The sequence below is a fragment of the Bufo bufo genome, chromosome 5 (genome assembly GCF_905171765.1).
Source record: "Bufo bufo chromosome 5, aBufBuf1.1, whole genome shotgun sequence".
NCBI lineage: Eukaryota > Metazoa > Chordata > Amphibia > Anura > Bufonidae > Bufo > Bufo bufo.
The window spans coordinates 506,656,236-506,728,324 of NC_053393.1; the positions used below are offsets into that span (position 1 = coordinate 506,656,236).

The window sequence follows — 72,089 nt, forward strand, 5'->3', positions numbered from 1 at the left end:
GAGGGGGCACCTAATTTGGCAAAACTAATGTGAGGGGGGCACATATGAAGGCATAACTATGAGGGGGCACATATAAAGGGCATAACTACTGTGAGGGGGCACATATGAGGGCATAACTTCTGTGAGGGGCACATATGTGGGCTTATCTAATGTGAGGGGAACATAATGTAGCATAACCACTCTGAGGGGGCACATAACTGGGCATAAATACTGTGAAGGGGCACATAATCTGCCATAACTACTGTGAGGGGCACATAATCTGGCATTACTACTGTGAGGGGCACATAACTGAGCATTACTACTGTGAGGGGACACATAATCTGGGCATTACTACTGTGAGGGGGCACATATTTGGCATTACTACTGTGAGGGGGCACATAACTGGGCATTACTACTGTGAGGGGACACATAATCTGGCATTACTACTGTAAAGGGGGGGCACATATCTGGGCATAACTACTGTAAGCGGACACATATTTGGCATAACTACTGTGAGGGGGCACATATCTGGGCATAACTACTGTGACAGGAACAAAGGTGGGCATAACTACTGTGAGGGGCCACAAGGTGGGCATTAGTACTGTGTGGTTGCACTTAGGGGGAAATGTCCTAGATTACCCTGCTATACATTGGCATGGCTCAGTCTTACAGGCCAGCACAGTGCCCCCTGCTGGTGATTTCACAGGGACAGTCACCATCCCTTCCTTATATGATTATTCTTTTTATCTCACAACAGGGACCTTGTTCTAGATCCAGCGGACATCATACTGACACCAGCGACACCCTGGATGAGGTAGGACCAGATTTTATTAGGACTGGGTGAGTGCAGCCATGCATTGGGCTTAGGGCTCTTTCACACGAGCGGATCCCGTGCGTGGAATCTGCTGCATGAAAGAGTGCCAAGCCCCGTTCCGGACAGCAGAGACACGAAGCAGTAACATGATTGACTGTGATCTTTTTACTACAAAATCACGGTGAGATAAAGTTGTCACCGTTATTTTGTAGTAAAAAGATCACAGTCAATCATGTTACTGCTCCATGTCTCTGCTGTCCAGAATGGGGCTTGGCACTCATTCACGCAGCGGATTAGCCGCATGGAAAGAGCCGTTAGTAAGAAAATCTGCCGCTTCTTTGTAAAAAAATTTGCACTGTGGCCCATAGCACTATAGTTACACCACTGGTAGGGTAGGTTGTGATGGGGGGGGGGTGGAGGCAGGTTAGGGGGGCCAAGGGGAGGGGGCCCCATGGATCAGTTTCGCACCGGGGCCCCATGGATTGTGTGTACGCCACTGACTGGATGATTTACTAATCATCTCCATTGCAGCAGGATAATGTTGATGTTACCTTTGTTGCCTGTGAGCCAGTGTTTAGCAGATTGCTCCTTCTCTATAAAGTTAATTTAAGGCCTAATAGATGCATTTCTTTTCTACCCTCTTTGTCTTTACTTACCTCTCTTAATAGGGCATCTCTGTTTCTTCTTTTCTTCTAGGAGGCAACACACTAGTTGTTTAAGAAGATATTCCAGATAGTGTTCCTGTTGATGAGTTGTATGTATGAGAACAGTCAGTGTTTGGACTGCGAGGAGGAGGTTTAGATAGAGGAGGACTAAAATGCATACCTGTGTTGGCGGTGGTAGTAGTGACAATACTGTACTGCTGGTACTGGGAATCCTACCCATCATTGGACACCTTGCACCCCCATCTATCAGCTGCTGCTAAGTAGCTCCAGCACCTTGAAGAACACAAATATCCCTGCTGGTATATGATATGGGATTGCATGCTAAGTAAAGGACTAGGGAAGATTAGTAATCATTACTTAGACAGTCTAAACACAGGTATACATAAAAAAAATCACATTCTGTTGATAGAAAATATGTTTTGATCATTTTCAGGATAATAATGCATCTTACTGTAGAGCAAAGAAGGCTTTTCTTTGGGAAAGGCATATCAACTCAGTAGTATGAGCAGCAAACAGTCATCAACATGATTGAACGTATATACCGTATTTTTCGCCCTATAAGACACACTTTTTCCCCCCCAAAAGTGGGAGGAAAATGCCAGTGCGTCTTATGGGGCGAAGGCTGCCATTTTTACACTGATACACCGCCGACCGCAAGCTGCACACTGCGGCCGGCGTGTGTATCAGCGTGGAGGGAGGAGGGGCTGGGGGCCGGCCTTTAGTTTTGTAATGGCAGCGGGGCCCGGTGCAGTCACTGTATTCTATTGCACTGGGCCCCGCTCACTGTACTAATGCTATCTACTGTAACTGCAGGCAGGCAATGGTTAACTATAGATATGTTCGATCCAGCACTGAACAGCCTGTACTTACAATCATAGCAGGCTGGAGGCTGGAGGCAGGGCGGGCAGGCGGGCACTGGCAGCCTAACTTCCTACGTCAGGTGCCTGCTCCGCCCACTTTATGAATGAAACAGGCATCGCAGGCACGTGACGTAGGAAGTTACGCTGCCAGTGCCCGCCCAGCCTCCTGCCTCCAGCCTACTATGATCGTAAATACAGGCTGGATCGAACATATCTATAGTTAACCATTGCCTGCCTGCAGTTACAGTAGATACCATTAGTACAGTGAGCGGGGCCCGTGCAATGGAATACAATGACTGCACTAGAATATAGAAGAGAGGAGGAGACAAGAGAGAGAGCAGGAGCTAGGGGAAGAAAGAAGGGACACATATAATGAAAAGGCAAACCATGCATGTGTAACATGATACTCCCCGTTGAAATCTATGATTTCTAATAACATTTATAACAATAATAACCTTGTTCAAGTCCATGAAATATAGATTTTTTTTTTCTACTGGAACACCTGCAACAAAGAGAACAAGGAACATAAACAAGAAAACATTACTGCAATACTTGTAGAAAAGCTCTTGAGTGTGGAACGGTAGGAAGTAGATAGTTCCGTGAGTCCATCTTCAGAGGGGAAGGCAGCAACAGCACCAGTCCTTCTTACCTCCCTTTAACAGGTTGCCTTGAAGGTCTGTCTTCAGAGGGGAAGGCAGTAACAGCACCAGTCCTTCTTACCTCCCTTTGTATCAACCTGGTGTGAGGAGTTCATCTTCCTGTTTAGGCAGAAGCAGTACTAGCTTGTTTATGGATCTGAAGTAGTGTCTAGCAGAACCTTCTTTCATTACCTTGACTTCTGCTTTCCGTACCTTGCCATCGTTACTTGGAATAGTCTTTGTGATAAGACCCATAGGCCAATTATTACGATGAACGTCCTTATCCTTGAAGAGAACAATGTCTCCAACTTGCAGGTTGGGTTTGCTTACTTGCCATTTTCTGCGACTTTGAAGGTTGCAAAGGTACTCCATCTTCCAACAGCTCCAAAATGCATTAGCAAGATGTTGAACTCATTTCCATTGGTGTTTGTAAACATTGGTAAAATCAAAAGCCCTGAGGAGGAATACTAGCTATTCCGATCTTTTGAGTTAGAAGGGTAGATGGAGTTAGCAATACTGGAGACTCTGAGTCCGTGGAAACAGGAACCAGAGGTCTAGCATTGATTATGGCAGACACCGCGGCAAGGAAGGTGACCAAGACTTCATGTGTAAGCTGAAACCCCGATCATGCGTTCCCAAGAACCTCCCATGTGAGAAGAGTGAGGTGGGTTGAATTCCCACTTACACTTGTTGGTATTTAAGAAGCTCTTTATATTCTCTGCTCCTGTAAAGTTTGTTCCGCAGTCGGATCTAATTAACTTAACAGGTCCACGTATGGAAACAAATCTTCTGAAGGCATTAATGAAGCAAGAAGAGTCCATAGTTTCTATAACTTTAATGTGCACAGCACGAATGCTCAAACAAGTGAACAGCACGGCGCAATGTTTATTATTAACGACTCCGCCACGGGTCTTACGTGTAACTATGGTCCAGGGGCTGAAAACATCAATACCAACATTGGTAAAGGGTGGTTTGGTACTCAATCTGTCTGTTGGTAGCTCTGCCATTTGTTGATTTAAATGCTTTCCTCTTAGTCTTTGGCACTTGACACATTTATGGAGTATGGAGGATATACATCTTTTCATCCCGATTATCCAGAAACCAGCAGATCTCATTGCGCCTTTGGTGAAGTCCCGGCCTTGGTGTTGAACTTGCTCATGGTAATGTCTGACTATAAGAGCAGTAACGTGGTGACGGCCTGGAACGATGAGAGGATTCCGCTCCTCGCTAATCGCAGTAGACCTTGCAATGCGACCACCAACGCGAAGTAGTTTATCCTGATCAATTATAGGATTCAACTGGTATAGAAGGCTATCCTTGGATAGGTTGAGTCCTTTTGACAAGTTGTGTATCTCTTGCGAATATACTTCATGTTGGACACATTGGATGATGAATCTTTCCGCTTGAGCAACCTCTGCAATAGTGGGGAGTCCTTTACAAATGTGCCACTTAAGACACTCTTGGTTTGTGCCATCCTTGTTTGCGAAGTGATGAGCAATGTGAATAAGACGTGCAGTCACTCGTACAGCCGAAGACCACTTAGAAAACTGCTCAAATCGACGAGATTTCAGTTTTACCCTTGCTTCCACAGAGGTGTTAAGTGTAACTGCAATGGTCTTGATTTCCTTATCAGAGTCCGGATGGACAAGTTCAAAGATAGACTCTACAGGCCTTGAGAAGAATTCTTCATTCAAGAGTACTGGTGGGAATATCCATGATATATCCAGAAATGTAGAAGCATGGTTAAGGTCGGTGGGTACATAGTGCCATTGTTCTGGCGTGGAGAAATTCCTGATGCGTTCCACTCGATTGCCGCCATACACATGGAATTGTCTTGTTTGATTATGTATGTATCCTAGCACGATTTTGCTATCTGTGTAAAAGTCAAAGGAATCAATGTCAAGGTCTGTTTCGTGCTCTATAAGTTCAGCAATTTCAACAGCTAACATGGCTCAAGCCTTGGGATGGTATGTGCAGGCTTTGGAGTTAGCTTGGTTTTGCCCATGATGAATCCTACTCCTATTCCACCGTTAGAGTGTACAGTTCGGAGATAAGCTACAGCAGCTATGGCTTCCATGGATGCATCAGAAAAGACATGGATCTCTAGTCTGGTGGCATTCTTCAAGGACACAGGAGTGTAAGAGCGTGGTATCTTGAACTGTTCCAATGCCTGGAGGGACTGCTTCGAGGATTCCCACCTTTGTTGTTTCTCCTTGGGTAAAGGGGTATCCCAGTCAGTGTTCTCTGTAGTGAGTTGTCTGAGTAATATCTTACTCTGAATAGTAAAGGGTGCTATGAATCCCAAAGGGTCGTAGATACTGTTCACTGCAGACAGTACTCCTCTTTTTGTGAAGGGCTTGTCGCAAGCTGATGTTTGAAATGTGAACGTGTCTTGCTTAACATCCCACAGCAATCCAAGGCTGTGTTGTGTGAGGGAAAGGTCAGACTCTGGTTGGAATCCCTTGGCATTGACAGTATGATCATCGGAAGGAAATACTCCCATTACCTTATTGCTGTTGGAGATGATTTTGTGTAGTCTGAGGTTGGCAGTGGCGAGCATGTTCTGGGTTCTGGTGAGAAGGTCAATGGCCTCTTCTTCCGTAGGTAGGGACTTAAGACCGTCATCCACGTAGAAGTTCCTTTCCACAAACTGACGTGCATCCGTCCCGAACTCCTGTTCGCCTTCTTGGGCAGTTTTTCTCAGTCCATAAATGGCAACTGCGGGGGAAGGGCTATTGCCGAACACGTGAACTTTCATCCGATAGTCTATGACCTCGCTGTTGACGTCATCATTGCGATACCATCGGAACCTGAGGAAGTTTCTGTTATCTTCACGGACGATGAAACAATGAAACATTTGTTGAATGTCGGCCATAATGGCAATTGGCTCTTGTCTAAAGCAGAGTAGGACTCCCAAGAGGTTGTTGTTCAGATTGGGTCCCGAGAGAAGATTGTCATTGAGAGAAACGCCTTCATGGCGAGCGCTTGAGTCAAAGACCACTCTGATCTGGTCAGCCTTACGAGGATGATAGACACCAAAACACGGTAGGTACCAGCATTCTTCTCCTTGTATAAGAGGGGGTGCAGGTTCAGCATGATCTCTCTCAAACACCTTCTGCATAAAGTCGACAGAATGTTTCTTCATCTCCGGTTTCCGGTTCAGGTTGCGCTCTAAAGAGATGAACCGTGAATCTACGTGTTGTCTATGATTTGGAATTATCTTCCTTGGAGTGCGGAATGGTAGCGGCGCCACCCAGCTGTTAGAATCATCTTGATAGAACTCTTTACTCATGGTTCTCAAGAATTCCTTGTCTTCCATTGTGGCTGCTAACTCATTGTCTTTTGTGGTTACTTCAAACACTGTGTTACCAATGTTGTCATCTCGAAAGATAAATGTTTTCCTATCATCGAGTATGATGCGCTCTGGCGTACCTTTGACACACAGTCTTTCTTTCACACTATAGTGATGTTGTTGTCTTGGAAAGCAAGTAGTGCGTCCATAGGGCAGGACATAAGTTTTAAAGGAAGAAACCGAGAGAGGTTTCCTGGCGTTGCTACGACAGACGTTTCCAATAATGACCCAGCCTAGATCCAGATGTTGGGCGTAAGGTGCATCATGTGGGCCGTTGATTTGATGGCGCACCTTGTGCATCCTTAGGATGTCTCTCCCGAGTAGCAACAGGATATCAGCATTCTCATCAAAGGCTGGTATTTGATCAGCTATGTCTTTCAAGTGAGTATGGTGCAAGGCAGCTTCAGGAGTAGGGATCTCATCCTTGTTAGTTGGGATCTGGTTACACTTAATGATAGTAGGCAAGGGTATTTCCAAGTTGCCGTTGAGAGGAGTAACTACAAGGTCACTGGCTCTTCTACCCCAGACTTCTGTAATCCCTGCACAAGTACCTAGGGTATAAGGTAGAGCACCTCTTGTTATGCCTAAGAGATCAAAGAACCTTGTACTTGCGAGAGATCGGTTACTCTGGTCGTCGAGAATGGTATACAGTCTTACGGCCCTTTCAGGTTTGCCCTTTGCGTATACGCGAACCAAGCATATCTTAGCGCAGGATTTCCCACAAAGTCCTTCCCCACAGACTTCAGTGCATGTTGAGAACACTGGGGTGGAGGTTGCTGTTTGTTCAACGTGCTCCCCGCCAAGCTTTGCCCTGGGTGGAATGTCAGTGGATGGATTAGTGCTGTGTTGGAACAGATGAAGGGCTTGAACGTGATTGTTGCTACCGCATTCTATGCACTTAATGATGGCCTTACAGTCTTTTGCCAGGTGTTCTGTGGAAGCACAGAATCTGAAACAAACTCCAAATTCCTTTAAAAGTTCCTTGCATTCCTGTAGAGGTTTCTTTCTAAAACCGATGCACTTCTTAAGTGGGTGTGGCTTGTTATGTGTGGGACATTGGCGAATCGGATCCTCAAGTTTCTTGTTCTGTCCAGTCTTCGGAAGAATCGTAGCAGGTGCAGGTCGAACATCAGTCCTTTTTTTTACTGACACTGGACCCCTGCGGTCTCTGTGCGTTATGCGCTTGTTTGCAAGTCCTGGAGAAGGTGGACTAAGAGGGTTACAGTCACCGTAGAAGAAACTTGGGTCATTCTTAGAGTCCACAATTTCCTTTATGAAGGTACAGAAGTAGGAAAAGGGAGGAAAGGCTACTCCATACTGTGGCGAAACCAACCTCGCCACTGGGTTTTGGAGGGGCCTGGCTACTAGCCTCTTGCCCCAGGATTATGGGCCCTCTCATCAGCCAGGCCTCATTTGTTCACAAAGGACTTGGACTAACTTGAACCCTGGTCTAATTCGTGCCATTTTGGGATGTTAAATGTCTATGTGTATTGAAAAGGGTGGGACATTGTATACGTTGAGTAGGGAGGTCTGTTCCATTGTCTCTCTGTGTGTATTGGCGATGTCCTTTTTCCTGAGAGATAATTGAATTACTTCTCGGTTGTCTCCAGGACAGAGGATATTGTGTATTCGCCTGCCTGTGATTATTGCATCAACCCAGTGTGAGGTAATTCTATCACGGGCAGAGGGGAGGATTTTGTGTGGGAGTGTCTGAGTGTATTGTACGTGGTTATTGGCTGTTTTTACAAAACCCTGTGGGTGGTAACCTTGTTGGAAGATGTGTATAAAATGCCTGTGTGTTAAAATAAAGAGAGTTCCTGTTTTTATACCTTCATGAAGTTTTGGCTCATGTTTGGGGAATGGGATAACTACACTCTTGGGGATTGCTATATCACAATACTCCCCTGAGTATAAGCTCTTGTAAGAGCTTGTTCCTGGTTCCTGTCTCTGCATTTAGGAGAGGTTCACCCACTGGAGCCTGGAGCCTTGGCATAGGTCCAGGGTGGGTAGGAGACGGCGAGACCTCCACCAAGCTTCGGCGGTTCGCGGGGTCTGCAGTGCTGACGGTGTCAAGTGGAGTGCTTGGAGTCCTCTGGAAGCACAAGGAGCATCTATCAACGGAGGTACCCGGTCGGGGTGCTAGGCGTTCCGTTACACATACCTTTTCTTGTAAGTAGATCCTTGACCAACCCATTTTTCTTGAATGCCATATGGTAGCTTAAAGACAATAGGGTTGATGCCACAAGGGGTGTCAAGGTAACTAAGACCGGGTAGGTGGGTGTCAGCCTTAGCTAGTTGAAGCTCTAGTAGAAGATCACTAAGTTCTTGAAGCTTTAGATTGTCTTTAGCTGTAATCCTTGGGAAGCCTTGCAAACCTTTTGAGTAAGGCATCTTCGATGGCCTCAGAGTTGCCAAAGCAACGTTCAAGTCTGTCCCAAGCAGTGTCGAGACCTGCAGCAGGATTGGAAATGTAAACGGTTTTAAGTCTTTTGATACGTTCAGCTGACTGAGGACCTAGCCACCTGATGAGTAGATCCAATTCTTCTGCAACAGTGATATCTAATTTGCTGATTGTTGCTTTAAAGGTGAATTTCCAGCCTCGGTAATTTTCAGGTTTGTCATCAAACATGGTGAGGCCCGTCCTAGTGAGTTCTTTGTGAAGGATGTACTTGGCAAACTGCGACATGTCTGTGTTTTCAGACTTTGGGTATACAATTGCAGGCGGAACAAAGTTAGTTGCAGTAGCTGGTGTCATGGTCTTACCTTCTTGCTGTTCTCCTTCGTTTGACATGTGCTGGCGGCCATCTTGGTTTCTGGGTTTCTTGTAGCCTTCCACCCTGCGGCTCCTCCTTCCCACTGGGAGGAGCTGGATGCCTAGCTCATATATATAGGAGGTCTGTGGCTTCAGTTCCTTGCTTGGTCCTCTTGTGTTCACATGCTTCTAAGACTGCTGCTGCTTCTGGTTCCTGATCCTGGCTTCGTCTGACTACCCTGCTGGTTCCTGATCCTGGCTTCGTCTGACTACCCTGCTGGTTCCTGATCCTGGCTTCGTCTGACTACCCTTCTGGTTCCTGACCTCTGGCTTCGCAAAGACTCTGCTCGGTTTCACCATCCGTTTGGACTTTTGCTTTACAGCTTTATTTTCAATAAAGCCTTCTTATTTTCTCTTATCTCTTGTTGTACGTCTGGTTCATGGTTCCGTGACATTAGGACCAAGCCATGAATTCTGACAGTACAGGGCCATCCTCGCTACCCACGCTGGTTGCCAGACTTGATCAGCAGGATCACCTGTTGGGTCGGTTCGCTGTGGCGTTGCAAACCCTGCTTGAACGCACGGCTCATTTCGCTCCCGTTGCCGATGGGTCGGTTGTCGCTCCTGGGCTCGCTCCTACTGCCGCTCCGGTTGTTGCGCCAGAGTCTACCCCGACACCTGTTGTTGCGCCTGCGGTGTTTCGGGGTATGACCGGTTCTGCCCCTCTTCCACAGCGCTTTGGGGGAGAGCCAACTCAGTGCCGAGGTTTCCTTAACCAGGTGGGCATTTATTTCGAGTTGCTGCCACATGCCTTTCCTACTGAGAGATCAAAGGTGGGCTTCTTGATCTCGCTGCTCTCGGACAAGGCCTTGGCCTGGGCCAGCCCTTTATGGGAGAACAACAATCCGGTGGTTGCCGAGTTTTCCGGTTTTGTTGCTTCTCTTCGGAAGGTATTCGATGTGCCGGCTCGTGCTGCCTCTGCTGCGAAGCTCCTTATGTCCATCAGACAGGGTTCACGATCCGTAGCTGAATACGCCATTGAGTTTCGTACCCTGGCAGCAGAGGTGGGCTGGAATAATGAGGCTCTGGTCGCTGCTTTCTCTCATGGTCTCTCGGATGCCTTGAAGGATGAGGTTGCAGCTAAGGACCTACCAGTTGAGCTCGAGTCTCTTATTTCGTTCCTGATTTTGATTGACACCAGACTCAGGGAGAGACCTTCCTTTAAGGAGAACCTGCGGAGGTCTTCTAACAGATTGGTGCCTACGTTTGCTGTCCCACCCGTGCCTCCCTCTCCTCCCACGCCTCCTGGGGATGACTTGTCTGGGGGTGAACCCATGCAGCTGGGGTTTGCTCGCCTGTCCGAGGGAAGAGGGCACTCCGGAGACGCGAGGGCCGATGCATGTACTGTGGTCTCGGTGGGCATTTTCGGTTGGCATGTCCGAACCGTCCAGGGAAACGCTCGTACCTGAGATCCTGTCGGGGGCAGATCTTGGGTGGAGTCTCCTCGTCCCCGGTTTCCCGTGTTGACAAACCACTGATCACTGTTGTCCTCTCCTGGGTCGGGGGCTCGGTGACGACCCAGGCGTTGGTGGACTCTGGTGCTGGTGGTTTGTTCATTGATAGTGTGTTCGCTGCCGCCAATTCCATTCCTCTGCAGGCTCGAGGTTCCCCACTGGCTCTTGAGGCGATAGACGGCAGACCCCTTCTGCCGCCACACGTGACTCATGAGACCCTTCCAGTGGGGATAGCCATTGGTGCCGTTCACAGAGAGTCGGTCTGCCTCCAGGTTATTTCGTCTCCACACTACTCGGTGGTCTTGGGGTACCCCTGGCTCCAGAAGCATAATCCGACTTTCGATTGGAGATCGGTCGAGATCCTCTCGTGGTCACCGCAGTGTGGGGCTAGTTGCATCCATGGGTCTGTCAAGTTGCTGTGTACTTCCTCGGACTCTCTGTTGCCTCCTGAATACGAGGAGTACCGGGATGTATTCGATAAGGTGCGCACGGTTGCCCTACCTCCGCACCGCCCATACGATTGTGCCATAGAGTTACAATCTGGTGCCGTTCCTCCTCGTGGCAAAGTCTATCCACTGTCGGTAGCGGAGAATGAGGCCATGGAGGAGTACGTGAGGGAGGCGCTTTCACGCGGACACATTCGCAAATCTTCGTCCCCGGCAGGGGCTGGATTTTTCTTTGTGAAAAAGAAGGGCGGTGAGTTGAGGCCTTGCATCGATTACAGGGGTCTCAATCGCATCACGATCAAGAACGCTTACCCGATACCCTTGATTTCCGAGCTGTTCGATCGCCTTAAAGGGGCCACGGTCTTTACCAAACTCGACCTGAGGGCGGCATATAACCTGGTAAGGATCAAGGCGGGCGATGAGTGGAAGACCGCGTTTAACACCAGGACCGGTCATTATGAATCCTTGGTTATGCCCTTTGGGTTGTGCAATGCGCCCGCAGTCTTTCAGGAATTCATCAACGATGTTTTCCGTGACCTGTTGCAGCAGTGTGTGGTGGTCTATTTGGATGACATCTTGGTATATTCTGAATCCATGGAGGCCCACATTCTGGATGTCAGACGAGTGTTGCAACGGTTACGAGAGAACAAGCTGTTCGGTAAGCTTGAGAAATGCGAATTTCACCGATCCCAGGTAACCTTCTTAGGTTACATCATTTCCGCTGAGGGGTTCTCCATGGATCCTGAGAAGGTTTCGGCTGTCTTACAGTGGCCCCAGCCCAGTGGTCTTCGTTCCCTGCAGCGCTTTTTGGGCTTCGCCAATTATTATCGGAAGTTCATCAGGGACTTTTCCATGCTGGCCAAGCCTCTCACGGATCTGACCAGGAAGGGCAGTAATTCCCAGGTCTGGCCGCTCGAGGCCATCCGAGCTTTTGAGGCCCTAAAGTCCGCCTTTGTGTCGGCTCCGATTCTGTCGCATCCCAACCCTGGGTTGCCCTTTGTCCTCGAGGTGGACGCGTCTGAGACGGGAGTAGGCGCCCTTCTGTCTCAGCGTAGAACACCAGAGGGTCCTCTGCTTCCTTGTGGGTTTTACTCCCGGAAACTGTCTTCCGCGGAGTGCAACTATCAGATTGGTGACAGGGAGTTATTGGCCATCGTGCAGGCCCTTAAAGAATGGAGGCACTTGCTCGAGGGTTCGGTGGTTCCGGTTCTCATCCTGACGGACCACAAGAATCTGACCTACCTTTCTGAGGCCAAGAGATTGACACCACGTCAGGCCAGATGGGCTCTGTTCTTGTCACGTTTTAATTACGTGGTCTCCTACCTACCCGGTTCCAAGAACATCAGGGCGGATGCCTTATCACGGCAGTACTCCGAGCTGTCCAGGGAGGAGTCGATTCCGACTTCGGTCATACCTCCGAATCAGATCTTGGCCGCCATTCGCACCAGCCTGACCTCTCCCCTGGGTGAGCAGATTTTGGCGGCTCAATCTGGTGCTCCCTCTGGGAGACCCAACGGCAGATGTTTTGTGCCTGAGGAGTTGCGCACTCGGTTGTTGCGAACCTACCATAACTCCAAGACCGCGGGGCATCCTGGAAAGAATCAGCTGTCCTGGGCTGTTTCACGTCTGTTCTGGTGGTCTTCCCTACGTTCCGACATCGCCGCATATGTAGCGGCATGCTCCGTTTGTGCCCAGAGTAAGTCCCCTCGGCACCTTCCGTTGGGCCTTCTGCAACCCATAGCCACCGGGGAGCGCCCATGGTCACACCTGGGGATGGATTTCATTGTGGACCTCCCTGCATCCCGAGGCCATACGGTCATTCTCATGATTGTGGATCGGTTTTCCAAAATGTGCCACTGTGTTCCTCTCAAGAAGTTACCCTCTGCACAAGAGTTGGCCACGATTTTTGCCAGGGAGGTCTTCCGGTTGCACGGTTTGCCCAAGGAGATTGTGTCGGATCGGGGGAGTCAGTTTGTGTCCAGGTTCTGGCGCGCCTTTTGCTCCCAGTTGGGGATTCATCTCTCCTTCTCCTCGGCCTACCACCCTCAGTCCAATGGGGCCGCTGAACGATCCAATCAGGCCTTGGAGCAATTCCTTCGTTGCTATGTCTCCGATCACCAAGACAATTGGGTTGACCTCCTGCCTTGGGCTGAGTTTGCCAGGAACACGGCGGTGAACTCTTCCTCTGGGACGTCTCCCTTCATGGCCAATTATGGGTTCCAACCTGCCGTGTTACCGGAGGTATTCTCTCCCCAGGATATTCCGGCTGTGGAGGATCACCTTTCCGTCCTACGTGCTTCTTGGGTACAGATCCAGAAGTCCCTTGAGGTCTCTGCGCAGCGCCAGAGACTCCAGGCTGATCGCAGACGAGCGCCTGCTCCTTCCTACCAGGTCGGAGACCGTGTATGGTTGTCCACCCGCAACCTCAACCTTCGAGTGCCCACTCCCAAGCTGGTGCCTCGCTTTGTTGGTCCCTTCCGAGTGCTTCGCAGGGTAAACCCGGTAGCCTATGCCCTTGCGCTTCCTCCTGGCATGCGGATCTCCAACGTGTTTCATGTCTCCCTGTTGAAGCCACTGGTGTGTAATCGTTTCACTTCCTCGGTTCCTCGGCCTCGTCCGGTCCAAGTGGGCAATCGTGAGGAATATGAGGTGAGCAATATCCTGGACTCACGCCTGGTCCGCGGTCGGTTGCAGTTTTTGGTCCATTGGCGTGGTTATGGTCCAGAGGAGCGTTCCTGGGTTCCCTCCGCAGATGTCCATGCTCCTGCCTTGCTCCGAGCCTTCCACGCACGCTTCCCTCAGAAACCGTTTTGTGCTCCGCGGAGGAGGGGCCCTTGAGGGGGAGGTACTGTCATGGTCTTACCTTCTTGCTGTTCTCCTTCGTTTGACATGTGCTGGCGGCCATCTTGGTTTCTGGGTTTCTTGTAGCCTTCCACCCTGCGGCTCCTCCTTCCCACTGGGAGGAGCTGGATGCCTAGCTCATATATATAGGAGGTCTGTGGCTTCAGTTCCTTGCTTGGTCCTCTTGTGTTCACATGCTTCTAAGACTGCTGCTGCTTCTGGTTCCTGATCCTGGCTTCGTCTGACTACCCTGCTGGTTCCTGATCCTGGCTTCGTCTGACTACCCTGCTGGTTCCTGATCCTGGCTTCGTCTGACTACCCTTCTGGTTCCTGACCTCTGGCTTCGCAAAGACTCTGCTCGGTTTCACCATCCGTTTGGACTTTTGCTTTACAGCTTTATTTTCAATAAAGCCTTCTTATTTTCTCTTATCTCTTGTTGTACGTCTGGTTCATGGTTCCGTGACAGCTGGTACATTGACGTTGAGTGACGGGAACATAAGATGGTGCTGAGGCGTTTAAAACTGGAGCTGGTGTACGGTCCAAAGGTGTGTTGGTTTGTAACCGTATAATAGTGGATTGGTTAGAGGGTGGCAGATAAGTGGGATAGTGTGGTAGGTCATTTCTATTCGTACCCGTTTCTGCCACTTGAGAAGGTGTAATAGATGTAGAGACAACACCTTGGTTGAGTTCTTTGGCTGCTATGACAGAGTGATGGAGTTTTGATGAGATCTGTGATGACACTGATGCATAAGATATAACAGAGTGATGGCTACTGACACCTCTTTCATTGTCACTTACAGCCTGCTCTAAGACTCTTAGTCTTGCCATGTCTTTGGCGTGCTCACATTGTTTTTCTAAGACTTCTATTTCTGCTCTCTTCCGTGCAGCCTCAGCTTCCATTTTTGCTTTCTTCTCTGCAGCCTCAGCTTCCATTTTCGCTTTCTTATGTGCAGTCTCAGCTTCCATTTCCGCTTTCTTCTGTGCAGCCTCAGCTTCCATTTTTGCTTTCTCTTGGGCGAAAACTGCCTGGATTTTAGAAGCTTCTGCATCAGCGCGGGCTTTGATGAGTAATTGGCTGAGAGTAGAAGATGTTGATCTTAAGGATTTGGAAGATTGTGTGGAGCGCTTAGAAGTTGTGGAGAGATGGGATCTAGATTCATGGAGATGTGCGATTTTTACATCTGTTTTTGTCCTTGTTTGTATTACTAGATCGTCTCTTTCAAGATTGAGTTCATTCAATTCCTGTAATTCTTTTATGGAATATTCTGTGTTGTACCGCTTTAAGAGATCAGCATATTTAGCAGACAGTCTTTGGTAGTTCTCATAGGCAGAATTCAACTGCTTAACAGCGCCCTCTAGGTGCAATACCTTATGAGTTGGTTGAGACAGAGCTGACATGCATTCAATAGTTTTAGACCATGAGTGGCTGATGTTCTGCAGCAGTTCTTCTTTGTCAGCCTCATAGTTCTCTTGGACTTTCCAGGTTGGCTTCACTAAACGTTTTTGTTTTATGTGGCCTTGAGGATCTGACTCCTGATCTGTTGGAAGTTCAGGTTCTTGCTGTGTATTAGGTTCCTCAGATTGTATATTGCCTTGCTGGTGCATTGTGATAACAAGCAGAGGGTTAAATCACAAGGTATGTGTTTGCATAGAAATGTATCAATCTTCTGGCTCTGGGAGAGGGTTTCCTAGGCAACCAGTGGGAGGTGGAGTCAGAGAGAAGTTTAGCAATGGCTGCTGCAAAGTTAGTTTTGATTGCATACAGAGCTTAGATTGACTTTCAGGCAGAATGCATGTGACAATACAGACAGTCTAGGAGCTGATTATATAACAGTTGCATGAACAGTTTCTTCAATAATCTGTGCAGAAAACTGATGAATCTTATGCTGAGATTTACTTGCTGGCTGGAGTATACAGGCTTGTACATATATTCTGCTATATTCCAGTGTCCATATACATCTCACTATACTGTACATGCGTAGCTAGCAAGGATCCCTTGAAAGATATTTTGCAGATCTTGTAAGATCCCTTCACTGATTTTTTTACTGTTCTGCCTCACCAGTCTAAGCATTACAATGTGATCTCTGAACTTCTGCTGAGATGGCGATAACCATAATCTTAGGTGAATTGGCTGACAGTGACTCGATCCAAACGACACCTTGTAGATCGTGAAGAAGTTTATTCCAAACTGTGCAGATCATACACCGATGAACAAATGGATAGGTCAAAAAAATCATGCTGTGAGCAGCTAACAGGAGCAAGTAGCTGAGATGAGGGGAGAAGCCAGAATAAAGAAGAGGGGAGGAGACAAGAGAGAGAGCAGGAGCTAGGGGAAGAAAGAAGGGACACACATAATGAAAAGGCAAACCATGCATGTGTAACATGATACCTCCTCAAAAACCTAGGTGCGTCTTATGGGCCGGTGCGTCTTATAGGGCGAAAAATACGGTACTATAGTGTAACTTAAAAAATATATAATAATTGGTCCTTTACAAAGCTCCTTCCTGTCATGCTGATCTGATTCCATCATTTTTGAACAGCTCCAAAATTAACTTTAATTTTATTGATTCAGATTAACTGCTTGATTACCTGAATGTTTACCTCCCTTCTTTACCAGCCCAACTTTTCAGTTTTAGCAATGGGCCTATCTAACTGCAAATAACTAATTTCTGGGGCAACCTAAATGTATTCCATATTATTTTTGACGGGACACCTTAGACCTTTCTTTTTGCCATTAGATGACAAAAATACATTTATTTATTTTTTAATTATGGAAAAACTTTGAAAATTATGAAAAATTATGAAACAAATGTATTTTTTTCCTTATGATTTTTTTTTTCTGTTACACAAGATTTCAAGACAAAACATTTCTATAACCATTCCCATATGTTTGTACCGTGAAAATAGATGCTATTTGTGTAATTTATCTACTGGCTTGGCTCACCGCAAGACTTCAAATATGCGTGCATTTGTATATTTTATACATAAACCCCTCCTCCCACACTATGACAGTAAAAAGGAAAATAAATGTGTATGTGTCGTATATTTTACAATCACAAAGACCTCTATACTATTGCTAAAAGTAATAAATATAATTTTTTATTTTATTCCTGGATGAACAAAAAAGGAGGGGCGTGTTTGTGTGTTTACATAGTCTGCTATACTATTGCTAATACTAGTAACTATAGCTATAACTTTTTTCATTTTTTTATTTTCTTTCGCTTTTTATTTTTTTAGTTGTTTATTTTTTTAAAGTTTTTTTTTCATTTATGAAAAATGTAATTAATCCCTTCCTGCTACAGTCAAGACAGTATATGCAAAGAGAAAAAAGTTTTGGAGACGGAAAATTCTGCACAGATGTACAAAAATAGGGGGGTTGGGGGAAAGTGGAAAGAATAAGGTGCCAAGGGATAACCACAAATTGATGTGAAAAGAGGACAGAATTGGGAGGAATGTATGTAGGATGGAGAAAAGTAGGCAGCTCCCCAAGGACCCCCTAGAAAAAAAGGGGGAAAATTCTGTACCAACTAGTGGACTGAGGTTAGAGTGAGGTTGCTGGTGAACCGGGTATCTCAGGTATCCTGATGAAACCCAGGGGGCGCCACATAAACTCCAGTACTATTAAAAATCCAGTACTATTAAAAATTGTACAGTTATAGTGGAATACACTATTGTTATCTTAGTAGAAAGTTGCACTTACTTCACCGGGGAGGAGGGCATAGGATAAAGCTCAAGACACCTATACCTCAGCCTCCCCCGCCGAGGTCGCTTCAAATGATGTAGTAGTAACTTCCAGGTCCCCAAAAGGATGACACCGGGGCTCCACTGTGGAGTGCATCAGAGCTGACGTGGTTCACTTCCTGTCCGGTGCGTTCCACAGTGGAACGCATCGGAGCGTTCTCTCCCTAGTTAAGCCGTGTACCAATAGTAGCCTTAGCCGATGCACTCACAAACTGAAGCGCATCGGCACACGAATATTTAACAGCACATCTTCATTTGTCTTAAGCGCAATATTGCGCTCTATAATGTTATACAGACTAGGGAAGCCTCTGCGTTCCACGGTGGAACGCAAGGCATGTTCACTTCCGGTCCCACTCCTTTTCTTTGGTTTTTAGGGATAGCCACATAAATATTGTTTACTTATGAATGAATTGGACATTCTGCTTAAAGAACGAATAGGAATTTCTTGAAGAGATTTGGTTTTTTTCATTACACACAGTGGATGAATTAATGGACAGGAAATGACCCCATTTTTTTGCCTTTTCTTCCCTCCCCTAAGGAGGATGACCTTATACCATGTGTTTGTATTCCCCTATATAAGTTTGTGTCTTTCTGTTATATGTATATGCTCTTGAAAAAGGGATATATTCCAGAAACGCGTCGAGCTGAATCAATAAAAGACTTCCTATATACATTAGAGCCCCGGTGTCATCCTTTTGGGGACCTGGATGTTACTACTACATCATTTGAAGCGACCTCGGCGGGGGAGGCTGAGGTATAGGTGTCTTGAGCTTTATCCTATGCCCTCCTCCCCGGTTAAGTAAGTGCAACTTTCTACTAAGATAACATAACTGTACAATTTTTAATAGTACTGGATTTTTAATAGTACTAGAGTTTATGTGGCGCCCCCTGAGTTTCATCAGGATACCTGAGATACCCGGTTCACCAGCAACCTCACAGTCAAGACAGGAAGGGGTTAATTTGCAGACTGCAGGCTCACAATTAATTTTACAGCTAGCAGGGGGTGGTCTAACATCAAGAAGGGCACCCCTCTGCTAGCTTTTTCACTTTGCATTGAGATGCACCCTGCTACAATGATACCATGCAGGGAGTCTACTTCAGCAGGTCTCCTGGATAATTACTGTGACCGCAGCAGTCGAATGATAGCCCAATCACAGAGATCTGCAGCATCACGGGGCACCAGAAAATCGTAATGTAACCCAATGCTTTTATGCATCGGGTTACAGATAAGAGCTTGCCACCACAACGTATATAGTCATGTGGCAGTAAGCAAGAGGTCAACAGATCTAGCTTGTTTGGAAGTGTCACAAATCTATTCAAGATACTAATGACATCGTTAGGCTACTTTCACACTAGCGTTCAGGTGTCCGCTCGTGAGCTCCGTTTGAAGGGGCTCACGAGCGGTCCTGAACGCAGCTGGACGGCCCTGATGCATTCTCAATGGAGGCGGATCCACTGAGAATGCATCCGCCTGCCAGCGCTCAGCCTCCGCTCCGCTCAGCGAGCGGACACCTGAACGCTGCTTGCAGCGTTCGGGTGTCCGCCTGGCCGTGCGGAGGCGAGCGGATCCGTCCAGAGTTATAATGGAAGTCAATGGGGACGGATCCGCTTGAAGATGACACCATATGGCTCAATCTTCAAGCGGATCCGTTCCCCATTGACTTTCAATGTAAAGTCTGAACGGATCCGCTCAGGCTACTTTCACACTTAGAAAATTTTCTAAGTTATAATGCAGACGGATCCGTTCTGAACGGATGCGAACGTCTGCATTATCGGAGCGGATCCGTCTGATAAAACATCAGACGGATCCGCTCCGAACGCTAGTGTGAAAGTAGCCTTATACAGGTTGAAAAATAACACAGTTTTATCAAGTTCAACCTTGCTCAGATCATTTATATGACATTATTAAATTAATTATACTCATTCATGTTTTCAATTAGATAAGCATCTAACCCTTTTCAAAATCTCGACATAGTATCTGCCATTACTACCTCTTGGGATAGGGTATTCCATAGTCTGACACATGTAAAGAATGTCCCCTGGTCTTTTGTAAAGTCCTTGGAATGAATAAACCATGTGCCAGTTCCTTGTATTGATGACCCATGCTTCCATCTATAAGGATGAGGTCCTGTCAGTGATTTATAGCCTTCCCTCTATGAGTAGGAGGTCCTATCAGTGATTGACAGCCTTCCCTCCATGAGGAGGAGGTCCTATCAGTGACTGACATCCTTCCCTCCATGAGGAGGAGGTCCTATCAGTGATTGACAGCCTTCACTCTATAAAGAGGAGGAGGTCCTATCAGTGATTGACAGCCTTCCTTCATGAGAAGGAGGTCCTATCAGTGATTGACAGCCTTCCCTCTATGAGGAGGAGGAGGAGGTCCAATCAGTGATCGACAGCCTTCCCTCTATGAGGAGGAGGTGGTCCTATCAGTGATTGACAGCCTTCACTCTATGAGGAGGCGGTCCTACCAAGGATTGACAGCCTTCCCTCTATGAGGAGCAGGTCCTATAAGTGACTGACAGCCTTCCCTCTATGAGAAGGAGGTCCTATCAGTGATTGACAGCCTTCCCCCTTATGAGGAGGAGGTCCTATCAGTGATTGATAGCCTTCCCTCTATGAGGAGGAGGTCCTATCAGTGATTGACAGCCTTCCCTCCATGAGGAGGAGGTCCTATCAGTGACTGACAGCCTTCCCTCCATGAGGAGGAGGTCCTATCAGTGATTGACAGCCTTCCTTCATGAGAAGGAGGTCCTATCAGTGATTGACAGCCTTCCCTCTATGAGGAGGAGGAGGTCCTATCAGTGATTGACAGCCTTCCCTCTATGAGAAGGAGGTCCTATCAGTGACTGACAGCTTTCCCTCTTTGACTGTGTATACAGGGATAGCTGTCAATCACTGATAGGACCACCCCCCCCCCCCCCCCCCCCTGACTTTGAAGCACAGAATGAGCAGGAATTTTAATGAATAAAATAAAACTTTTACTGAATCTTTTTCCAGTAAAACTATATATCAATCTGATCAGCTCCTCCTGCTCTATAACATGCTGCCTTCAGCTCAGACCTTATGTTCAATATGACAGTCTCCCTTTTAATCCTCTTCCATCCCATTTATTAATCTGGTTGACGGTCTTTGAACCCTTTCTAGCTCCCCATATCCTTTATAAAATATGGAGCCCAAAACTGAATCCCATATTCAATATATGGCCTTACGAGGAATTTATACATCGGTGATACTACATTGAGATAACATATGCTTTTACATGCTTTTTATATACCCTGAAATCTTATTCGCGTTTGCAGCTGCAACCTGACATTAAGTACTGCTGCTTAGTTTACTTGTAACCAGAATAGTCAAGTCCTTTTCATGCTCTGCTGTCCCCAGTTTTATTCCATTTAATGTACATGTAGCCATACGATTACTGTGGCCCAGGGACATTACTTTACATTTGTCAACACTAAAATTCATCTTTCACGTTCTTGCCCATATTGCCGGCTTATCTAGGTCTTTCTGTAGTATTTAACAATCAAGCTGGGTTTTAGGTTTCCTACATAGTTTTGTGCCATCAGCAAAAATTGACACTTTACTCTCAATCCCATCCACAAGAACATTGATAAGAAGATTAAAGAGAAATGGAACTAACAGAGATCCCTGTGGTCCCCCACTGCTTCCAGTACAGATCTTTGTGGTACCCACTGCTGACTTTAGCCCATTTTGAGTACGAACCATTTACTCAACTCTTTGTTTTCCATCCTGAAACAAATTTTATATCCATGTGCATATATTGTCCCCTAGTGCCTACATTTGTGGCTTCAACACAAGGCTCTTTTGTGGTACAGTATCAAATGTTTTAGCAAAATCCAGATATATCACATCTGCCAAAGGACCACCAGGCAGATTTGCACTTACAGTGTGCCTCCTCACAGAAACCAAGCATGATGGTTAGGCACTAGAGATGGCCTTGCGGTTCGCCCACGGGTCGTTTCACTTTGCGTGTTCGCGATTCGCTGAACATGCGAACATATGGAGATATTCGCGCCCAATATTTTTTTACATTGTGAAGAACTTTGACCCATAACACATCCATCAGGTGGTAGAGGACAGCCAATTGAGACGTTTCAGCACATGGACACACACCCTACCTTATAAATAAACCTGATCTGGCCGCCATTTTACATTCAGTGTTTTGCCAGTGTAGGGAGAGGTTGCTGTGTGGAGCAGGGACAGGCTGTTAGGGACACCAAATGCTAGCTAATAGGGCCACAAAAGTCATTTTAAGGACTGGTATAGGTGTGCAATCGATAGGTGTGATATACTTATAATATACTTTTATAATGAGTCAAAAACACATAGATCTATATAGTGATCACCTGGAAGTCAGGAGTCTTGAGGCTAGGGGCTTACTAGGGCCATTTTTCTATAGGGTAAGGTTCGGGACGGGGTCGCTCTTATCAGGGCGGGTGGTCTGTGGTTAGGCTATCAGGGCCAGAATAACACCCCCTGTAGGGCAATATCAGGGACAGTTCTTTGCCCACCCTGTCCTTCAATACCACATCATCATCTAGCCCAGGGATAGATGTTTTTTGCTTTCCCTCCGGGATCCAAGGATGTGCACTGGAACCCCTCGGATTGTGGTAGGATATATGGTTTCTGATTTAGTGCCACCGAGCACTTGTTATTGCCGACCACATCTATGCTTTTTGGTTAACTTTAATAATTTAATTTATTTTCATTTTGAGGCATATCTTTTCCATTCACACGTCTGCAAAATGGGTCCGCATCCGTTCCGCAATTTTGCGGAACGGGTGCAGACCCATTCATTTTCAATGGGGCCGGAATGTGCTGTCCGCATCCGCATTTGCTGATCCGCACTTCCGCATCCGTGCTTCCATTTCCGCAAAAAATAGAACATGTCCTATTCTTGTCCGCAATTGCAGACAAGATTAGGCATTTTCTATTATAGTGCCGGCGATGTGCGGTCCGCAAATTGCGGAATGCACATTGCAGGTGTCCGTGTTTTGCGGATCCGCAAAACACTTACGGACGTGTGAATGGACCCTCATAGTAACATTATTAAAGGTTACGTTTTATCTTTATGTATATTCTAATGGATTGCCTTCCTTGTACAATGTTATAATATACTTTCTATGTTAGAAAGTATATTATAGTGTATTTGTATTGTGCTGCAGTTGTGTGTGGTTCTGCTGTGATACTGCAGGTATATAGAGGGACAAGCGTTATTGGAACAAATCATTTCTACTGGTGTGATAATTGTATATAGTAAAAACAGGAACTCACCAACTGGGATAGATGATGCAATATGCTATTTATTGGGTAATATAATTATATGGAATATTATTTTAAAATATTATTTTAAAATATCAGTAAATACACAGAATATTATATAAATAGATATAACCCCTAACTAATACTCGTAATAAGATCAAAATATATTCAGATTAAAACCAAGGTACCTTATAGACCCCTAGCTAGTGATCATATAAAAGGGCAAATGATCTTGTATGTGATATATATGATAAATTATCCTAGTAATGAAAACAGATTCTAAATATGCTTAAAAGGTGCCAGTCAATAAATAAATAAATATATCAAAAACTGTGAAATATAAATTAATACAACAATGCAGTGAAGTAAAAAAGTATTGATAAAACACATATATCAGTGTTCCAAAAAAAGGGTGTTGTGCTCCAAGGAATATATTGCTCCAAAAAAATATTGCTCCAAAGACTATAGTTCAATCAAATAATCCCAAAAAATGTGGTTCAAATAAATAGTCCCAAGAAATGTCCCTGGAAGAGAAAAAATGTCCCAAGGTGTGTAGTCAAAAACTGGTGTCAAAAGCGTAATGTCAGAGGTATCAATACTAGGGTAGACAATGCCACTTGTATTTAAATTCAAAGGTATATTTTGTAAAACATAGATGGATGTTGTAATAGGGCTGGCGTCTGGGGCGTCCACCTGATGCACTGCCTCTTACCTCCCCGTACGTTCGGTGGTCGGCTGATATGGCTCCTCTGTGAGTCTGTAGAGGTGGACAAACAGTATTCTCTGAGATGCCGAGTAGATTACAGACTTCAGACTGTGTGGTCCGCAGGCCTCGGCGTCCCACGTGATCCTCCGATGTGATCTCTCAAAGGTGCAGTGCGCGAACTTTGACGTAGTTCCACCCGTACGTGCTATCATGTGGTGTTGCACGTGAGGCTATGGAGGTCAGGTGGCCCCATCCGCCTCAACATCGCAAAACATTAAGGACAAGCCCTGAGACATAGTATAAACAACAAAGAAAATAAGAAATTACGAAATGCAATAAAATCGCAATGAAAACGCAGATGCGGTTTTCTGTCTGGGGTTGGGTATAAATTGTATGAACACAATCATTGAATCCTGGGATTATCCCTGACAAGATGTCTACAATCAAAAACAACTAAAAACAATTAGAAAAACATATATAGAGACCTTTAATTACATTAAAAAGGAGAATTCTATGAAATCCAAGGCTAATATATATACATATAAAGACAAATATGCTTTGGGTAGTATTTATCTATATTTCTCCATGCAGTTATATTAAACTGCATGGGATTTATTCTCTGGATAGGAATAATTTATTCTCTGGATAGGAATAATGTGTAAAGTTTTTTATATTGAAATTTTATTTAACTTTTATATCTCATATTTCTATAGATGTTTTATACATTTAAAAATTTTTAGAAATATTCTTATCGCATATATTATATACCCTAATATATTTGCTAGAATTTCTGGCTAGACAGACTATACGGCTGGACAAACCCTAAATCCATTCCATGTTTTAGGTGGGTGTCTCAAGACCGGACACTATAAAAGAAGGGGGTAGTCTCATTATATATTAAAGCCACTGAGGAAGAGGTTGTTACCTCGAAACGCATCTGGCTGGTTTTTGGAATAAGAGAACTACCCACCTAAAACCCTGAATGCCATATGACATCTAAATACAGTATCTGTTGTATTACGGACTTCGTTGATAAAGATTGAAGTTTTAAAGATCCTATAGGATCATTGGAACGTCACCACCTGACCTCCGTAGCATCACGTGCAACACCACATGATAGCACGTACGGGTGTAACTACGTCGAAGTTCGCGCACTGCACCTTTGGGAGATCACATCGGAGGATCACGTGGGACGCCGAGGCCTGCGGACAACACAGTCTGAAGTCTGTAATCTACTCGGCATCTCGGAGAATACGGTTTGTCCACCTCTACAGACTCACAGACAGAGGAGCCATATCAGCCGACCACAGAACGTACGGGGAGGTAAGAGGCAGTGCATCAGGGGGACTCCCCAGACGCCAGCCCTATTACTAACATCCATCTATGTTTTACAAAATATACCTTTGAATTTAAATACAAGTGGCATTGTCTACCCTAGTATTGATACCTCTGACATTACGCTTTTGATACCAGTTTTTGACTACACGCATTGGGACATTTTTTCTCTTCCAGGGACATTTCTTGGGACTATTTATTTGAACCACATTTTTGGGGATTATTTGATTGAACTATAGTCTTTGGAGCAATATTTTTTGGAGCAATATATTCCTTGGAGCACAACACCCTTTTTTTGGAACACTAATATATGTGTTTTATCAAGACTTTTTTACTTCACTGCATTGTTGTATTAATTTATATTTCACAGTTTTTGATATATTTATTTATTTATTGACTGGCACCTTTTAAGCATATTTAGAATCTGTTTTCATTACTAGGATAATTTATCATATATATCACATACAAGATCATTTGCCCCTTTTATATGATCACTAGCTAGGGGTCTATAATGTACCTTGGTTTTAATCTGAATATATTTTGATCTTATTACGAGTATTAGTTAGGGGTTATATCTATTTATATAATATTCTGTATATTTACTGATATTTTAAAATAATATTTTAAAATAATATTCCATATAATTATATTACCCAATAAATAGCATATTGCATCATCTATGCCAGTTGGTGAGTGCCTGTTTTTACTATATACAATTATCTGTTCATTTCTGATGATAAGGTGAATCATCTAAAAACAGAGCACCTTGATCACAGACTGGATACGGGTGAGCCACGATATACTTGCTATTTTCTACATTACTTTTTCACCTATTTATCGTGATGCTCCCCAATATCCGGGACTATGGACATCTGGCATTTTGTAGAAAATCAAAACACTAGATTGGAGACCTTTTCCTTTGAGGATCAGAATACACCTAATTTAATTGGTCCTATAGAGAAGTCTATTGCAGAATCTTTTAGGGAGTTGGAGACCTTACTTATTAGACAAATTAAACAAAAATGGGAAATCAAATCCCTGAATAGACATCTAGAACTTAGGATTATACCAAAGGGTATCCAACTCTCTAAAAATCCAGCACAAGGTGTTAGTACAACTTATTATCAAAAGAAGAAGTCAAATCTTGGAAGAAACCACTGATGGAATCTCCAAGATTAAAGAAATAATTCAGAAATTCCCCAATAATGAAGAATCTATAAACTGGCAACAAAGAATCTGCAAAAATTTAGGCGTAATAGAACAAGAAATAATGGCTAGAAAAAGTAAGAAAATTAAAAACACCGTTAGAAGGGATAGGGTTAATCCCAATACCTATGAGGATAGTCAACAACAGGAAGAACAACAAATATTCAACATAGAAGAAAATAGAGAGTATAATAAGGAGAATAAGACACAAAAAAAAACATGATATTCCAGTAAGAAACAGACATGAAACAATTACTAATGATAATTTTTTAGATGGAACCCCACCTCACCACAAACCACAGACTCAACAAATGAGACAGACAACACCCGAACAAAGACAACAACACCCATCCACAAGACATCATTACAATTTGAAATACAGAGACAGTTATCAGGAGGAATATCCACAAAATGCAAAGAACACATATCACAATTTAAGGGAAGAGAACCACCAAAATCAGGGGAGGATGGGGAACTATATCCCAAATCGGTACCAACAATACCATATACGGGATCAAAGAGAACAAGAAGGGGAAAGGGAAAGAAGAGGAAGGAGGAACAACTACAGAGAGCAGTAGCACATATACAGTCGTGGCCAAAAGTTTTGAGAATGACACAAATATTAGTTTTCACAAAGTTTGCTGCTAAACTGCTTTTAGATCTTTGTTTCAGTTGTTTCTGTGATGTAGTGAAATATAATTACACGCACTTCATACGTTTCAAAGGCTTTTATCGACAATTACATGACATCGGACCCAATATTAGAAAAGGTATTAGGGGCTATTTATCATATGCAAGACAAAATGGACACCTGGACAGTGGTCCAACAGCAGAGAATGGCCTGTGGCATTAGCAAATAAAAATTGTGGAGGTCTTCCATCAATAAAGCCATTATTAGTTTTTGGACAATTCTGCGCTGCCATTATTTATGATCTGTTTATTTATTTATTGTTTTTTCATTGTGCCACCAATAATGGCTTTATTGATGGAAGACCTCCACAATATTCATTTGCTAATGCCACAGGCCGTTCTCTGCTGTTGGACCACTGTCCAGGTGTCCATTTTGTCTTGCATATGATAAATAGCCCCTAATACCTTTTCTAATATTGGGTCCGATTGTGGGCCGGAGCACTCCGGTGGTGATTTGAGGTCCGATCATCTCACCACCCGAGAGTGCATAGGAGCAAGAGGTATAGTGTATTGCTTCTAACGCCGCTGTCATTACGGCCGGCTAGCGCAATCTCGCGGGATTGAGTCGAGATTGCGCATGCGCAAGAGCGCTATGTCTCTTCAAGCACTTCCTTGCGCTCCATGCCTCGTTCCTGTTTTGTAATGGCCGCATGCGCAGCACCGACGTGCGGGCGCACGGGTGCGCTCATTGGTCACTGATATCGTGGGTGGCGACAGCAGGAACCAGGTAACTATTTAAATGTGGTGGGAGCGCTAGTTTAGTTGGCGTCCCATGTGCAGGCATATCCGTCTATATACTGCACCACTCATTACCTCTTAACCTGGAGATTGCCCTTTGAGGATTCCACCATCTTGGTATACCTCTTTACCAGCTGACTCATCAGGTCAAGCTCATGGTCTGGGATTAATCATTTATCTAAAGATTGATCCCTAATATTTCTCTCCATCTCCCCTGATGAACTGCTTTTTTGTCCTGGCAGTGAAACATGCGTGTAGGGAGTGTTTTGTGGATCTTTAGGGACATATAGCATTTTAGATCTTAGGGACAGGTTCCGGACGGGGTCGTCCTTGTTAGGACGAGTGCCCTGTGGTCAGGCTGCTACTCATTATCTAGTATCAGGGATGTAGGGCTAGTCAGCCATAGGGCCTGAACAGGGACCCTACACAGCCTGTGTATCACTGCCAGAATTTTGGTCTATTTGAACATCATCTGTGGATAGGCATCCAAAGAATACAGCTGGTGGTGAACGATCTGGTGTCCGTCCCATGGTACCGGTAGGACCTGCTGGTTACTAGTGCCGCCGCGCACTTAATATTTATATCTTTTGTATGTTTTTCATTTGGGATAATAACCATTGCGTCAATTGGGGGTCCATTACCCTCTATCCCAATGTTTGTCTTTGCACACTATATTAAAGGGACACTGACAGGCCCAATAAGCATATTTAGGTATATATATGACAGTACAGGTCTTATAAAGTGTATTAGAATCATCTAAGTATCCCCCCTGTCTACCTTATAAATATAGTAAACTGAAGTTTTATAACCTGCTTGAATCGTCTTCAATCAGCCCAAGGGGCGGCGTTTCATCACCACTTGCGCCCAGCCAGCCTCGCCCCAACTGCTGTTTTGAAGCGCCGCCCAGCTCATCAATATTCACTTCGCTGGGCGGCTACTCTAAAGCGCTGCTCTGAACTGTGCCCGGCGCATGACCATAAAGGAGAACTGTGCCCGGCGCATGCGCATAAAGCAGAGGCTGCATCGGCCTCTGAGATGCAGACTGTGCGCAGGCGCGATGTGAACCCGGCCAGTGAGGGTGCCGGGCGCATGCGCTGAAGATGAGCCGGAGGCCAATGCCCATAGGATTGTATTGGGCATGCGCCGGATCTTGCGTCGGGGACAGTAGTAGCCGCCCAGCAAAGTGAATATTGATGAGCTGGGCGGCGCTTCAAAACGGCAGTTGGGGGGCGGCTGGCTGGGCGCAAGTGGAGATGAAACACCGCCCCTTGGGCAGATTGAAGACGATTCAAGCAGGTTATAAAACTTCAGTTTACTGTATTTATAAGGTGGACAGGGGGGATACTTAGATGATTCTAATACACTTTATAAGACCTGTACTGTCATATATATACCTAAATATGCTTATTGGGCCTGTCAGTGTCCCTTTAAGGACTCTTTCATATTTTATCTGCATTATCATTAAATGTTATGTTTTAGGATTACCCCTTTCTCAATAACCTCTCTTGTAGAGCCCTAAAATAATTTTAAGAACCTGCTATCTATTGCTGACTTTGTGATTGGTACCAATGTGTACTATAACCTCTAGGTCTTCCCCAGTTCCACCCAGTTTGTCTATCCTATCGACAATATGCTGAGCTCAAGCACCCGGAAGACAACACTCTGTTCTGCATTCACAATTTTAACAGCAGATGACTCTATCTTTCCACCTAATAACAGAGTCTCCTACCTCCAGCATCTGTTTTGAAATTTGCTGCACTCCTCATCCCTTCCTTCATACAGTAGTCATACTCCTGGTTTCTAGAAGCAACACTATCCTGTAGTGATGCTGACCTTGGGCTCACATTCAAAATTTCAGCCAAACAGGCATATTTACTAGGGTGTACCAGCTCAGGACTAGCCTCCCTGGCATGTTCTCCCCTAACCCTTCTTTAAAATATCACACTTTACCATACATTTGCAAACTTTTAATTTCTAAAGATTTGCAACCGATATTGAAATGCACACTATCATTGACAAGGAGAGATGCTAATAAATTGAAAAGGTAACATGCCTAGATATGTTTGCAATTGCTAGGTGGCAATTTGGAAGGTTTCCAGTGTTTTTTTTTATTTTTATTAATCTATAACATTAAAATAAACATTGAAATGTCAAAAATAATGAATAATACTATTTATTGATTCTACTGTACCATCTGGCTTAATATTAACTATTAAAAGAGGTGTTCTGGGGGTTGTCACAGTAGACTATAAATGAGAGCTGTACATGTGTACTGAGCTATTACTTCGGAGTCCTGGTGGTAGGAAATAAAGCGCACTCCTAATTTTGTTTTAATGCACTTGCCGAAACCTACAGAACATGAGTGGGTGCCATGCAGACTGCTTAGAAAGGCCTCTTTCTATGGGGTTTCGTAAACTTGGTAAACTAATTGCCAGGAACCCTTGGTGTTTTGTTATTATTCCTATTATTCTTTCAGTTGGACTAGGAGTTGGGTTCTGTTTTCTGGAACAAAGAGAAATTAACAAGCTGGAAGAGCTTGTTACTCCACAGGGAGGGATTGCAAAGGGTCAGAGAGATTTTATCAAAATGCATTTCCCAGTGAATGACTCAGGTCAGTTTTCAGTACAGCGACTCTATACAGTGGGCACATTTGCTTCTATTATCATCATAAGCACATCCAAAAATGTCCTCAATGGGAGCAACTTCAAGGAACTTCTGAAGGTGGATGCAACTGTGAAAAACCTGACCTCAAAGTCTCATTTAAGATTCAGTCAATTATGTGCTCAAATCAATGGTACGTCATGCCTCCCAGCCAATCCTTTATTCAACTCAATAAGCAACAATACAGAGGAAATCCTAATAACTTATCCACTGCTATCCAATGGGGATTATGTTGGACTGTACTTTGGAGGTGTGACACTAGATCCTGGTAACTATTTGCTGAAGGCCCAGGCTCTACGGTTGTTATATTACCTGAAAGAAGACAATGAAAAATTCAAAAATGTCAGCTTGGAATGGCTAGAGCACTTTATGAAATCTCTTCCTCATGAAATGGAAAAATTACATCTCAAATCATTGAAGGTTCGTTAAGGTTTTATACTCTCCATTTCTGTTGTTCTTACATTGTCTATCAGTGTTTTAAATAGGTACTTTTTTAGTTAACTAATAAGAATATATTAAAGGGAACCTGTCATCAACTTTATGCAGACCTCACTGAGGGCAGTATAAAGTAGTGACAGAAATGCTGATGTCAGCGGTGTGTCACACATCAGCTAAAAGTAAGTGGTTGCTGAGAACCAGCATCATAATCATTGCAGCACAGGCCTTGAGAAGAGTCAAATCTACCTGAGAAGAATCATGGTTATTCATGGATTCCTGCTTTTCTGTCCATCTGCTGATGATTGGCAGTTCTCTCCTAGAGAGAAAGGGAGAAAACTAGGTAGATACCTGTCAGTCATCAGCAGGTGGGCAGGAGAGCAGGAAGTCATGAATAACCAGGACTCTTCTCAGGTGGCCGGGACTCTTTTCCAGGCCCAGTCTGCAATGATTGTGATGTTGGTTCTCGGCAACCACTTACTTTTAACTTATAAATGACAGACCGTTGACATTAACTCGCCTGTCTCTACTTTATGCTGCCGTTAGTATGGGCAGCATAAAGCTGATAACAGGTTCCCTTTAAGCAACACAATTGCAGGGTGCTGTTGGTTTTTCATTGTAGAGGTGGATGAATTGAATTCCCCCAGGTATGCAATTTTTGCACTCCAGACCGAAACGTAAATGTCCAATAAACGCAAACATACAAACCACCAAAGACAAGAATCATGTAGGACACAATAAAGCTTAAAAAGTCCAATTTTATTAATATAATAAAGGTTAAAAATATATATCAAACAGAACTTAAAAATCCACAGATAACAGAGGACAGAACAAGAGGGACACCCGGAGAAGAAAAATGGTCAACCCAATGTCAGTGCATTCAATATACAAACAGATTTGCGAAAGGCATCAGAAACGGTGGGGCACTACTAGAGACTCCACTGTATTTTGCGGCTTTATATATTTCTTTTCTTTGTGCATCAGTGTTATTTAGTATTATCTTTTTTTCAGGCTAATTTTAAATTCGGTTTGATATATATTTTTATATGGCCAGTTTTTTTTATAGAGATATGTTATAGAGACATATCAAAGGTTTAATTGGTGAAATGGCAGAAGAAGACAGCTGCACTTGCATATTGTGCTCTCTCTCCTCACTGCATGAGACAAATTGAGACAGGCCCATAGACTTTATACTGAGTCTGTCTCGCTTCCTCTCCTCGGTGAGGAGAGAGAGCACATCATGCGAGTGCTTCTCTACCCTCAGTCTGGGGATTGATGCGGGTCTCAGCACTCACACCCTCATCAATGACATATCAAAAGTTTTATGAAAACTCAGTGCCCATTTAACCTTTATTGTATGAATAAAATTTGACTTTTTAAAGATTTTTTTCTGTCCAACATAATTGTGTTTGGAAGTTTGCATTTTTTGTACTATTTGTCCTATTAGGCCCTGCCAGAAGTACACTGACAAGAATAATACCCTGCTATAAAGAAGTTTGGCAGTGTATTATAACAGTGATTAAGTGATCACAGGCTCAAAATTTGAATAAGAAGGTAAAAACATTAAGAAAAGAAAAAAAAATTCTTATTAAAATGCCAAATGTGCACATAACTGGTAGTACCACTTCCATAATGACTTGTACTTAAAACTTACCATATTTAAAAAGTTAAGATTGCCGTTTTATTTATTTATCCCCCTTCCAAAAAATGTAATGAAGTCAATTGAAAAAAAAAAAAAAGTTCTGTCAAGAAAAGGGATTTTAATTGTGCAAAAGTAAAATAAGATAAAGCAAAACAAAAAATAGACAAATTTCGTACTGCCATGACCAAACCAACCCATCAAATAAATGGCAGGTAAACGGCATAACTGCTGTATATGATGCAAAAAAAAAAGCTCAGAATTTTTATACTATTTCTCCTCCAAAGGAATAAAAGTTGATCAAGAAGTTATATGTATATCAAAATGGTGGCATTGAAAAATAAAAGTTATCTTGCAAAAAAAATCATAATTTATGGCTCTGTGAATTTGCTGAAGCAAAAATGAAAATGTTCCATTTAGCTTTAACTCAAAAAACAGGCTCAGTCCTAAAGAGTTAGAAAAATGAATATCTACTTAGTAAATCTGAAATATCACTTCATAAAAATACTCCTCTTTGCTTTACACACAGGTTTATCACTCTACATCTATATCTCTACAAAAGGAGTTTGAAGGAAGCACAGAAACCATTATTCCTTTGTTCTCCATCACCTATGTTGTCACCATACTGTTCTCCATATTGTCCTGCGTCAGGTAAGTGATTTCTGATGACAAGCAGAGTCAATAGCAGCAATGCACAGTACAAGGGAAGCGAATGAGGTTTTGAAAACTGCATTGAAGGATTATAGGAAATACAGTTAAAATCTGCATCAAAATTAACAACGCATTCTGCCGCGGATTTCGAAATAGTTTTTAATCCACTCTGCATGTGGAGTGCTGACTGGCTGGCAGCTGGGTTAAAGCACATTAACTTCAACTGGCTTGATAAGCAAGGGTTAATAAATCACTGGGTATCTGTAATGGGCGTGACTTATTGGGAAAGAGGTGTGGCTTAAGATGCTCCAAAATTGCTCCAACATTTTGGCAAAAACTGGCCCAAAATGTTAAGTTAAATAAAAGTGTCTATAATCTCTACACTGCCTAGCAGGGGCAGATTGGGAAAAAATACCTAAAATTGGCCCTATATCGTAGGAGGGTCTAAATTAACAGGAGGCGAAGCAACAAAAGTATTGGTCAGCAATGCCATAACGCTAAATACCACATACCACAGTGCCGCACAATATATTGTCCCAAAAGCTGTCCTTCTGAGTTGGCCATCAATGGAAGCTATTTTCTCTCTTCCTCTTCCAGTTTTCTCTAAATAAGATATAGAGCAGGGTGCTTAGGTGGTGAGATTCTGGACATTCAGGAGGGCATGTCGCTGGCCGGGTACATGAGTATCTGATTCTCACTGAGTTAATTACCACTGATAGCTTAATATGTACCCAGCCAGTGGCATAGATGGGGGCTTGGGCGGCCGCCTTGGGCATCGGCCCACCTGGAAATTTCCCTGTAAGGTATATGGCCAGTCCACCCCTGCTGCCTAGGGGAAGCAGGTTTAATGGGAAATGGTCTTTAATATTTTATATATAAATCACCATATTTTTTAAATGAACATAATATTTTCACAAACAATTTCTCTTTGCTTTAGCTTTGACAATGTAAGAAATAAAATTTGGTTGACTACATTTGGAGTGATCTCACCCGGGTTAGCCATATTGACCAGTTTTGGGTTGCTTTTACTGTGTGGAGTACCATTTGCCAGGACTGTTGCAAACGCACCCTTTCTTATCCTTGGTAAGAAACATATTTTACTATTCTATGTTTATAAAATGTTGTTTTATAATTAATACCATAGTAATGAAACAAGACATATGTCCATCCAGTTCAGCCGATTGTGCCGCAGTTGATTCAGAGGAAGGCAAAAGAAAAAAAAACTGTAAGGTAGAAGCCAAATGTTATTTCAGCAAAAAAAATTTATAAAATCCCTTCTGACTCTAACTAGGGATTAGCGAACTTGTGTTTCAAGTTCGACTTACAAGGTTCGGGTTATCTAAGTATTCCGTTATGGATTCCGCTACCACGGACCATAACTCATGGTCCGTGGTAGTGGAATCCTTAACGAAATTCTTAGATAACCCGAACCTTGTACGTCGGACTTGAAACATAAGTTCGTTCAACACTAACTATAACCTATAATATTACACTTCAAAAAGACGGTACACACATTTCCCCCCAATCCAAACATTCTCAATTTAGGTACCAACCTTTTATGCAACACAGCATGAAATACTTTGGAAAAATCAAGGTATATGACATGCAAGAAAATTTAGACTAAAACCTTCAGGATCACAGGTGCATATCCATGAAGCAAACATAATTACAAAAAACAAAATGGCTGCACACCTTTATATATACAAACAATAGAGCTAAGAAATGGGGATCATTCTAGATAAAAGTGGTACAATACCGACTATAAATGAGAATACATGAATAATGGAAGCTCTTAGCGCACATACGCGTCGGGCCTATCTACCAGGCGTCAAGGTGGCTTCCGCAGATGGGTCCCTATCACTAAAGAAACTGCCTCACTTTGGACTTATTTAAGCCTACAATATTCAGGGCAGTGTAGGAACCAGCTACAAACATACTCTGCTCAGAAGTCCCATCTGCGGAAGCCACCTTGTCGCCTGGTAGATGGGCCCGACATGTATGTTTATCTAAGAGCTTCCATTATTCATGTATTCTCATTTATAGTCGGTATTGTACCACTTTTATCTAGAATGACCCCCATTTCTTAGCTCTATTGTTTGTATATATAATGGTGTGCAGCCATTTTGTTTTTTGTAATTATGTGTGCTTCATGGATATGCACCTGTGATCCTGAAGGTTTTAGTCTAAATTTTCTTGCAATATATTGGGGGTGGCACCCCTTTTAGACTGGACACGCCCATCTACCTGGGACTTCTGAGCAGAGTATGTTTGTAGCTGGTTCCTACACTGCCCTGAATATTGTAGGCTTAAATAAGTCCAAAGTGAGGCAGTTTCTTTAGTGATAGGGACCGATCTGCGGAAGCCACCTTGACGCCTGGTAGATGGGCCCGACGCGTATGTGCGCTAAGAGCTTCCATTATTCATGTATTCTCATTTATAGTCGGTATTGTACCACTTTTATCTAGAATGACCCCCATTTCTTAGCTCTATTGTTTGTATATATAATGGTGTGCAGCCATTTTGTTTTTTGTAGGTATATGACATGCAGTAACTCAACCAAGTCTAGTCTAGAACTTACCACCTCATAGAAGTTTATCAGACTAGTATGATCCCTAATAAACCCATGCTGATATAGAGTTATGCATTTATTTTCATTGAGATAGTCCAGGGTAGCATCTCTTAGAAAATCTTCAAACTATTCACTTACATTAGTGATTAAACTTACAGGCCTTCAGTTTTTTAGGCTCAGTTTTGAACCCTTTTTAAATATTGACACCATATTTGGAATGCGCCAGTTCTTTGTATAGTGGACCCTGTCATCATAATATGTCCTTAAATATTACAAATATGGCTCTGTTTGTCACATAATTAAATTCTCTTAGTATACAGGCGTAAATTCCATGTGGACCCGGTGATTTTATTTTTTTATATATTTTTTTTTATACTTTTAAAACTGTGCTGCACTTCTTTCCAGGTCAGACAGGTGACAGTTTATAGGGCAATTTACTATGTCACTCTATATTTTATTTACCTCGTGGAATATATCGGAGAAAGAAACAATTTTAATAAATTGGAGGTGTAAGCAATATGAAGGGGCACACTCAGAAGGGAAACACAATGGTGGTAAAGAATAATGGACTTTATTAGTCTAAAAACATACCCCATAAAAATATATATAAAAACATACATGTAGACACACATAAACCTATGCAAATAGTTACAGATGGTGTGAAACTATAATAGGGAGGAATTCCTGTGGGTGTATTGAAGTCCCAAAGTTCTATATATACAGCAGCGTGCCCGCAATGTCCTATAAATACACGTGGATGCTAATAGTATGGCCGAAACCACAATGCACAATATTTGTGCTGCACTGGATTCCGTAGCGTGCAAGAAACACAACTGGTACCGAATGTCAGCTGAATCCAAAGTATTCACTTCACAGTGCAGTTGATTAACTTATAATTGCTTCACAGGTTCTGTAATGCTCACGAATGAGCGCGGTGTTACCCCTCTTCACCGCTCTCTGCAGCATTGTATCCAGGCGGCCGTGCACTCACAGCGTCCCACGTGATGTGCTGGCCGTACGTGGCGTCCCACGTAACCTGGTTGTCCGGGGGACCGGGTAGACGCTTTGATGACGTCACTGTTTGGCGACTGCTCTTCCAGCTTTTGGATTCAAGCAGGTTTTCTTGCTTTATTTCTTATTTCCTTTGGTTCCAGGCTTCCTTTTTCTTTGTTTGTGATATTCCCACGCTCACTCTGTAATGCCAGACGCGTTTCAGGGTCTAACGACCCTTCCTTAGTGGCCAACTGAGTGAGCGGATCCTCACAGTTGGCCACTGAGGAAGGGTCGTTAGACCCTGAAACGCGTCTGGCATTACAGAGTGAGCGTGGGAATATCACAAACAAAGAAAAAGGAAGCCTGGAACCAAAGGAAATAAGAAATAAAGCAAGAAAACCTGCTTGAATCCAAAAGCTGGAAGAGCAGTCGCCAAACAGTGACGTCATCAAAGCGTCTACCCGGTCCCCCGGACAACCAGGTTACGTGGGACGCCACGTACGGCCAGCACATCACGTGGGACGCTGTGAGTGCATGGCCGCCTGGATACAATGCTGCGGAGAGCGGTGAAGAGGGGTAAGACCGCGCTCATTCGTGAGCATTACAGAACCTGTGAAGCAATTATAAGTTAATCAACTGCACTGTGAAGTGAATACTTTGGATTCAGCTGACATTCGGTACCAGTTGTGTTTCTTGCACGCTACGGAATCCAGTGCAGCACAAATATTGTGCATTGTGGTTTCGGCCATACTATTAGCATCCACGTGTATTTATAGGACATTGCGGGCACGCTGCTGTATATATAGAACTTTGGGACTTCAATACACCCACAGGAATTCCTCCCTATTATAGTTTCACACCATCTGTAACTATTTGCATAGGTTTATGTGTGTCTACATGTATGTTTTTAGATATATTTTTATGGGGTATGTTTTTAGACTAATAAAGTCCATTATTCTTTACCACCATTGTGTTTCCCTTCTGAGTGTGCCCCTTCATATTGCTTACACCTCCTTTTGATTTCTGAGGTCCTGAGGGTGGGACCTGAGGGTGAGCACCTTATCCATACGGTGAGGGGGTGAGCCGCTGTACTTTTGTAAGCAATTTTAATAAATTGATTGTCTCCTCATTCCCCTCATCATGAAAAATAAAGTTTTAACCTTTTTACTATTTATATAATTGCAGAAAGCAAAGTACAGATACTGTCTATGCTGTATCCGCATTTTTTTCTGACTTTTTGACTTCAATGGGTCTATGGTCTGCATTTTGAGGCCAGGTGCAAGTTCGAGCTTTTTGCGCAGCGGACATAAGGATGTTGAAATCACATAGATCATACGTGTACTTTCTTCATCTGTATGCCCATTCTGCAAAAATATAGAATATGTCCACAAAATAAGGACCACTGACTCATTTAAGTCAATTGGTCTGCAAAAAATAAAAATAAGTGGAGACCACTGACAGTACATGTCTGCAATTCACTGATGTGTGAAAGATGCCTTATATGAAAATATAAGAAAATATATTTTCAAACAGAATAAAAAAACACATAAAAGGTATACATATATATCATAAGCATGTAATATTGGATTTGATTGTTTGCAAACTGTACAATGATTATTTTCATTATCAGTGGTAAATAACACAGTAGTTGAAGTTTTGATTTTGTCTTCCCATAGGTGTTGGGGTAGACAACATGTTCATTATAATCTCCTGTTGGCAGCAAACAAAGGTGACGAGTACAACTGAAGAACGCATGGCCGATACATACCAAGAAGCAGCAGTTTCCATCACCATTACTACTCTCACGGATGTTCTTGCATTTTACATCGGTATAATGACCCACTTCCCCTCTGTGCAGTCGTTCTGCATCTACACAGGAACTGCCCTGGTCTTCTGCTATATCTACTGCATAACTTTCTTCGGAGCAATATTGGCTTTGAATGGGATACATGAGAAAAACAACAGGCACTGGTTAATTTGTATGAAAGTGAATGATAAAAAGGATGATAAAAGAAGCCTTTTGTATAATGCTTGTTGTGTTGGGGGATCGTATGACCCAAAGCGGGAGACTGAAACAGAGCATCCAATGACTGTATTCTTTTATAAGTACTATGGCCCACTTCTTACAAAACCTTGGTCAAAGGTATTTGTGTTACTTTTGTACTTGTTATATCTATCAGCCAGCATTTATGGATGTGTTCAAATACAAGACGGAATTGATATTCGAAGTTTGGCTAATGCCAATTCTTCATTGACCCAATTTTGCGATGTAGAAGCTTTATATTTTTCTAAGTATGGGCCAAGAATCATGGTAGTTGTGACTAATGAAGTAGATTACTGGGATATAAAGACTAGAGAAATCATTGAAGCTTGTTTGCGAGAGTTAGAAAAGACCCATCATATAGACAAGGAATACACTGGGTCCTGGTTAAGGATGTATGAGAAAATAGTTAAGGAAGAAAATCTGAACATAACCAGTAGAGAGAATTTCATTAAACATTTAGATCAACTCTATCAAAATTTTTCTCATTTTAGAGAGGACATCATAACTGATGGGCATAACATTAAGACATCCAGATTCTTCATCCAGGCAGTTAATATAGTCACCTTGGAGGATAGTAAAAATATGTTAACCCGCTTAAGAGACGTCACAGCGAACTGCAATGTAGAAGTATTTGTCTATCACCCCTTATTCATTTACTTGGACCAGTATGGTATAATAATCAAAAACACAATTCAAAATATTGTAGTCGCGACAGTGGTCATGCTGGTCATTTCGGTTCTATTCATACCAGACCCACTGTGCTCCTTGTGGGTGACATTGGCAATTGCATCAATAATAGCCGGGGTGATTGGCTTCATGACCTTCTGGAAAGTTAAGTTAGATTCCATATCGATGATAAATCTTGTCATCTGTATTGGGTTTTCGGTTGATTTTTCAGCTCATATTGTATATACAAGCGTTTCTAACAGGAAGCCAAACGCAAACCAGAGAGTTATTGATGCTTTGCATGTCCTGGGTTACCCAATTGTACAAGGGGCTTTGTCAACAATTTTAGGAATCGCTGCACTATCTGCAGCACAAAGTTACATCTTCAGAACTTTTTTTAAGATCATGTTCCTTGTTATCACATTTGGGGCACTTCATGGGTTGGTTTTTATACCTGTGTTTTTAATGACAGTAGGATCCTGTAGAAAACCAGGGAACTGCAAAGTAGAGGCTAACAGGGCTGAAGATCAGGATACAAACGTTTTGCCACCTGCAGTTATTTACAGAGTACACCCGTTGGCTTCTGATATCCAACTGAGAAGACCAGAAGTGAGTTTGCCAGGATATGCCATTTCTACATCCAATGTAATGGACTACAGTAGTCTCGACAGGAATTGCTACTGTATGAGTTGGCAGGGAAGCGTTTACTCCGTTCTTCAGCCAAATGTCAAACCAAAGGACGATGATCATGCAAACAAACTTATGGAATATAAAAGAAGAACGCTCCAAGTTTACCTGGAACATAAAACTGATCAGGACTGCAATTAAGTATCCCTGGTGAAGGGAAAAAAAAAATTACACAATAGTAATGGGCTCCCAGAACGAAAAATTACACTTCCAAGATTCTGGTCAAAGTCAGACTGGGGTGCTGAGGGCCAACAAGTAAAATGCATTCTGGGGGCCAAATGAACAGCCACATGTAAATATTACCTGATCCCTATTCACAAATCCCTAAAATTGTAGCAAACACATTTTTTTCAGTAGTAGCCTACACCTCAGACCGATGTATCCTGTGGCCCATGGTAGTATGGATCTTGGCCTGTACCAGGGCTTTTAGCTTGAACACATGCCCACACAGTGACAGGCAGCAGCAAAGCACTGAAAGATGACTGATTATGGGGGTCCCCTAAGCAACTTTGATAAGGTGAGTCCCTAGGGACTGGCCTACCTTTGTGCCTAGAAGTCATCTCAGCCACCAAATGCATCTATAACAAACGGGGTATTGTGTTAAATAATCTCCACAGTTCTTATATGGATGCATAGGCAGGTCGAGATGCTATATGCTGCCTATTTATATGTAGTACAGTCTATCTGTTCATGGGGTTGGAAACTGGGACCCCCTGTTGCTCAGGGGACCAACTAGGCCTGGAATTCAACAGTTGCCCTTTGGGCCAGTCCAAGCCTGATTCTGGTATGAAGCTAAAAATAATTTATTGTTACTACATATTTGGAGTCTATAGAGTCCCATGCAGTACCTTATACTGGTGCCCATGTAGTGTCCACGACATACTGCCAGAGAGTTGCATAAATAATCAACTAGGGAGTGAAGCTCCATTTTTTTTAGCTACTTTTCTATAAGAATCGTAGGCGCAAGTTTCAGGTGCCAGGCCATAAGAGGCACACTCAGTATGTCAACGGATGGTTGCTGTGAGCCACAAATATTGCACACTCTACGGTCATCAGTAAATGCTTGCAAAACAGAATCACTACTGTTATGCCAGTAACTCAAAAGACTTTATATGTCCAGGTAAATTGAAATTGATGGGATTATTAATAGATTTGGTGGAGCTTTTGGTTGATGGGTGTCCAGCTCCAAGTAGGTTTCCAACCACCAAGCTAGCTGCAATACAGACAGGTGTTTTCTACAATTCTAGAAGAAAACAGGTCTACTAAGGCACCAAGGCCTAGGTGTGACCATAACTTTTGCGTCCCCTGAAGTTATGTTCCTGGGTGGTGGAATTTACTATTGACCATAGCTATATCCAACCAGCAAACACAACTACCTTATGGCATTTCAATTTGAACCTGTAAAATTAATTTAAAGGGCATGATGGAAATGTGGATATCATTCTTGATCAGCTAAGATGGCCCCCATATCCTCCAGCTCTCAGACAACACCTTATTTACTCAAGTTAGGACTAAAAGCACAGAGGCTTCAAGAGGACCCTCCTACTTGATGTGTTATATACAACGTATGCTATACTGCTGTTAGTGTGAAGCCATTACAAGATGGCGTTGGCACCTAGACATTTGCATGGTTTGCATACCACAGTTAGTAAAATAATGCACAATGCGCAGATGCCAAGTGTTATCTCTTCTTATTTTTGTATTCTAGCCAATGGAGCCTGGATGATAAAGCTGGCCAACTTTTTACCTTCCTGATATAAGTATTCCAGTTTTAGTGATGAGCGGCTGGGGCAATATTCGAATTTGTGATATTTCGTGAATATTTTGTAGAATATTCATCATATATTCGCGAATTCACAATTATATTCTTGATTGCGAAAATCGGCAGTGTAATATTCACATAATGAGCGCGAAATACCGGCGTGGGTCACTTGTGCTTCATTTTTCAAGCTGGTATAAGTTTCCTGAGACTGGAGAAAATGGTTGGCACGGCAGAATAGCTTTATATGCAGATATTGGAGAGTGCTCCAATATATTTGCGCTTGCAAATTTCCGGCAATTAATGATGCGCATATTTTTTCGTAATATGTGCAACTTGTGACATCACAGCACTATGTCTGTAGCATATATGTATGTATGGACAGCAGAACCTATTACACTGCCTAACGCCCTGCACTGGAACCTATCAGCCTATCAGCTACACTATAGATCAATCTAACCTACACTGACTATCTCCCCCTAACCATCTGAATTACATATATAAGTTAACTATCTAATGTAACACAACCAAGCACAGAGCACAGCAATGACACTGCTGTCTCTTTCATAACTGCAATAAACTTTAGAAAATTGCTGCTGGGGAGGTTCTTATATACTAAGGGGTAGGCAACTTCTCTTTTGGTTGCTAGGTATGTTGCTAAGCTGTGACAAAGCCTTCTCATTGGCCCACAAGCTATAAGAAGGGAGGGATGACCACCTAATGTGTACTGTGTTTAAAAAAAAAAAAAAAAGAATATTCGTCATTACGAATATATAGCACTATATTCTAAATATTCGCGAATTCTCAAAGTGCCGATATTCGTTATAAAAATTGGATTTTTCGAATATTTGCGCTCAACACTATCCAGTTTTATACTTAGAAGGCACTTATATCAATACTGTAGATATTCACTAGCATGAATTACTTTTTCCTATGTACTTTGCATTGCAGTGCATTAGCTCCTTGGTTCAATGATTTAAGTTGTGGTTTCCCAGGAGTTCCTACAACAAATGCCCCACCCCCACCCCCACCCTGGAACACATATAAAGTGTTTTTTAGTATTCTCACCCTTTGAAGTGTAATATGGGACATAATGGCATCAAGAATAAGGAGGGAATCCAGATATATGGTGCCAGTATCTATTCATGTTTGTCACTTCAAATACCTTTAACCAGTTTATTTACCATGTGAAAGTAGGGAAAAAATATTACCCTAGCGGCCTAATTTACAACCGGGAATACTGACTAATCCGAGGCCGGTTTCACAGTAGCTCTGCATTCCAGCATTGCTGGAAGCTTAAACGTCACTTTCCGGCTTCAGTAACATTAACTTAAAGGGGTTCTGCACTTTGTTTAAACTGATGATACTAGTCGTGACGTCACTGGGCCTGCGGTAAACAGTAAAGAAGGCCGCGGCACTGCTGGAGCGCCGCTGCCTTCTCAAACAGCTGATCGGCGAGGGTCCCGTGTGTCAGACCCCCGCCGATCAGAAGCTGATGATCTATCCAGAGGATAGATCATCAGTTTAAACAAAGTGCAGAACCCCTTTAACTGGGGGCCGGCGGAGATCAGGCTGCAACCCGGCAAATATGCCGAGAATCGGCCAGAAGAAAACCCTTGCATTTGCCGGATCTTGGCTGGTCCCCATTATAGTTAATGGGGCCAGACGGCGACATTTAAGCTTCTAGCAATGTTGGAATCCTGGATACTAAGCGCTAGTGTGAAACTAACCTAATGCAACTACAGTGAAAAAAATTATCCTAGTGAAGACTTACAAGTAGCAAAACCTAAAATTGCGATTGATGATGATTTATTTGTACTATTAATGATCATGCTCGTTAGTATGGTGTATGACTTTCTTATTGTATGCTTTTTAATTATTGTGTATTATATTAAATAAAAATCTTGACATTCTAATAAGACATTATATTTAACCTATTTTCATTGGTACAACTACAAATATATAAGAATACATGTTAGCAAATGCCCTCCGGTTCTCTTTTTTTGCTTCTCATGGTTTACCTACAAAGTCATTATACTACAGTAAGACAGTGTTCATGCATAATCCAATGTCTAATGAAGTCTTTACAACCAAAAAACGCTTGTTTCCTTTGAACCTGGTCTGGGGTCCATTGGAGAACAGAAAGAGCTGTCGCCCAAAAAGGCAAATTAGTGTACAAACCTCACGTAAAATATACTACTGGTTGCGGTTATAGAATGCTTTGGCTACACAGGCTTCCAACTTGCTTAAAGGGGTTTTCCAAGCTCCTGATGTTGATGACCTATCCTAAGGATAGGTCATTAATATCCAATCAGTGAGGGTCTCACAACCTGCATCCCCACTGATCAGCTATTATATGCAGCTTCCAGCGCCAGAACAAGCTGCTGAATGGAACAGGAAGCATACTGTAGCTTTGTTCTTGTCAACATGCAATGGCCATGCTGGGTTACTGTAGCTCATCTCAGCTGAGCTGCAGTACACCTGTATGGCCACTGCACATTAAACAGAGCTGTGCTTTGTGCTCCATTCAAAGTGCTTTGTCCAGCACCAGAGGTTGCGGGGAACATCTGATCGGTGGGGGTGCAAGGTTTCTGGCCCCCACTGTATGCATACTGATGACTGATCCTGAGGATGGGTTATCAGTATCAGGAGTCTGGAAAACTTCTTTAAAGGGAATCTGTCACCTGCTTTTAGCATTTTAAGCTTTCAACATTGCCATGTACCATAACATAAAGTACCTTATTTCCTGCAGTGGTCTTCTTACTTTATTTCATTTTGTCATTTTGATAAAAAAAGATCTTTTTCTCATATGCTAATGAAGCTCCAAGTTGCCCAGAGGGCAACCAGAATCTCGGCCGCCAGAATCTCGCGCAGGCGCAGTACCGCCTGCGGCCTGCGCCTGTGCGATCATCAAGCTCCTGAGGGCAACAGCCTCAAAAGTCTCACTGGGCATGCGCCAAGCCCAGTGACGTAATCTGAGCGCTGTTGCCTCAAGAGCTTGATGATCGTGCAGGCGCAGGCCGCAGGCGGTACTGTGGCTGCGCGAGATTTCTGGCGGCCGACAGGAAGAAGAACGGGGCATTTCTTGAAGGTAGAAGATGACATGGTGAGGGGCGGAACCGTTTGCCTGGGCTGTGGGAGGTTATTTCAGGATCAGCAGGCGTTCTTGGGATTCAAATTAAGGCGGGCTGGGCACTGCAGGGGGGCGTCACTGGACTCCAGAGAGGGAAAAAAACGCCCCTTTGGGCACCTTGGAGCTTCATTAGCATATCAGAAAAATATCTTTTTTATCAAAATGACAAAACAAAATAAAGTAAGAAGACCACTGCAGGAAATAAGGTACTTTATTGAACATGGCAATGTTGAAAGCTTAAAATACTAAAAGCAGGTGACAGATTCCCTTTAAGGTAGAATTAGGGAGAATCTCAGAAGAAAAATATTTTCTCTGTCATAAAAGTATGAGTTGGAAATAACGCTTTGCTCAGCCTGAAGTCAAGGACTAGAAGGATCTGCAACTAAAGAACAAAAGATTAACAACAAAGAGAAGGAAAATAATAAAAGCACAACCCAATATATCTGTGAAGGTTCTCATTTATCCAGGTCATGGTATATCTGTAAAGAATAAATCAAGGCAACTGGACTTACTGTAGATTTCTTGAAAACGTTTCACTCAGCTCGTTGGAAGAACGAGTGAAACGTTTTCAAGAAATCTACAGTAAGTCCAGTTGCCTTGATTTATTCTTTACAGATACAACCCAATATACTGTAAATACATATGTGCAGCAATGCTAGAAAGTCTTTCATAGTATATATGCTACATTCACATATTAGGACACATCTCTGAATCATTGGTTTCATTCAGTCGCATTGACACAGGTGTATAAATTCCAGCCTCTAGCCATGCAATCTGCTTTTACTCATATCTGTGAAAGAATGACTCCTTCTAAAGAGCATGATCCTGTAATAGGATTCCACCATTGCAACAAATGAGTTCGACATTTTTACCACCTAGATATTCCATGATCAACTGTGAGTTATATTATTGTAAAATGGAAGCGTTAAGAAACCGCAGCAACTCAGCGTCAAAGTGACAGACCACATAAATTTACAGAGTGGGATCGCCATGTGCTAAGACGCATGGTGCATAAAAATTGCCAACATTCTGCTGACTCAATAACTGGAGGTTTCTAGCAAGGGTTTCCATGGTCGAGCAGTTGCATGCATGCCTTACCTCACTCAGCCCAATGCCAAGTGTCAGATCGAGTGGTGTAAAGCATGCTGCCACTGACTGTTCTGTGGAGTGATGAATCATGCTTCTCTGTATGCAGTCTGATGGACGTATCTCGGTTTGGGGAATGTCAGGAAACGCGTTACCTACCTGACAGTGTACCAACTGTAAAGTTTGGTGAAGAAGGGATAAAGCTATGGGATTGTTTTTCAGAGGTTGACCTGGGCTCTTTATGCTGCATTTACATGCAGCAATCAAGCACGCAATTGTCAGGAAAGAAGCTCTTTTCTCTTGTTCCAGCAGAGCTGATGGTGCCCTGCTGGTCTAGGCAGGGCTCCCCCAGAAGGGACGAGCTTTCTGCGGCACAACCTCCCTTGTCAGGGAGTAAACTCCATGCAACCTCTCCCCATGAAAGGAAAGGCTAGACTGACTTTCCATTCACTAACTCCTCCCTCTCTAGAGGGGGCTGGAATGGACAAAAAGGTTCCTTTCCAGATAAACTAGCTCTGCCATCCTTGCCGCCATCTGCTGGTGAACCAGGCACATTACATACAATACAACAGTTTCATAGAAAATAAATATACATTTTTGCAGGATATGAGATGAATACACATGATGGCATTAGATCAACCAAAGGAGATAGTGATGGGGCAAAAAGAGTGGTAATGCCCCCTAGCGATCACCTCCACAGTATAAGGACGAGCCATGGCTACAGCGATCGCTCATCCTCATACAGCTGCATTGTTTATGGGCAGCAGAATGCTGTTTAGACAGCATGATCTGCTGCCCATAAATGATAATTTAGTTGCCCACATGAACGATTGTTTCACCCAATGAACAACCATTTTGCTTGTTTATTGGGGATCTGCAGCACCTTTAGATGGGCAGCCTATTACTTCATAGGAACTTTTATCCCCGTTAATCTGCCTGATAGTCGGGCAGTGTAAACCAGCTTTTAGTTCCAGTGAAGTGAAATCTTAATGCAGCCATCAACTGCAAACAATAGTGTTCAGTGATGAAAGCAGGCTCTGCCTTGGTTCTAATGATGGGCACATCACAGTTTGCAGGAGGGCTGGAGAGCGCCTACTGCCATCATGCACAGACCAACACCAGGTGTCATGGTGTGGGGCACCATAAGTTACCTATGCCCGTTTCTGTTTGGTATTCATGTAGGAAACATTGACCTGGTATCTGGTATCTCTAGGACATTATGGAACCAGTCCTACCCCCTTTTTTCTCCAACAAAATAACACCCACACACTACCTGCACTACACAACGTGCTCTTCAGGGTATCAAGCAGATCCCCTGACCAGTTCAATCACCAGATCTCTCTCCCATCAAGAATGTCTGGGTCTGGATGGGGAGACAGATCTACTATGCACAACTGCCAACAAACACTTTGGCTGAACTACAGTTCCAAGTTAAAATATCTTGAAATTACATACTACAGGGGGATATCCAGCATCTGTATTACTGTTACCATGCCACAGGGGCCACCTATATCACAGCAAAGGGAGATGTGTAACGCCCCAGAGTGGCATTACCACTTCTGCACCCCGCTACTGTCTTTACTGGTTAACCTCATGTTATCATGTGTATTTTTCCAGGTCCAAACACTGTGCATTTCCTATTTTGTAACTATGTTCACGTGAAATGTTAGGATCCCGAAAATCCCATTTGGAGGGATCTTCATGGGATTATGATTATCCCAAGGGCTGGTATTGAGTTTTTTTGCGGGAGATTTTCCCGCCTAGATGATTTCCCGCCAAGAAATCCAGTGGCCAAGGTGGCTAAATTTAGCTTGGTTGCTAGGTGGAGGGAAGATTGAGGGTGATTGGCTAGGTAGGGATCCTATGGGTGAATGGTTGCTGGGGCTTGGAAGTTTTCGGTCCCCCAGCAACAGGTAAGGCATTGGAGAAGCAGTTTGGGGTGGTGGGGAAGATTGTGTATATAAGATGAGGTGACCGGTATTAGGCTGACTGCCAAGCTGTGTTGAGGATCCAGCTGCCCTCCTGCTGCCGGTCAAGACTGCCCGCCTGGGTGGACTGCTTCCCTGCCTTCAGTCGGAGCTCAAGTGGCGTGCAGAGGACAGAGAAACAGCTGCCTGGTTGGATGCCTGCCTGCTGGACCTCTCTTTATCTGGGCCGGACGTTTTGGAGCCATGCGATGTGGTCCCGGCGTCTGGATCAGCGGCTGTTTCGTCGGTGGATGCGGTGACTCCAGCTGTCTCTCCTGCGCTCCTTGCAGCGTGAGAGGAGGCAGCGCACAATTTTCTCTCCCACCCTCTGCAGGTCCTCACCTGATCGGCGTGCTGCGGAGAAGCGAACGGTGTCTGCTGCCAGAACAGGAAGTGGCCTCAAGCGGATGACGTCAGTTCTGGTTGCGCACCACAGTTCAGGGTCCCCTGGAAACTTTGGAAAGAATATTGGTTCCGCTCTGCCTGCTGGGAGAAGAGGTTCCCAGCCATCTCTGCAGGACGGCTGTTCTTCTGTTGCACCGCACCATAAGAAGAACCGGCAGCGCAGGAGTCGGTTTCCCTCAGCGCAGCGTCTGGCCCAGCAGCTCCGCTCTGGCGTTGAGCAGCTGGGTGATGCGTGCCAAGAAGAGTCCTTTCAGCCGCCTGACGAATCCAGTCCATCTGCGGATCAACCGGGGGCTGCGTCTGGGGGCGAGTGTGTCACTGGTTTAGCACCTGTTTTAGCATCTTTGTCGAAAGTTTTGTCCTCCTTGCAGAGTTTGGTCCCCCCTTTACCTGCGCCTGTGGGTCCGTCCGCTTTGGCGGGTGACGTTACTGATGCGTGGCGTGCAGGTGATCAGGGGAGGGGGGGGGACTCGGATAGTGAGGACTCCCTTCCTTTGCTGTTACCTTCTAGGGGGAAAGGGGTGATTGAGATTTCTTATAAAGAGCCGCTCCCTCCACAGAAGAGGGCTTATCTTTGGAAAGAGGCGATGTCTGGTAAAGCTGATGTACTGTGTATTCAGGAATCCCACTTGTTGCAGAAAGATGCCTACAGGATTAGACACCGCTTGTTCCCAACTATAATTCATTCTCATAACGTACAGAAAAACAGAGGAGTTTTTATCGCTGTCAGAAACTCTGTGTCCTTTTTTCTACTCTCACAGGTGATAGATCCCCGGGGCAGATACGTTGTCTTGGTATGTGTGGTCTTACTCCAGTTGGCAGAAAAATTCCAATCTTCTCCCCCTCCAGTTTGGAGGAATAACCCATTTATCCTTTCCCATCCTAAACACAAACTTGCAATTACAAAAGCCCTACAGGAATACTTTCAGTTAAATGCAAACTCAGTTCCTGACCCATACGTAGTATGGCAAGCACACAAGGCATTCATAAGAGGCATCTTAATACAAATTAATCACATAGAAAAGAAAAAAAGGGAAAAAGAACTAACAGATACTCTAGCAAGGATCTCGACTCTAGAATCAAAAAATAAGCGACTTCCATCTGTTGAGACAGCCACTGACCTGCGCATTGAAAGGGATAAATTAATGTGTCTCCTTAACAATGACTTTACTAAAACCCTTATGCGCACTAAGGCCAGATATTACGCTCAGGGAAACAAAGCAGGAAAACTTCTAGCCTCAAAACTAAAACACCAGCAAGCAAAATCTAGGATCCCCTTCCTCTTACATCCTACGACTAAATCGAAAGTTATTGATCCAAGAGATATAGCAGAGCAATTCCGCCTCTACTACAATGACTTATATAATCTTAAGGATAGCTTATCCCTTCCAACTGATTATGAATCCCTAGTACAAGACTTTATAGACAAAGCTAAACTGCCCAAGCTATCCCAATCTCACCTATCACAACTAAACGCCCCTAATCCAAGATCTTGAATTTACCGTATTTTTCGCCCTATAAGACGCACCGGCCCATAAGACGCACCTAGGTTTTTGGGGAGGAAAATAAGAAAAAAAAATTTTTTAACCAAAAGGTGTGCTGTGTGTTTGGTGGGTTTGGAACTAATGGTGGTCTGTGGATGGCACTATTACTGGGGATCTGTGGATGACTGACACTGTTATGGGGGGGATCTGTGGATGACGGTCACTGTTATGGGGGGATCTGTGGATGACGGACACTGTTATGGGGGGATCTGTGAATGACGGTCACTGTTGTGGGGGGATCTGTGGATGACGGTCACTGTTGTGGGGGGATCTGTGGATGACGGACACTGTTATGGGGGGGATCTGTGGATGACTGACACTGTTATGGGGGGGATCTGTGGATGACTGACACTGTTACAGGGGGGGGATCTGTGGCTGGCACTGTTACAGGGGGGGGATCTGTGGCTGGCACTGTTACAGGGGGGGATCTGCGGATGGCACTGTTATGGGCTGGGGGGATCTGTGGGTGGCACTGTTATATATGTGCCATCCACAGACCCCCCAGCCCATAACAGTGCCATCCACAGACCCCCCCCCCAGCCCATAACAGTGACATCCACAGACCCCCCCCAGCCCATAACAGTGACATCCACAGACCCCCCCAGCACATAACTGTGCCATCCACAGATCCCCCCCGCCTCCCCCCCCCCCGCTGCCGCCAGTATACAAATATAAGATGTTATATTCATTTATTGGTTATTAAACATGCCCCCTCAGTCCTATTACTACCTTACATCCTAATCGCTTCTGTAGAATTCAGGCAGCCCAAGCCGGGCGGCCGGCGCGTCTCTCACTGACGTCACTTGCCTGCGCCGCCGGCTTCATTCAGGCACATGACAAGAGTTACGCTGCCGCCCGCCTGGCCTGCCTGAATTCTACAGATGCGAATAGGATGTAAGGTAGTAATAGGACTGAGGGGGCATGTTTAATAACCAATAAATGAATATGACATCTTATATTAGTATACCGGAGCAGCGGGGCGGGGCTATACTGCACTGACTGCACCGCCCCGCCGCTATTGCCAGCCCCCAGATCCTCCTCCCAGTCCCTCCCCGAGTCCCCGCTCGCTCCTACATCGCAGCTTGCGAAGTAAAACGACAGGCATTCGCCCCATAAGATGCAGGGGCATTTCTCCCCCATTTTGGGGGAAGAAAAAGTGCGTCTTATGGGGCGAAAAATACGGTAATTAATTAATTTCTTCCCTCCCCCTGGGAAAATCTCCAGGCCCAGACGGAATGAATATTACAAACACTATTACCCTACTTTAGCCCCTTTCCTTCTACCACTGTTTCAAAAGACGATGTCTGGCTCTTCCTTCCCTTCAGATATGTTGATGGCACTAATTGTTACATTACCCAAACCTGGCAAACCCCCGGACTCCCCCAAAATTTTAGGCCAATATCCCTTCTAAACTCTGACATAAAAATCATTGCTAAACTGATTGCTTCCAGGCTAGCCCCAATCCTTCCCCAATTAATAGGTGATGACCAATCAGGCTTTGTGAAAGGCAGACAGGCATCTGATAATACTAGACGCTTGTTTAACATCATTAATGTTGCGGAATTACGCAACACTCCCATGGTTGCGGTTACCCTGGACGCAGAAAAGGCGTTTGATCGCCTCCACTGGCATTATGCTTTTTCTGTTCTTGAATCCATGGGTTTTACTGGCCCTATTATTCAATCAATCCGAGGTTTATATTCAGACCCTATAGCAAAGAATTTTGTCAATGGGGTACTCTCAAAAAGCTTCCACATTACTAATGGTTCCCGGCAGGGATATCCTCTCTCCCCCCTTTTATTTATTCTGGCGTTAGAACCCCTTGCTCAACACATTCGCCTCTCGCCCGACATACACGGACTACGAATAGGTTCAAAGTCCCATGTAATATCACTATACGCTGACGACATTATTTTAACAATGACTAATCCTAATCAATCATTAACTCACGCATTTTCCATTATTTCTCATTATGGCGGTCTCTCATATTACAAAATGAATAACTCCAAATCCCAAGTGCTCCCTGTTAACATCCCTCTGACAGAGCTAAGAGTCCTAAAGAATATGTTTCCGCTTGACTGGCAAACATCACATCTCCCTTACTTGGGAATCAAATTGTCCTACCCTTGTTCACTCGCATACCAACACAATTATGCACCACTTCTCACCACTTTGACTAAGGATTTCGCTTCTTTTAACATGCAAGAGGTTTCTTGGGTTGGCAGAATAGCGTAATTTCAAATGATGACTTTACCTAAGCTCATCTATATTTTCCGGGCGCTACCTGTTCCAGTTCCTGAGTCCTTCTTCAGAGACGCTCAAAAAATTACCAATAGCTATATATGGAAATCTAGTCGTCCTAGAGTTGCCCAATCTATTATGTTCAGAAGGAAACAGGTTGGTGGACTAGGCCTTCCTCCATCAAAGATTACTTTCTCTCTATTAGTCTTTCTTTTACTAGAGAGTGGTGGAATCCACTTTCAACAAAACCGTAGGTTAAGATGGAATCCATACTTACCCCTAATGGATCGTTGAAGGATTTACTCTACCTATCTTTATTAAAACCTAAGAGTATAGACCATCCTCTGATTATGGTGAAACAAGCTATTGTATTGTGGTCCAAGTTTCATTTATCACAAGGCACAACCAATCTCAATATTTTACCGCATGTATCGATGAATACTCTAAGTTTGTGTATAAATAATATTGATCTCTCACCCTGGACCACAGCTGGCATTATGTCTTCTGCCCAATTAGTGGAGAACTCAGCCATGATTTCCTTTGATAAAATATGCCAATTATACTGCGTACCTTCCTCACAATTTCTCTCTTATATGAGAATAGACCACTGCCTCAGTAATTTGCTTCTCTCCCCTCCTAGATCTCATCCAGAGGTGATTAGGATTTTCCAGTCACCTTCTCTATTCAGGCATCATACCACTCATCATTTATACAATATACTAAATGAGAAGGCTAAATTTAGCAAATCTTCTCCCTTGTTGAAATGGGAAAGTGAACTAAAATTGTCATTTTCAGAGGAGAGATGGGCTGAGGCAGTCCGTTTTATTGGAGTTACATTTAAAGGGATTCTGTCACCAGGTTTGACCCGTGTCAGCTAAACATATGCTGATGTTCAGGGCGTCTTCACGATTCCTAATGTGGGCTTATAAATGTCATCTGTGGGCTTATTTAGCTAAAAAACACTAACCTGTCAGTCAAACAAATAAGGTGCCCAAGGGGATGTTAATGGGTGCAAGATGACCGCCGCACCCACCGCCGTTCGTGCCCAGCGCCGCCTTTCCGGACTTCTGCGCCGCCTCCTAATCCTCTGTGCCGCCTCTAGCTCTCCCTCTCTCCCCCCTCCTTCTGCTGTAAGATCTCGCGCTTGTGCACAGTGCTCTGCCTGATGTGCCCATACGGACTTCTCCATTTGGCTTCTTACAGCGAAGTGCGCATGCGCCAGCACTTCGCTCAACCCCTGTATGCGCGAGATCTTACAGCAGGAGGAGGGGGGAGGGAGGGAGAGCGAGAGGCGGCACAGAGAATTAGGAGGCGGCGCAGAAGTCCGGAAAGGCGGCGCTGGGCACGAACGGCGGTGGGTGCGGCGGGCATCTTGCACCCATTAACATCCCCTTGGGCACCTTATTTGTTTGACTGATAGGTTAGTAATAGCTGTTTTTTCGCTAAATAAGCCCACAGATGACATATATAAGCCCACATTAGGAATCATGAAGACGCCCTGAACATCAGCATATGTTTAGCTGACAGGGGTCAAACCTGGTGACAGAATCCCTTTAAGTGCGTTACACATTATAAAGCCGGGATTAAAACCCTTCTTAGGTGGTACTATACGCCTCATCGCCTAAGCATCATTTATCCTGGTACTTCGGCTTGTTGCTGGCGTGAATGTGGTAATACCGGTTCTCTTCTCCACATACTTTGGGCATGTCCAAAACTCATTCCCTTTTGGGGTTCGATATTTGATCTGATAGCACAAACCACTGGTATACGGTTATCTCCTTCCCCAGCATTAGCCCTTCTGTTTCTTTATATAGATGATCTACCGTTTGATGACAGACGTGTTATAGAACATATATCACTCAGTGCTAAATTGGTTATCACAAGACATTGGAAGGAAGTGAATCCTCCGGCAATCTCCGAAGTGATCCACACTCTTAATGCCACGAGAGAGACTTCTCCCAGACACAATGTTAAGCCAGACTTTAAAGAAAAAGACCTGGTCCCCCTGGATGTTGAGTCCCTATTATGTACCATGAATAGCTTATCATCTTCTAGAATAGGCCGCTGCGCTGCTCAATAGACCTTATATTTTACAGTCTCCGTTTTATTTAATTTTATTGCTAAAGTGAAGAACTTAGAGTTTAGTTCCTACCAAAGGAAAGTAAGTTCAATAATAATTGAATACTTGCATTGTCTCCTGACTTCTTGTTATCTTTATGAGGCAAATTGAGGGTTTGTGCCTCACCCTCAACTGTATTGCACTGTAATGTTATTGGTATAATACCATTGTATTAATGCTGTTTGTTTCTCTTTATGATTTTTACAGGAAGCACCGTATGGATCATCGGCCATTCCTTCGTGCACTGGGCCCATAGAAGAGCATTAGGAAGATCATACAGTGACAATCTTTCCTGGTCTACAGATGATGTTCGAATTTTTTGGAACGGGGTTAGAGGATTGCGTTGGGAAGGGGTGCTAGATGTAATCCTTGAAATGTGTTCTTTATATTCTGATCCGGATGTTATTATTTTTCATGCAGGTGGTAATGACGTAGGTAAGGTAGGCACTATTGAGTTGGCATTTAGTATGCAACGGACCTTAGTCAGAGTCAGGCGGTTGTTTCCGGACGCTCGTCTGATTTTTTCTGAAATGGTGCCGAGATTGTTATGGCTGTCTTATGCGAATTTTAAGTTTTTGGATAAAATTAGAATTCGCGTAAACAGGATCATGGCTCGTTTTATGCCACTAGTTTGGGGTTTTTCTTTTAGGCACATGGACTTGGAAGGAGGTTTGCCCGGCCTTTATTTTTCAGATAAAATTCATCTTTCAAAGATTGGCCTGGATATTTTTAATTTGGATTTGCAGACCATGATCGAATTAGCTTTGGATGGGGTGGGGCCCATGCCCCCTGCTTAGGTGGCATGGTCTGTTGGGTAAGGTCGCTCGCCAATAAGTGCCAAGTAGACGAGTTGATTCAGGTATTTAGGTCGAGCTTAAGGCTGGCCTAATCAGTGGTTATTATGATTATTATTTATTATTTTTGGAATTTTATGGTTATTTATTATTGAGCTGTTCTTTAATAAAGTTGGCCGTGAAGAACTTAGAGTTTAGTTCCTACCAAAGGAAAGTAAGTTCAATAATAATTGAATACTTGCATTGTCTTCTGACTACTTGTTATCTTTATGAGGCAAATTGAGGGTTTGTGCCTCACCCTCAACTGTATTGCTCTGTAATGTTATTGGTGTAATACCATTGTTCTCTTTATATATACCCTTTTGCATAATGAATATCATTTGTAAATATACGCTATGCAAAATCAATAAAAACGATTATTCATAAAGAGCCGCTCCCTTGTGATGTCTCACCTCTGGGCTTTCATTTGTGTCCATGTCTGTGAAGGAAAAGATATGGAGGGATGAATTCGTAGTCTTATTCTTGTTACCAGCATCAAAGGAATTTATTGCTAAGTTAGAAAGGTGGGATGATAAGATAGAGGAGGATAGGAGGCGTCCGATCCCTCGGACGTTTAATAACTGGTTACAGCCTTATTGTATATTTTGCAGTGTGATGGGTGAGAAGTTCCCACAGAAATGTTCAGGTTTATTTCAGCATTTAGACAATGTTTTAGAAGCCTATAGGAATTTTGGGGGGTTGGGTTGGTTTGTATATGATGAGGGCGTTAGGCAACGGCTGGCTGTTTATCCTAGCATGCAATGGGGCACAAAGGACGTGGGGTTGTGGCTGAATTTGTTGGTTCCACAGCGTACGTCTTTTTCTGCACCTAAGCAGCAGCCAGCTTTGACAGGACAACAATCCGGGTTGAGAAAAGGCACGTGCTTTGCGTTTAATGTCGATGGCCTTCGTCCTGTAAATACAAGCATGAATTTACATTCTGTGGGGGTAGTCACCCCATGGTCCGTTATTTTAAGATAGCCAATTTACCCAATCTGCCTTCTACCAGGGAATTTATTGCAAAGAGCATGGACGCTGGTAAAGTTGGAGAGCATGCGTCCTTGGCTAGAGCAATACCCAAGTCGCATGATGGGGGCTCTGCTCCTTGAGGGTTTTGGGGTAGGATTTCAGTTACCGGTTTTCTCTGGATTGGGTTGTTTATGGAGGAATAACATCTTCGGTAGCACAGTTACCGCTGGTGGTCCAGGCGATATTGGAGAAAGAGTTGGCATTGGATCGGATTGCTGGTCCTTTCCCATCCCCTTCTTTTGCTAATTTCCATATTTCCTCATTAGGGGTGGTACCGAAAAAAGAGCCGGGTGCTTATCGTTTAATTCATCATTTGTCATTTCCTTATGGGGCATCGCTGAATGATGAAATTGATAAAGCATTGTGCGCAGTTAAGTATGCTACTTTTGATTCAGCAGTGAGTCTGGTGCGTAGCTATGGCAACAGGGCTTTGATGGCGAAAGCGGATATCCAGTCCGCTTTTCGCCTATTGCCGATCCACCCATCTGCTTTTAGTTCTTTGGGTTTTCATTTTCAGGGTTTGTTTTATTTTGATAAGTGTCTACCAATGGGGTGTTCGTTATCTTGTTTTTATTTTGAGGATTTTTCTTCCTTCCTTGAGTGGGTGGTTGTGGCTAGGAGCATGCGGGGTGCTGTTACGCATTATTTGGACGATTTCTTGTTTATTGGTCCAGTGAACTCTTCGGTTTGTTCAGATCTGTTAGAATCCTTTTTTAATATTTGTTCTGAGTTTGGTGTTCCTTTGGCGTTTGACAAAACTGTGTATCCGGTTAGTTGTTTGGAGTATTTGGGTATTGTTATTGATTCTGAAAGAGGTGAGTTTAGGCTTCCGGTTGAGAAGGTGAATAAAATATCACTTTGTTGTTGAGTAGACGGAATGCAACAGTGAAAGAAATTCAGTCTCTATTAAGCCTTTTAGCCTTTGCCTCTAGAGTGATTCCGATGGGTCGTGTTTTTTGTAGGCAACTGGCAGCAAAGGTGGCGGGTATGCGTAACCCAGTTTTTCATGTACACTTGGGCAGGGAGGTTAGAGAAGATTTGTCAATGTGGTTGGAATTTTTTCAGCAGTTTAATGGTCGTTCGTATTGGCAGGATGATTTTGTCTCTGCTCCTGCTTTGGATTTGTTTACAGACGCAGCGGGGTCTTGTGGTTTTGGAGCTTATTGGAAAGGTCATTGGTGTGCCGCTAAATGGCATCCGTCATGGGTGGAGAACGGGGTGACGAAGAATATTGTTTCGTTGGAATTGTTTCCCGTGGTGGTGTCTTTAGTTTTATGGGGTAAGTTTTTTGCTAATAAGAGGATTTTTCTGCACACTGATAATAAGGGGGTTTTGTTTGCTATTAACTGTTTATCGTCCAATTGTCCATTAGTTAAGTTGTCGCGTCATTTAGTTTTGTTGTGTTTAAAGTTGAATATTTGGATTAAAGCTAGGCATATTCCAGGTGTGGATAAGTCTATTGCTGACGCGCTCTCTCGTTTTCAGTTTCAGGTTTTTCACGCATTGACAAGGGGGGCCGACCTAGAGGGGGAGGAATGGCCTCTTTATCTTTGGAATCTGATTTGGTCCTAGGTATGTCCTATCTGAGGTCGTCTTTGGCCCCGGCTACTTGGTCAGAATATGTCCGTTCGTGGGGTAAGTGGTGCCGTTTTGTGAAGTTTATGAGATAGTCCCCTTTTGTAGGTGATGAAAGTTCGACCTTATCCTTTTGTTTGTATCTTTTTAAGGAGCAGTTGGCGCATGCAACTGTGGTGCGGGTTTTGGCAGGCGTGTCCTTTTTTCTTCGAGTTTTGGGTGTTCCTGTGTTTTTAGATTATTTTATGGTTAAGCAGGTTCTGAAGGGTTACAAAGTGGGTAATTGTTTTCCGGATAATAGGTGTCCTATTTCCCCCGGGTTATTGTCTTCATTATGTCAGGTAACGTCGCTGATCTGCGATAATGCATATGAGTCGTTGCTATTTTCTTCAGTCAGAGATCTTGCCTAAAAGTAGTACATCTGATGTGGGTTTGGCCTGATCGAACGTGAGTGTGCATAGTAATTATATTTAGTTTTTTCTTCCTCGTTCAAAGACGGATCGGGCAGGTAAGGGTTCTTGGATCTGAGTGGGTAGAGTCCAGTCGGGTGATATCTGCCCTGTAAGTATTCTGTCACGCTACTGGCATTGTAGGCCGGCAGGTGGGGGTTTGTTTTTTGTTCATGTTGATTCCTCTCCAGTAACGCAATATCAATTTAGAACAGTTTTAAGTAAATGCTTGAAGGAGGATTTTAAAATCACGTCTCATTCATTTAGGATTGGGGCTGCGACTACAGCGGCCCGTTTGGGGATGAGTAAGTCTCGGATTAAAACGTTGGGAAGGTGGTCTTCTAACCGTTTTCAGCTCTATATCAGACCGTCACTTCAGGTTATTTAATGCTGTTTGTTTCTCTTTATGGTTTTTACAGGAAGTACCGTATGGATCATCGGCCATTCCTTCGTGCACTGGGCCCATAGAAGAGCATTAGGAAGATCATACGGTGACAATCTTTCCTGGTCTACAGATGAGGTTCGAATTTTTTGGAACGGGGTTAGAGGATTGCGTTGGGAAGGGGTGCTAGATGTAATCCTTGAAATGTGTTCTTTATATCCTGATCCGGATGTTATTATTTTTCATGCAGGTGGTAATGACGTAGATAAGGTAGGCACTATTGAGTTGGCATTTAGTATGAAACGGACCTTAGTCAGAGTCAGGCGGTTGTTTCAGGATGCTCGTCTGATTTTTTCTGAAATGGTGCAGAGATTGTTATGGCTGTCTTATGCGAATTTTAAGTTTTTGGATAAAATTAGAATTCGCATAAACAGGATCATGGCTCGTTTTATGCCACTAGTTTGGGGTTTTTCTTTTAGGCACATGGACTTGGAAGGAGGTTTGCCCGGCCTTTATTTTTCAGATAAAATTCATCGTTCAGAGATTGGCCTGGATATTTTTAATTTGGATTTGCAGACCATGATCGAATTAGCTTTGGATGGGGTGGGGCCCATGCCCCCTGCTTAGGTGGCATGGTCTGTTGGGTAAGGTCGCTCGCCAATAAGTGGCAAGCGGATGAGTTGATTCAGGTATTTAGGTCGAGCTTAAGGCTGGCCTAATCAGTGGTTTTTATGATTATTATTTATTATTATTGGAATTTTATGGTTATTTAATATTGAGCTGTTCTTTAATAAAGTTGCCCGTGGCCTATTTTTATCCATTATAATGTGTCCATGTGTCTTTTAATTTTATGGTTAATAGATTTCTGGTTGGGTGGGGTCAGTATAATCTATAATCCCATGTGCCTGGTTCACCAGCAGGTGGCAGCAAATATGGCAGAGCTACAGTTAGATAGAATGGAGCTTTCCATTCCATTCTAACACCCCCCTCTGTGGAGGAGTGGACAAGTCCCACTTCCTGCAGGAAGGGTGGGGACCAGTTTCTAAAACAGTCTAGCTTAACCCCTGCTAGGGGAAGGAAGCAAGGGCTGGGCACGTCACCATTGGATGTGCCCCAGCTAAGCAAAGCCAAGCCAGCTAGAGCACCTTTAGCTCTGCTGGAATTGGAGGCCACAGCTTAAAGCCTCAGAAGCCAGGAGGAGTTTTCCCTGGACAAATCTAGAGACAGACCAGACTACAAAGTGAAGTACAGCATAAAGAAGAAGCTGAGTTCTATAGCCAGCCTGTCAGTACAGCAGACCCAGAGAGCAACAGATGTAGCAGAGAGGAGTTTGCCTGCCATAGTTTTAATGCTAAAGCCTGCTGGAACCAAGATAAAATCTGTAAATCGTTTGGAGAAACGTTTATTGAAAGTAAAGCTGCTTTTCAACTTCATCACAAGGTCTGGACTCAATTTATTCTTCATCCCCAAGTTAACTTTTCCCCTTTTACTGCTTCGGAAGACAACGCCTGGGGTCCAGTGTATCCATGTAGGAGCACCGTGACACAAAACATTAAGGGACATTGTAGGCCACCCTATACCACTCGGCCATTCCTACACCTGGGTACCACCACAGCACCATTTCTTAAAGGGACTTTGTCCCATTGTTGTTTCACTGCAACTGGCATCAAGAATATTTCTTAAAGGGACCCTTTGCCGCTGTTAGACGTTGCAGATGCCACCCAGTATTAATGTGATCCTGCCTCAACATATACCGATCTGCATAACCCAAATTAAAGGGTTAACGACCTTGGTTGTGTGATTACTGACCAAGCACCCTAGCAGTTTATACTTTCTCAATCGCATTAAGTTTTTCAGATCGTGTATAAAAGAATTGCTCTTCATACATCCAAGAACTGAAGGTTAGAGTTTTCTAAATTGGCTTTAAAGATGGCTGCTAGAACAATTTCTTGATAAAGATTATGAAATGATGGAACCTCTTATAGGAACTGTAAGATTGTGGCCTGAGACACCGGCTTGCTAAAACACCAAAATGAGAAGGTTTTTTTTTATTCTGGTATGTCTTTCTTGTAGCTGGCCTTGTAGATGCAGCAGATGCTGATAGTTTATCGATTACTTGCTATGAAAAATCCTCCTGCAAAAGGTCCTCTAGTTGGTCCTCAGTGAGATGTAATCTGCCTGGATCACATATCCTGTTTTGGGAGAAAAGCTATGGCAGATTCAGAAGCTTCCAATATCTGTTCTTCTAAAAAGGCAACACAAGTGAGAACCATGCCTGGGACAGAAGGAAAGAAAAGGTGGCTATGGCTTTCACATTCTCTTCACTCTACTTCTTCAAGGTTACGGGGATCAAATGAATCCGTCGAAATGCATAAACAAAAGTCTTGTTCCCGGGACTTGGTAGTCCATGTAGAGCTTATGATTGATTCATCAAGCTACATAACTTCTGTAGCTTGATGTTTTCTTTTGTGGGAAACACACCCATCTGTAGAAACCATATGATCTCCTGAATCTGAGAGAAACTGAGATTTAAAAAAGAGTTTGCATAATAGTTGTGCTTCTTTGTACAATCATAACGGTGAAGTCATTTTTGGGCTTAGAAAAGTGATAGAAAAGTTAGATTTTATTGAGAAAAAAATGGAGCAAAGCGCAAAATATGATCAAATAACACTCGTATTAACCCACACCAACCTTTTTAACTTGTGTAACCATTATTTTTTGTTGGGAAAGGTGGCAACCCTAACAGCACCCCTGCTCATGACCTCTACAGGCCCGCTCACTGCAGCAAGCTAAGCCTCATCAGGACTCACTTCGTAAAAAAATATATTTTTTCTTTTCATCACGATATTCTGACCCTCATAACTGTGTTATAGTTATGTCTACGGAGATGTATGGAGGCTCATTTTTTGCGGGATGATCTGTTGCTCTTGACAATACCATTTTTGGTTCTGTATGACCTGATCACTTTTTATTCAATTTTTTGGGGAGATAAAGTGATGAAAAAAATTTCTTTTACACCATTCACCATATGGGCTAACTTTTTAAAAATATTTTAATAGTATAGACATTTTCACATGCGGCAATGCCCATAATGCTATTTTATTTTATTGTATTTGTTTCTTTTTATTTTGGGGAATGGGGTTGTTTTTAATTTTTAAAGGTTTTTTTATATTTTCTAAACTTTTTTTATATCTTTTTAATTTTTTTTGTTAAGTCTCCCAAGTGGACCACAACTTACAATCATCAGATATAAAGTTGCTCCATTATTCTGTATAGAAAATCACTATATCACAGTTCAGTGCTGCCATCTAGTGGCCTGAACTGGGATATACTAACAATGAGCCTGGAAACAGTACAGGCTGTGGCTCATTTTTAGAACCGGGTGCTTTCCCCAATCTCTGCTGGGGAATAGCCCGCCTGAAGAGGAATCCCGCGCTTCCGGTTTTTAACACTCTCAGATGCCGAGAGTGAGGGAACTCATTGCTGTGAGGGGAGGAGGCATGTTGCGTATTCTAGGGCCATCAGGGTGAAGAACTGTGTGAGGAGCTTTATTGGGTGTAAATGTGAGGGATGGCCAGAATCCACAGAAAGTAACTGTGTGTACATTATTACAAGATTTGGGGCCCCGCTTTTGATTTTGCCCAGGGCCACATTTTGTCTAAAACCGGCCCTGCCAGGGACTATAATGAGTCTAACAATGTCTCTTCATTACCACGGCTGGCAGAAAAATAAATCTCATGGTGTCTTTCTTGAGGGTGGCTTTATAGTAACCTTTTTTAGGTAAATTACTTAAAATGCCTCTTCTGCTTCTAACTAGGTGTAGAAACTTTAACTCAGGATATGCTGCCTAGGACATCCAGGAAGGGTCTCTAGACAACCCACCACTTTCAAGGTAGTCTGCTGCTTATACCCCAATAATCAGTTCTGTTCTGAGACGGAACTCAGCAGTAACTGATCTATATTCCTGCAGCTCCACCCCAGGAGGTTTTAGGTATTGCACCGTGCCCATTGAAATCAGGTTCTCTTTAAGGAATGGCCTTTCCATTCCCCAGTATAATAAAAGAAAATATAAACATAACATAATTGGCTGCTTCAAACAAGAATTTCCATCTTTGGCATTAATGATAGTTTATTAGGTGGGGGTCCCACCTCTGGGATCCCCATCGATTGAGAGAAAAGCAGTCCTCTAAGCCCTGTTCTGAAAAGATTGATATACAGTTTTCTACGAAAAGATTCAGTATAACTTGCATTTAATTTATTTACTTACTTACAGTTTCTATGCTTAGGAGTCCAGTGGGCAGCCCTACTACAGCTATCTGTATGCACACTTATACAGGGAAAGCTGTCAATCACTAATAGGACCACCCACTGGACTCCAAAGTCCAAAATGAATAAGAATTAAAATGAATACAATCCAAGTTATCCTGAAAATGTTCTCACAAAACTATACGTTAACCTTTTCAGCCACTCCTGTATCATGGAGCCCACAGATCGGACAACATGTTCAGTGTGATAGGTTTCCTTGAAATCGCCCATTCATATAAAGATAAATTAGAGAAAGTGTCTCTGAATTACGGATAATTACATTAAGTGTATTTATCTCACAGAGATGTGCCAGGTGTCCAGAGCATGATGCTGTGCTGTATAATTAATTATCAATAACTACCCATTAATTTCATTCATGTCACCTCACCTTTTGTTTAGGAGAAGAATATCTCATCAGCATTTATAAAATGATACGTCCATTAGAAATACAATTAATTTTTATTTATTTTTGTCCATCAGATATTTTAGTCAAAATAAACTACCGAACCGTAAAATGTGTTCTGCATTAGATAGGAAAAATCAACAGATTAATGATGGATACAGATGTATGCAGCGAACACAGGTTAGCACTGACTATATTATTATGTGGTGTGATTCTGGATTATATTCATGCTTACTAAATGTGTGTGGCTACGCCTAATGTCATAGAAGACAAGATGACTTTTTACAGTAGGATGTCATACAGTATATATTCTTTACATTGCAAATGAAAATATCTATCTATCGACATGAAGCGATGCAGAATATGTCAACAGTATATAAGTCAACAAAAACTAGATTTTTGTACTTACCGTAAAATCTGTTTTTTCTTCCGTTCATTGGGGGACACAGGCTTGACCTTGGGTATAGCTGTTGCTGCTAGGAGGCGAACACTAAGCACAAAGGTACTAAGGGACTAAGCTAAATCACATAGTGCAAAAGCAGTAGGAGAAGCAAGACCAAAAGAAAATCACACTATGTACAAACCCAGAACCAGACAGGCCAGAAACGGCACATAAACAAGAGAATAGGTGGGAGCTGTGTCCCCCAATGAACGGAAGAGAAACAGATTTTACGGTAAGTACAAAAATCTAGTTTTCTCATCCGTATCATTGGGGGACACAGTCTTGACCTTGGGACGTTACAGAGCAGTCCCGGGGGGGGGGGGGGCCATAACGAAGAAGCCCTCCGGCTATCAAGGAGTTAACCGGACGAAGGACTTCCTTATTCTGATGGAGGATTAGGAACGGCAACCGACATGACAGAGCCGCCTTGTAAGACAGAAAGCGAAGCGACACCTGCTGCAAAGGCTCAAACGGTGCGGACTGGAGAGTGTTGGGCACTAGATTAAGATCCCAAGCATCCAATAGAGGACGAAAGGGGGCGCAGCATGCGCCATCCCCTGCAGAAAAGTCAGAACCGCAGAAATCAAAGCTAAATTCCACTGAAAAAGAATGGAGAGAGCCGACACTTGCCCCTTGAAGGAGCTGAGAGCCAGCCCCAAGTCCATGCCCGACTGCAGGAAAGCCAAGAGTCGTGGCAAAGATAACCGAACGGGAGAGAGCTGACGCCGCTCGTACCACCCAAAGTAGGACTTTCAGGGAAGACAACGGTTTCCTGGCCCGAATCATGGTCTGGACCACAGCATTTGAGAACCCCCGAGCCTTTAGTACAGTGGCTTCAACAGCCATGCAGTTAAATGTAGCGACCCTAAATTCGGGCGGAAGATCGGACCATGCGACAGGAGGTCCTCAACTCCAGAACGTTGATTGGAAGGAAGCGTTCCTCGCATGACCATACTTCTTGAACGGAGAGATTTTCCAAGACTCCCCCCCAAACCCCTGAGGCTTGTATCCGTTGTTAACACCGTCCAATGGAGAGGAAGGAATGAGCGGCTAACCACCATCTGAGAGCCCGGCGGATCGGAGCAGAGAGACACATAGGCCGATCCAGAGAGGCTGGGGAACGGTTCCAGCTGGACAGAATGGCTCGCTGAAGAGTCCTGGTATGGAACTGAGCATAGGGCACTGCTTCGAAGGCAGAGACCATGTGCCCCTGAGCCCGCATGCAGCGACGAATGGGAATAGGACCTGGCCGCAACAAGGAGAGAACCTAAAGACGGAGAGCGGACAGCTTCTCCGGAGGCAAGAATACCTTGGCCTGAAATGTGTCGAGCACCATGCCCAGATAAGTCAGCCTCTGCGATGCATACAGACAAGACTTCTGTCTGTTCAGGACCCATTCGAGCGTTCCAGGGTGTCCAATACTATGCTCAGGCTGTCCGCTGTCACCCGAAACAATGGACCCTTTACCAGGATGTCTTACCACCTATAGCATCCAAAATTATTTCATCCAGGCGCTTACCAAACAGTCTGCTGCCAGTAAAGGGGAGGGTCATCAGGGTCCTCTTTGAAGCGTTTTGGCAAAGCAAAACATCTATCAGGAAAATTTCACTACTTGGAAAGAGAGGAATCAAAATCCTGATGGTTGGGGAAACACTTGTGCGAGCGATGGGACCTTCTAAAGGAAAAACCAGAGCTGGCCGAAGTAGGTGCGGGGTCCTCAACCTGCAACGTCTCAATAACTGCTGTAATAAGATTGTCCTCCATAGAGGACAGTTTGGACAACTGACCCTCAGGAGAGACCACATCCTCATCTGACCCTCTCTCCTCAGAACATGCCTCTTCCATGAAGGACACGTCGGAGTGAGACTCCCTAGTAGGAGGAGGAGAGGCCGAGGAAATGGGAGACACAGACACCCTTTTGGGGGATCTGACTGAGCGGATGGAAATTTTGTGCGAAACGACGCATACACATAATGGCGCACAGAAATGACCGCCTGCTTCGGGGCCTGTGGTCTGGGCTTGGACATGAATGACAACCCTGCCGACAGGAAGGAGGATGAGGGGGGTAGGTTAGACCCTGTAGGAAGGGAAAACAGCGCTTACCCAGCCTGTGTCCCTCCACACCACACATCCAAAGAAGTCTGTGAACGTCCCGCCGCAGGTGCCTTTAAAAACCGGATGTGGGCGGAGCATGCAGCCTCAGCTCAGCTGCCAGCGTGGGAGCTGGGAGAAGCTCATGCCACGCCCCCAAAATACTTCGGCCCTCAGCGCCGGCCCTACCAGCCTACGTCACCGCCCCCACTCACCGGAAGAACCTACCTCCTAGCAGCAACAGCTATACCCAAGGTCAAGCCTGTGTCCCCCAATGATACGGATGAGATATAATATATATTTATATGGAGAATAAAATTCGGGGTCAGTCAGCACATCCCAGTACGCAGGTGCACGTCGCCATGGCTGGAAGTACAAAAGTAAAAAACGAACAATGCAACAGCACTCTGCAAACACAAACAATATATGTAATAATGACTCACTATGTAAGATATAAAATACTACTGCTGCGTTGTAAATGTGAGATTCTTGGCAAATACATTTTGTACCAAATTATTTGTGCCCATCTGCCAGCGTCAAGGCGATCTCTTTCAGACGGGAACCTAACACTAAATGCTACATTCGCTAAGTGCCATACCAACCTCATGTGGAACCTGCATCCCCTGAATGTAATTGAGGTTGGTCACAAACTGCGGATCCGCAGAACACAGTCTAATGCCTTGCAAGAGCTGAAGGACCTGTGATGACATCACAGTCCATGTGATCAGTTCTAAATACAGTAGCTGAAAAGGACCTGCGATGATGTCACCATCATGTGACCAGTGCAAGAGAGGACGGCTCAGCAGTGAAGAGAAGTCCAGGGATTAAAGAAGCTGTGGTGAGGTCTGCTACATGAGGAGAGGTAAGTGAAGGGGTAGATTACTCAGTGTGAGAGGCAGAGCAATGTTGGGAGTTGTAGTTATTTAACTGGGACTGTATGTTAGGGCTGAAGTTATTTACATGGGGCAGTGGGGTGGAGTGATGTTATTTACTTGGGACTGAATATTGAGGGGTGATGTTATTTACATGGGACTGTATGTTAAAGGTGGCTGGGGAGGGGGTGCTGTTATTTACGTGGGACTGTATTTTGGAGGGGGCTGTAGATAGAGAGGGATGTTATTTACATGGGACTGTACAGTCGTGGCCAAAAGTTTTGAGAATGACACAAATATTAGTTTTCACAAAGTTTGCTGCTAAACTGCTTTTAGATCTTTGTTTCAGTTGTTTCTGTGATGTAGTGAAATATAATTACACGCACTTCATACGTTTCAAAGGCTTTTATCGACAATTACATGACATTTATGCAAAGAGTCAGTATTTGCAGTGTTGGCCCTTCTTTTTCAGGACCTCTGCAATTCGACTGGGCATGCTCTCAATCAACTTCTGTGCCAATTCCTGACTGATAGCAACCCATTCTTTCATAATCACTTCTTGGAGTTTGTCAGAATTAGTGGGTTTTTGTTTGTCCACCCGCCTCTTGAGGATTGACCACAAGTTCTCAATGGGATTAAGATCTGGGGAGTTTCCAGGCCATGGACCCAAAATGTCAAAGTTTTGGTCCCCGAGCCACTTAGTTATCACTTTTGCCTTATGGCACGGTGCTCCATCGTGCTGAAAAAAGCATTGTTCTTCACCAAACTGTTGTTGGATTGTTGGAAGAAGTTGCTGTTGGAGGGTGTTTTGGTACCATTCTTTATTCATGGCTGTGTTTTTGGGCAAAATTGTGAGTGAGCCCACTCCCTTGGATGAGAAGCAACCCCACACATGAATGGTCTCAGGATGCTTTACTGTTGGCATGACACAGGACTGATGGTAGCGCTCACCTTTTCTTCTCCGGACAAGCCTTTTTCCAGATTCCCCAAACAATCGGAAAGAGGCTTCATTTCATCGGAGAATATGACTTTGCCCCAGTCCTCAGCAGTCCATTCACCATACTTTCTGCAGAAGATCAATCTGTCCCTGATGTTTTTTTTGGAGAGAAGTGGCTTCTTTGCTGCCCTTCTTGACACCAGGCCATCTTCCAAAAGTCTTCGCCTCACTGTGCGTGCAGATGCGCTCACACCTGCCTGCTGCCATTCCTGAGCAAGCTCTGCACTGGTGGCACTCCGATCCCGCAGCTGAATACTCTTTAGGAGACGATCCTGGCGCTTGCTGGACTTTCTTGGACGCCCTGAAGCCTTCTTAACAAGAATTGAACCTCTTTCCTTGAAGTTCTTGATGATCCTATAAATTGTTCATTGAGGTGCAATCTTAGTAGCCACAATATCCTTGCCTGTGAAGCCATTTTTATGCAACGCAATGATGGCTGCCCGCGTTTCTTTGCAGGTCACCATGGTTAACAATGGAAGAACAATGATTTCAAGCATCACCCTCCTTTTTTACATGTCAAGTCTGCCATTTTAACCCAATCAGCCTGACATAATGATCTCCAGCCTTGTGCTCGTCAACATTCTCACTTGAGTTAACAAGACGATTACTGAAATGATCTGAGCAGGTCCTTTAATGACAGCAATGAAATGCAGTGGAAAGTTTTTTTTGGGATTAAGTTAATTTTCATGGCAAAGAAGTACTATGCAATTCATCTGATCACTCTTCATAACATTCTGGAGTATATGCAAATTGCTATTATAAAAACTTAAGCAGCAACTTTTTCAATTTCCAATATTTATGTAATTCTCAAAACTTTTGGCCACGACTGTACATAATTCTCTCTGAGTTAAACAGTAAGGACTCCAGCCTGTTGCATGTTGCCTGAGCTGAGGGTTTGCTACAGTTGCATCTAATTCTTTCTGAGCTAAATAGGTAGGTTCTCCAGACTGATACATGTGTATCCCCATCCACTTCGATGGGGCCTGCGTTGCGTGAAAAACGCAGAATATAGAACATGCTGAGGTGATGCGTGAAAAACAACGCTCATGTACACAGCCCCATTGAAACGAATAGGTCAGCATTCAGTGTGGGTGCTATGCGTTCACGTTACGCATTGCACCCGCGCGGAAAACTCGCTTGTGTGAAAGGGGCCTTACTCACCATTTCCTTCCCTCACAGCCCAGCCCCGCACCACACACTGCTAATCCCCGCCTCTTCATGTGACTGGTCACCTGATCATGATATAACTCCTGGCTTCTTCGGCTGCTTTGCTGTCTTCGGCTGCTAAGCTCCGCCTCCGCTGTGATCCATCCTCGGTATGTAATCTGTGCCTTGTAAATTACTGCTGATCCTATCCCACTAATACAGTACAGGCTGGACTCACGCACGGACGCTCCACCCGCCTGGACATCCTGCGCAGTGAAATCATGCACAGGCAGCGCAGTGGCAGTATGTCAATGCAGGGTGATGTTTAAAGGGACCGCGACTGCCACAATTTTGAAGTGAGGAAATGTGGGCCCCCTAAGTAACAGTAAGCCCGGGTATGCCATATCACATGGCAACATTATCATGTGACCGCACTCAATAGAGCCCATACACCTAACATAGAGGTCATAATCTAGCACATTAGGCTGTGGACTGCATCACCGCCCTTCCCCCCCCCCCCCCATCACATGACGATGTAATCACGTGACCGGCACTCAGAGAAGCCAATACACTTTAAATAGACGCCAGATCTGGCTGAAAATGCGATCCAGATATCCCTTTATCTCTGACCACAGGTATTGTACTTACTTTTGCCTACATGTATGCAGCTCTTTACATCCCTCTACTTTCACTATATTACCGACATCTCTGTATTCTCATTTATGTTGCCTACTATGCTACCTGGTCTTTTACCTCTCATTCTATATATAGCTGTACTTCCTACAACCACCATACTGCTATATACCCTTTACCAGCTACCATCTGTAACACCCCAAAGTAGTGTTACTACTTCTGCATCCTGCTACTGTCTATTAGTCTAACCTCATGTCATCTCCTGTATTTATTCCAGGTCCTCCACAATGTGCATTTCTGGATTTTAAATGTCCTCACAGTGCCCCCAGTATTTATAATACTCCCTACTGTTATAATGCTCACCCTGAAGTGCCCCAGTATTTATATCGCCCCCTACTGTTATAATGCTCGCCTTGAAGCGCCCCCAGTATTTATAATGCCCCCTGTAGTTATATTCCTCTATTTACTGTCCTCTGAAATTATAATTCCTCAGCCCCTCCACCATACAGTCCCATGTAAATAATATTATTTCCCCCCTCCGCCATAGAGTCCCATGTAAATACCATCACACCATCTCTCCAGCCCCCTCCAATATACAGTCATGGCCAAAAGTTTTGAGAATTACATAAATATTGGAAATTGGAAAAGTTGCTGCTTAAGTTTTTATAATAGCAATTTGCATATATTCCAGAATGTTATGAAGAGTGATCAGATGAATTGCATAGTACTTCTTTGCCATGAAAATGAACTTAATCCCCCAAAAAAATTTCCACTGCATTTCATTGCTGTCATTAAAGGACCTGCTCAGATCATTTCAGTAATCGTCTTGTTAACTCAGGTGAGAATGTTGACGAGCACAAGGCTGGAGATCATTATGTCAGGCTGATTGGGTTAAAATGGCAGACTTGACATGTTAAAAGGAGGGTGATGCTTGAAATCATTGTTCTTCCATTGTTAACCATGGTGACCTGCAAAGAAACGCGGGCAGCCATCATTGCGTTGCATAAAAATGGTTTCACAGGCAAGGATATTGTGGCTACTAAGATTGCACCTCAATCAACAATTTATGGGATCATCAAGAACTTCAAGGAAAGAGGTTCAATTCTTGTTAAGAAGGCTTCAGGGCATCTAAGAAAGTCCAGCAAGCGCCAGGATCGTCTCGTAAAGAGGATCCAGCTGCGGGATCGGAGTGCCACCAGTGCAGAGCTTGCTCAGGAATGGCAGCAGGCAGGTGTGAGCGCATCTGCACGCACAGTGAGGGGAAGACTTTTGGAAGATGGCCTGGTGTCAAGAAGGGCAGCAAAGAAGCCACTTCTCAAAAAAAACCATCAGGGACAGATTGATCTTCTGCAGAAAGTATGGTGAATGGACTGCTGAGGACTGGGGCAAAGTCATATTCTCCGATGAAGCCTCTTTCCGATTGTTTGGGGCATCTGGAAAAAGGCTTGTCCGGAGAAGAAAAGGTGAGCGCTACCATCAGTCCTGTGTCATGCCAACAGTAAAGCATCCTGAGACCATTCGTGTGTGGGGTTGCTTCTCATCCAAGGGAGTGGGCTCACTCACAATTTTGCCCAAAACACAGCCATGAATAAAGAATGGTACCAAAACACCCTCCAACAGCAACTTCTTCCAACAATCCAACAACAGTTTGGTGAAGAACAATGTATTTTCCAGCACGATGGAGCACCGTGCCATAAGGCAAAAGTGATAACTAAGTGGCTCGGGGACCAAAATGTTGACATTTTGGGTCCATGGCCTGGAAACTCCCCAGATCTTAATCCCATTGAGAACTTGTGGTCAATCCTCAAGAGACGGGTAGACAAACAAAAACCCACTAATTCTGACAAACTCCAAGAAGTGATTATGAAAGAATGGGTTGCTATCAGTCAGGAATTGGCCCAGAAGTTGATTGAGAGCATGCCCAGTCGAATTGCAAAGGTCCTGAAAAAGAAGGGCCAACACTGCAAATACTGACTCTTTGCATAAATGTTATGTAATTGTCGATAAAAGCCTTTGAAACGTATGAAGTGCGTGTAATTATATTTCATTACATCACAGAAACAACTGAAACAAAGATCTAAAAGCAGTTTAGCAGCAAACTTTGTGAAAACTAATATTTGTGTCATTCTCAAAACTTTTGGCCACGACTGTATAGAGCCAAAAATTTCTAAAATTGTGTCGGTGTCCCAATATTTATGGACCCGACTGTATATTATATATTACATTTTACTACTGAAAAATGCTAGTAGAAAGGGGATTAAAAGGTTAATCGACAGGAGGCCAGTGGGGCGCTGCTCAACACCTAATGTCGTATTTAATTAATATAAAAAAAAATGGCAGCATCTCTGTATCCTAATAACAGTAATCTGCCATTTTCTTCACTGCCAGGTCATTTTATAGCACAGTTATGGGAACCAATCACAGGCCAGTTCTCACTGAAATTAAGGTTAAATACCTTGTTAACCAATATGACAATTGTTTTGACAAGCTGTCATCACCAATTAAGCTGGATTGCCAGAGAACCGGCTTCTGATTGGTTCCCATGACCGTGGGAACTAGAATGCGATTGGCTGAATATTCTGTATTGAGCGATCCAGCTATAAAAAGACCTGGCAGTGAAGAAAATGGCAGATTACTGTTATTAGGATACAGAGATGCTGCCATTTTTTTTTTATTAATTAAATATAATGACATTAGGTGTTGAGCAGCGCCCCCAACTGGCCTCCTGTCGATTAACCTTTTAATCCCCTTTCTACTAGCATTCAATTAT

General features: G+C 43.8%; 1 protein-coding gene and 1 long non-coding RNA gene across 2 annotated transcripts; both read left to right on the forward strand.

The window, feature by feature from the left end:
- The first annotated feature begins 14,924 nt into the window (after nt 1-14,924).
- Nucleotides 14,925-40,049, forward strand: LOC121002603 (patched domain-containing protein 3-like). Its single transcript, XM_040434048.1, has 5 exons — nt 14,925-15,027; nt 30,040-30,644; nt 32,828-32,949; nt 33,887-34,032; nt 38,188-40,049. Exons 1-5 carry the CDS (start codon nt 14,925-14,927, stop codon nt 40,047-40,049), a joined length of 2,838 nt encoding a protein of 945 aa, XP_040289982.1.
- A 7,381-nt stretch (nt 40,050-47,430) lies between these two features.
- Nucleotides 47,431-59,377, forward strand: LOC121001134. The gene is made up of 3 exons (XR_005778987.1): nt 47,431-47,544; nt 57,691-57,693; nt 59,348-59,377. It is a non-coding gene; the product is annotated as an uncharacterized LOC121001134 (long non-coding RNA).
- The last annotated feature ends 12,712 nt before the right edge of the window (nt 59,378-72,089 follow it).

Excerpts from the sequence above, each read along its gene's own strand:
- LOC121002603 (XM_040434048.1), top strand. The coding sequence starts at position 14,925 with ATGAGTAATTGGCTGAGAGTAGAAGATGTTGATCTTAAGGATTTGGAA. Across the intron at positions 15,028-30,039 it reads GGATCTAGATTCATGGAGAT|TTGGACTAGGAGTTGGGTTC; the intron begins GTGCGATTTTTA and ends TTATTCTTTCAG. Across the intron at positions 32,950-33,886 it reads TCCATATTGTCCTGCGTCAG|CTTTGACAATGTAAGAAATA; the intron begins GTAAGTGATTTC and ends TCTTTGCTTTAG.